The sequence below is a fragment of the Phacochoerus africanus genome, chromosome 5 (genome assembly GCF_016906955.1).
Source record: "Phacochoerus africanus isolate WHEZ1 chromosome 5, ROS_Pafr_v1, whole genome shotgun sequence".
NCBI lineage: Eukaryota > Metazoa > Chordata > Mammalia > Artiodactyla > Suidae > Phacochoerus > Phacochoerus africanus.
The window spans coordinates 8,467,450-8,526,516 of record NC_062548.1 but is presented as its reverse complement, the minus strand read 5'-3'; the positions used below and the strand labels follow the sequence as shown (position 1 = coordinate 8,526,516).

At 42.3% G+C, this 59,067-nt stretch overlaps 1 protein-coding gene across 2 annotated transcripts; it reads right to left on the bottom strand.

Annotated features, from left to right (window-relative positions):
- Positions 1 to 26,427: 26,427 nt before the first annotated feature.
- Positions 26,428 to 56,917, bottom strand: LOC125127082 (cytochrome P450 3A29-like). 2 transcript variants are annotated; one of them, XM_047779621.1, is made up of 14 exons: positions 56,847 to 56,917; positions 55,977 to 56,070; positions 54,396 to 54,448; positions 51,558 to 51,657; positions 44,736 to 44,849; positions 44,399 to 44,487; positions 43,016 to 43,164; positions 38,856 to 38,983; positions 37,701 to 37,767; positions 35,782 to 35,942; positions 33,198 to 33,424; positions 32,586 to 32,588; positions 30,997 to 31,159; positions 26,428 to 26,875 (listed from the first exon to the last, which is right to left on the bottom strand). In XM_047779621.1, exons 1-14 carry the CDS (start codon positions 56,915 to 56,917, stop codon positions 26,780 to 26,782), a joined length of 1,515 nt encoding a protein of 504 aa, XP_047635577.1. In that variant the 3' UTR covers positions 26,428 to 26,779. The 2 variants fall into 2 exon arrangements, with proteins under 2 accessions (XP_047635577.1, XP_047635576.1); XM_047779620.1 differs by lacking the exon at positions 32,586 to 32,588.
- Between the last annotated feature and the right edge of the window lie 2,150 nt (positions 56,918 to 59,067).

Here is a 59,067-nt window from a genome sequence, read left to right as displayed (position 1 = left end):
TAGAAATAATCAGCTTTTGGACAAAATTCCTTTCTTTTTCCATAACAAATGTATTTCTATTCCTCTTACTCTCTTTTACTGAAAACACACATTCCACTTTCCTTGCATAAATAATTACACAAATTATGATTTTTTTACCCTTAAAACCTTAATCTGGGAGTCCCCATTGTGGCTCAGTGGTTAATGCCTCTGACTAGTATCCATGAGGATGCGGGTTCAATCCCTGGACTTGCTCAGTGGTTAAGGATCCAGTGTTGCTGTGAGCTGTGGTGCAGGTCGAAGATGTGGCTCGGATCCTGGGTTGCCGTGGCTGTGGTGTAGGCCAGCAGCTGCAGCTCTGATTTGTCCCCTAGCTTGGGAACCTCCATATGCCCCAAGTGAGGCCCTGAAAAAAAGCAACCAAACCAAACCAAACCATTTGGGTTCTGGCTGGGTTCAAGTCATAAGTGTTGTCAGTTTTAGCGTGGCTGCAGTGGCTGATGGCTGGATGACGGCAACGGTCTTTGTTTACTGAAATGGCAGGGGACATTCTTGGTCCTCAAATGAATTCCCATCATTTGACTTGAGTCAGCAGAACTGTGAAGATCCAAGGTACCAAAAATCTAGTCAAACTTTTTTAGATAGACAGTCCTAAACAATGATTCCTTAAGTGTTTCCCCAAACACTCTTATCTCATGCATACTGAATTTCCTTGAAAGTTTCACTATGTCAAGTTCTTTTTCTTGCTGAGGAAGTTTCTAACAGGGATAATTATTTAAACTCTGGTAAACCAGGTTTTAGTAAAAATATTGTATTTAACATCGACGACTCTAGAGACATGTCTTTATTAATTAAACCAACAAAACTTTAACTGAGCAGGGCCCCATGGGGCTCCCGGGCACAAAAGCCTTTCTGTGTCCCCGATTTCTTATTTTTAGGAAATGAGCCTCTTTCAGCCTCCATGGCCTTCCACGGAGTTCCAAGGGGGCAGGTTCAGACAATTACTGATCAGGGATGAGCCTGATGCAAAAACAAAAGTACAGGGAATTCCCTTCAGGGCTCAGAGGTTAGTGAACCCGACTAGGATCCATGAGGTTGCAGTTTCAATCCCTGGCCTCGCTCAGTGTGTTAAGGATCCGGTGTTGCCATGAGCTGTGGTGTAGGTCGCAGACAAGGCTTGGATCCTGAGTTGCTGTGGCGTAGGTCAGCGACGATAGCCTGAGAACTTCCATTTGCTGTAAGTGCTGCCATAAAAAGCTAAAAGGAAAAAAAAAAAAAAGAAAGAAACAGTACAGCCTGTGGCAGTGAGGCAGAATATTCACTCAGGTCCTCAGTGCAGGAGCATTGGCTTTGATGCATTCTTTGATATGGCCACTGATGAAAGGCTTTTGGCTTAAGGGCTCCAGGGAGTAACATCCCTGCAGGCCATGTTTACTGAGCAAGTGTACCTCGGCTCAGATGGACAGGAATCCCTAATCCCCTGTGAGGTTTTTTGGTTTTTTTTTTTTTGTCTTTTTGCTATTTCTTGGGCCATTCCCACACATGTGGAGGTTCCCAGGCTAGGGGTCCAATCGGAGCTGTAGCCACCGGCCTACACCAGAGCCACAGCAACGCAGGATCTGACCTCATCTGCAACCTACACCACAGCTCATGGCAACACCGGATCACTAACCCACTGAGCAAGGACAGGGACCAAACCCGCAACTTCATGGTTCCTGGTCGGATTCGTTAACCACTGTGCCACAGCAGGAACTCCCCCTGTGAGTTCTGTTTGTGAGAAGAAAAGGACAAAGAAACTATGAGACTTATGGGACATTTTCATCCCTAAGACCCTATTGGACAAGGATGGATACAGGTCATTGAACAAGGCCAATGGGAGAAAACCACATCTTTCTGGACCCCACCCCCATCATTAAGGAAGAAAAGCTCCTATAGGACAATACAGAAAGGGGGCACTTCTCCCCCCTCCCAGGAACCCTGGGAGCTATTTGCTTTTCTTTAATAAAGACTTTGCTTGCTTGCTGCCTGTGTGTTCGCAGGGTTCATTCCTCTGACTTCGTGAACAAGAACCCAGATTCTGGTATGATCTTTCCAATCTCATCAGCAGAATCCTGGTTCCCTCTCAAGGGACACACATAATAATAAAGACATTTTACACCCCTAAGAGAAAACTTATACGCCTGATGCTTCTTTTAGAAATGAATGCTTTAAAATGTCATGGTTTGGAGCCCTTCCTGGTGCTTCTCCCTCGTTGGATTGCACCCTACACAATCATCTGTAAACTAAAGTTTAGGCACCCTGAGCACAATTGCCCATGGGTTAAAGATTATTGGTACATGAAGTTTTTCAGGCGTGTTCCTAGTTTTGCTGCCAAAACTCAGCCTTTGTTCACCATTGCCGAACAGAAATGCAGAGGCAATTTTGGGTGAAGGAGAAAAGGGTAGCTTTATTACTTTCCAGGCAAAGGGGGCCACAGCAGGCTAATGCCTTAAAGACTGCCCACCTTGGGAGAGATTAGGAGGTAGAGATTAGTTTGGGGAGTGGAAAAATAGAGCCACAGATAAGGATCAGGGTAGAGGCAAGCTTGCATTGTCTTTCAAAGCTGATGTTTAGGGACCTCAGGATGGATTCTGGCGCTGATTCCAGAAATTCCTTCATCAAGTCGTTCTGCAGAAAGGCTCAAAGATATTGTGTATATTCCCTGAAGAGGAACCAGGACCCCTTGTCGGTTACAGTTTGTTCTGTTCTCTGATCCACAGGACCTATTTGCAAGGATGGTTATTCTGGGCAATAACCCGGAAGGCCACCACAAGCATCACACCGAGATCATGATCAAAGGAGCTTCCAGGAGGAAGATTCTCCCGAAGAAAGAAGAATTTTTTCCCAATGCTGATTCTTATCAGAAACCCAGTTTTTCTCCTTGTAGACTATAAAACTCCAGACAATTCTACTCCAGGGCACGTTCTTCAAGACATTAGCCTGCTGGGGCCTCCTTTCCCTGGCAAAGCAATAAAAAGTGTCTTTTTCTCCTTCACCCAAAACTCTTCTTTCTGCGTTTCTGAAACTGACATCATTTAATGACTTCAATCGAGCCTGAACCCCGGTTGGGACTTTTTAAAATTTAAATTAATGATTTTATTTCTCAAAAAAACCCACAAGAGAACTATAATGCACACAGAGTGGAGGAGGTTATTTGTAATCATATATCTAACAAAGAAATTATATCCAGAATATACAAAGAAGGGTTATAAACGAATGAAACAAAGGCAAGCGTGAAATATAAACGTGAGTCAAAGGATTTAAATAGGCATTCACAAATAAAGTTATCTAAGTGGTAGCAAAGCATATCTTATTATTTATCATCAGGGAAATGCACATTAAAATATACTAAGCTACTCCTACAAACCCACGTAAATTTCTAAAATTTAAAAAATCTGACAGTTACCTGTTAATGAAGAAATAATGCAACAGGATCTTTCAACAGCATTGATGGTAGTTCAGACTGGTAAAATCACTTTGGAAACTGTAAAGTAATACCAATAAAGCTGAGTATATGCATACACAATGGCTTGGTAAGTTTAGTCCTTGCTAAATATATAAGAGAATGCACACATATTGTACCAAAGGACATGCGCACAAAGCAATGACTTCAATCTAGCCAGAACCCAGGTTGGGACTTGAACCCATGTGCTGGGACTGAACCCAGCCTAAACCCAGATTAGGACTTGAACCCATGGTTTTTTCTTCTTTCATTTTTATAAAATAATATTTTTAAAATTATTTTATTTTTATAAAATAAAATTTTAAAAATTATTTTATTTCTATAAAATAAAATTTATTTTTGCCTTTTTTATTTTTAGGGCCATACCCACGGCATATGGAGGTTCCCAGGCTAGGGGTCAAATCAGAGCTACAGCTGCCAGGCTATGCCACAGCCACAGCAATGTGGGATCTGAGCTGTGTCTGCAGCTTACACCACAGCTCAGAGCAACCCCAGATCTTTAACCCACTGAGCAAGGCTAGGGATCAAACCCACATCCTCACGGATGCTAGTCAGGTTCGTTAACCACTGAGCCATGATGAGAACTCCTTATCCCCTTTTCTTCTTTTTCTTTCTTTCTTTCTTTTTTTTTTTTGTCTTTTTGCCTTTTCTAGGGCCAGTCCCGCGGCATATGGAGGCTCCCAGGCCAGGGGTTGAATCAGAGCTGTAGCCACCATCCTACACCAGAGCCACAATAATGCAGGATCTGAGCTGCATCTGTGAGTTACACCAAAGCTCACGGCAATGCCGGATCCTTAACCCACTGAGCGAGGCCAGGGATCGAACCCGCAACTTCACGGTTCCTAGTCGGATTCGTTAACCACTGCGCCACGACGGGAACGCCACATCCCCTTTTTTTCTGATAAGCGTTCCCTTCCTGAAATTTGCATGTGGGAAAGAGGGCCTAGGTAAGAGTTCCCAGAGAGGATCAGGTAGAACATTTATTTACACCTCATAAAAGGGCATAGAAGGAGAAGGGCAAGTTCCTCCTAGGAGGAGACTTGTGACATTAAGGAAAGATTTTTTTCCCCCCACAGAAGCCTCTTAAGATGAAGAGGGGAGATTAGGGAGTGCTCAGCAAGAACTGGTGTGCTTTGAAGGTTTGTAGAGCCACAACTCTGGTCCTATAAAGACCTCGAGTTGCAAAGGAAGGATGGGTGTGTTTAATTCCTGAAAGACTTGAGTTGCCACCTAAAAGTCATCAAATACCCAGCCACCCACAGGGGAAGGTTGCTCGTTCCCTCTGGGTACCTTTGCCGTAAGGGAGAAGGCCAAAAAAAAAAAAAAATGCTATTCGGCTCTGAATATCAGCTCTGATCAGGAGTTTAGTCGGGCAGGCGACCTTGCATCTTGATAATCCATTGACAGCAACTTCTGAGGAGCTTCCCCGGGTTGAGGAAATTCACGATGATCCTCCCTTCAGCCTTGACCTCAAGAGGACCCCCTACAACCTAGGTGGTGGTCCCATTTCTAAGGGTAACCTTGTCCTCCTCTCTCGACAGTGGATTACTTGAATGAGTCCTCAAATAAAGGAGGAAGCGGGGAGCAATAATTATGTCAGCCTCAAGAGCTTTTTGTTTTGGCCACCCGTTCTATCCCCAACTTTTCATTAGCCTGCTACAACAAGTCTTCCAAGGAGGCTATTTTGGAATCTTTAAATCTTTGGGGCTTTTGCATACCAATTAAAATAGGCACAACAGGTGAAGCTCAGAGAGCTCCAAAATGTTAACCATCTAGAGGTAATTTCAATTCAACGGACCCAAGGAGCTAGCCCTCCCCATATTTTCTAATTTTAGAAAAAAGAACCTCTCTTACCACTGCTATTGGCAGTAGACCTTGCAGACAGGGATGCAGGAGACGGACGGAGAGGGTGACAATCCTTGCCTTCCGCCAGCTTTCTCTAACTGCGCATGCGTAGGGACGCCAGGCACGCTCTACCTGGACCATTTCCACGTGGGATGCCCTCGACTTCCCAATTAAGTACGTGGAAGCATCAGTCCCACAGGTGTGCTGCATAAACCCAGCTGGGATTCCCGCAGGTGGATGACCTTCAGGGAGCTGTTTGGCCCCTGAGGCACAATTCCCATTATGAATTTGGCATCCGACTTCAGATCTGACATATGACCTTTTTTTTTTTTTTTTTCTTTTAAGTTTTTCGAGGGCCGCTCCTGCAGCATATGGAGTTCCCAGGCTAGGGGTCAAATCGGAGCTGTAGCCACCGGCCTACACCAGAGCCACAGCAACGCGGGATCCAAGCTGCGTCTGCAACCTACACCACAGCTCAGGGCAATGCCGGATCGTTAACCCACTGAGCAAGGGCAGGGCTTGAACCCGCAGCCTCATGGTTCCCAGTCGGGTTCATTAACCCCTGCACCTCAACGGGAACTCCTGAGATATGATCTTAACCACTCCCTGAGGACAGTGTGGTGGGTCAGATGTGTTGCCAAAACTCAGATTCTGTCCACGTGGAGACCGAGTTTGAGGCAAAGGAGAAAAAAAAAATAGATTTATTGCCTTGTCAGGCAAAGGAGGCCAAGCCAGCTAACACCCTCAAAAACGGGCCCCCTTTGGGAGAGACTAGGAAGTGGTTTTATAGTTGGGGAGTGGAAAATAGGGCTACAGGTAAGGATCAGGGTAGAGGCAAGCTTGTGTTTTTCTTCAGAGTGCTTGCTTAGTGGCCCAGGACTGGTTCTGGTGGGCCAGGAATGAAGGATGTTTCATAAGGTCTTCCATTTGTTGGGGGCTTTAGTTCTGCAGAAGAACTCAAGCACCTTGTGGAGGTCCCGTTTGCCAGTGAAATGAGAGACTGAATTACTCAACTCCAAAGAATAAGGGAAATTTGCTTCTTCTGCCGCAAGATGTGCCTGGGTGACAGAGAACCGAGTGTCTGAGGCTCCATCCTGGGGAAGAGCAGCAACCCTACAGGAATCCTGCCACAAAGAGGAAGTTCGCTCTGGGAGTTCCTGTCGTGGAGGTTAATGAGGCCCATTTCCTAAAACCTAAGAAATGGGGGGAGAAAGGCTTGTGCCAAGGAGGCCACAGGACCCTGCTAGATTTCACTTCTGAGTCTAGGTCCCCAACGAGCTAGAGATCTATTCAACTCTTTTTTTTTTTTCTGAGCAGATAACGATTTTTGTCCCCTAATTTAACCCAAATTTAACAAAAAGCTGCTACCTATATTTCCCAGACCTCCTGCCAGAACCCTCTAAGTCCCTGCCTAGGAAATTCATTATTGTCCCTTCAGACTCCCTTTTTTTGGGGGGGGGGGGAATGGTGGGCTGCACCCAAGGCAAGCACAAGTTCCCAACCAGGGATAGAAACTGCGACACAGCTATAACTACAGCCACAGCACTGACAAAGCTGGATCCTTAACTCTTTGAGCCATGAGGGAATCTCCCAGACTCCAAGCATTAGAGCAAAATAGCTCAAATAAAATGTTTAGGATCTATACAGTAGATTTGCACAGGACACATCTACTCAATAGTTTGTAATAACTTATATGGGAAAAAAAAAAGAATGGCTATATTTATATATATGATCAATCTTTGCTGTATGCCTGAAGCTAACACAACTTTGGAAATCAATTATACTTCAGTAAAATTAAATTTAAAAATATTAAACTCTTTAGGATCAACATATGAAAACAGCGAGACTCCGAGAGCAGATATGAGAAGAACTCACTGGAAAACCTCAGCAGCCTGAGATGTACCAAAGGGCCTGTGCTGGTACCAAAAACCCACTTGAGAAAGACCCCGGGGGGGGGGGGTCTGATATCCTGCTGACTCTGCCATGCAAATATGGATGAAAACTTCATTGATGGTCCATCTGAAAAAGGAAATTCTATTTGAGCCAATCTGAGGATCATAACCTGGAGGAGAGCCCTTCAGGAAGCTCTGAGAACTGTTCTGCCCACTTTCAGGTCAAAGCACAGTTATACCTGCTTTTGAGACAAAGGGTTACACATCAGATGAGGTGTTGATGGTTGACACAATGCAGAGCCGCGCAAAGTGAGCAGCAATTGTCACGACCCCTTGCAATATGTAGCGGGAATGTTTTCTCCTAAGAAAGGTATCTTGCTGAAGCTAAGAGGAATCGTTCTTGACGCCTGATCGGTATTCTCGTGTCTTCTAAGCAGGTCTGGTTAATACAGATGCACAATGCATACTAAAGGGGGGCGGTGGGGTGGAACTTTTTTTGGTCCTGCTTTAAAGATCGGTTGGTTTCATTGTATGTTATGGACATGCCATGACACGTTTATCCATCGTCCATTGATCTGCCCTGTTTGCCCCCTTTGGCTACTGTGAATAGTGCTGCTTCAAAGATGTGCATTCTTGTATTTATTTTGGAAAGCAGTTTTCAAGTCTCTTAGTTTTTGTTCCACCTGGAAGTGAAACTATTGGGTCATGTGGTAATTCCTGGCTAACCTTTCTAAGGAGCTCTTACCTTCACATGGCACACCAGATTCCAACCTCATCAGCAATGAATGAGGCTTCTAATTTCCCCACATTCTCAGCAACACATGCTCATATATATATATAAAATCATCAAAGTGATTGCAAAGTAGTAAAATTCCCGGAATTTTGACGCTGCGCTACCCCAGAGACACAATGTTTAAAAATTTGTGACAATATGCCTGAGCTAGAGGGTGACAAGCAAACAGTGCGGTTGGGAACCTGGCCCAGGAGGCCCCTGAGCTCGCTATGGTCTCCAGGCACCCCTGTGCTCTTTGCTGTGTAGACAGCTGGTGAGTAGGGAACCACAGGATGTGACTCATGTGTGGGCCCTGTGTGAGTTACACAACCCCCCTCAGCCTCAGGCGCCTCATCTAGTGAAGTCGTGTTAGATGTTATGTCTTTCCCTCCTCAAGGAGCCCAGACTCGACCAGACTCTGGTCCAGGACCTGAGGGGCTTGAGGCCTGGATCTGCAAGTCGCCCCCTGGTGGCTTCGAGTGAAGGGAACCTGTGACCTTGCCCAGTCAGCTGCCTGACCCTCCGCGGGCCCTCTAGTAGTGTTCCCTTCATAGGAGCTCCTAAACGCTTCAACCAGCAACTAAAACAGTCAATCATAAATGACAAGTTATGGAATAGATTTTTTGTTAGCAAGAGGAGGAAGTGTCAGTTCCATTGTAGCTGAAAAATAATTAAAATGCGGAAGTCTGCTGACACAGAGCTTTTTTCTCCCCTTCTTTTTACATATTTAAATGGCTTTTTTTCAACTCCATTCCCCTCCTGGATGCCCTCCTCTTTCTACATGGGTTCTCCACATCCTCTTTTCCTCTGGCTGCCCTCCCCAGGCCACCCCCTTCTAAGCGGACAGCCTTCTCACCTTCTCTGGGTCCCCACACCCGTGCCAGGCTGCCGTCCATCCATGTAGACACCCTCCCCTCCCCCCTTGGTCTCTGACTTGGCGCCACTCTGATCCCTTTTCTGCCCTGCCCTGCAGTGTGTGCCTTCACATCTCCTGTGCCTTCTGGATTAGGACTGGATTATCCTGGAAGGGAAGGTGAGGCAGGGAAAGAGAAGGGGAGGGAAGGAGCATAATAGGAAAAGGAAGAGCCCCGTGAAACTGATGCATGCTGGTAGCCACTTTACCCAATGGTTGATCAGGTAACTATCTTTTAAAAAAATTTTTTTTTAATTTTATTGGAATGCAGTTGACTTACCACGTTGGATTAATTTCAGGCACGTAGCAAAGTACATCAGTTATATACATGTATATAATTTCCATTCTTTTTCAGATTCTTTTCTTGCATAGATTATTACACAATACTGAGTAGAGTTCCCTGTGCTATACCCATCTATTCTATAAATAGCAGGGTATATATATCAATCCCAACCCATTAGTTTACATTTCCCCTTTGGTAAACATAAGTTTGGTTTCGAAATCTTGGAGTCTGTTTCTGTTTTGTAAATTCTATTGTATCATTTTTATTAGAGTCCACATATTAGTGATTTCATATCATATTTGTCTTTGCCTGAATTACTTCACCACTCAACCGTCTTTAATCCTTGTTCCTTGTGTGGTGAAGATGGAATGCAAAGAGGCCAAAGAAAACCTTTATTCTGGCTTCCAGAAACATGAGGCGAGATGAAATGAAAATATGAAATCGAAACTAATCCTGTAATAATGTCTCTGTTGAATGCTACCAAAAATATATTCTCCCAAAAAGGTAGACCCAAACTATGGACTTACACCCTAATGCATAAGCAGTGGGCAAAGTCAGAGGGGATTCACTCTTATTATTGAATATATCAAATAGGGATTTTGAAAAAGGCCCCACCTACCAGTGATTGTGATGGTCAGAAGCCTTAGGTACTGGCTCTCCCTGATTCAGTGTATCCATTTCCCCTAAGGTATAGGAATGTATCAGATAATACCTTGTAAAAGATTTATAAGGTGTATCAATGTTTATACATACTTTATAAAAGATAACACTGTATAAAAGAGGTGTTCCTTGTCTTGTTCAATAACATGCTTCAGGGTGTTCACAACGAAATCTGTAATATTAACAGCATTACTGCATAGAAATTCTTGTTCTCATTAAAGCTTGTTGATAAAATCGTTGAGGAATTTTCCATCTTGGTCAGAGCTCAGGAAAAGTAGATGATGCTGATGGGGGTGGGTGGCTAAGGTCCTAGGGGAAGCACATCAGCTGAGTCTACACATCCAGTACTTATCAGTAACCTTCTTATATGGCACAGTGTATGACACACTGAGAAAGCCAAGGAATGTATAGAATCCTTAGTCATCCCTCAAGGGCAGTAGGTGAAGCCCATCTTTATTTCTGGGCTTTTTTCACAAAGTCAATCAAAGTTCTCTGAACGGCTAAGAGATACAGCTGCTTGAACAAAGATCAAATCCTTTGGGAAATTCAGGCACCGCTTAAGGTCCCATCGCTGGGCACAACCATTAGAACAATGGGTTCTTTCTGTGGCGCAAATCCGTGAAGGCTTAATTTCAAGGGCATCTGAAGCTGTTGAACGAGCACCACCAATAAGAAAATCAAAGTGGACAAGCTGCATAATTGATAACCATGCCTTACTATAAAAAGCTACTTTTAGTATTATGTATCTTTTTTTTAAACTATCAATTCAGTGTGTTTAATAGATATAGGGATCATCAAATGATATTGAATTGAAATGTTTCGTGTCTTTTGGGGAATTGGTTTATGTAACTTATGTTACAAAAATATATGTTGTTTGCAGTGTGTGCTTATCCCCATCGAAAACTAAACAAGGTGTCCTCTTTCATTGAGATATAACTGACTTAACAACAGTACCTAAGTATCATGTGCACAGCATAGTGATTCGACGTACATATATTGTGAAACGACTCATGCGACAAGTTAACATTCATCATCTCGTGCAGATAGAAAGATAAAATAATAACAACAAAAATTTTTTTTTCTTTGAGTGAGAACTCTTAGGATCTACACTCCTATACCATACAGAAAGGCTGACTCTGGTCATCACATTTTACCTTATATCCCTACTTATGAACCTTATAACTGGAAGTATCTTTTGATGAGCGTCCCTCAATTTCCCCTTCTTATCTTTGATACTCTGTACTTATTCTATAAACTGTGTAAGTGGGATCCTTCACATCTGCAGCAATGCTTTCAATCAGGGCTTCTCGCTTTAGCTGCACATGAGACCCAATGGGGCTGTTTTGAATGCCACACTCTGGGAGAGGCATTTTAGACTGTCTGACATGACCAGGCATCAGGATTTTTTAAAGCACCACAGTCATTTCTTCATACAAACAGTGCCTGAAAATGACTGTATGGAGTTTCCATAAGTTCTGGTGGAGAAGAGCCTCCCTGAACCACCATGACCCAGGAATAACTGTATTGCTGACTGTGCACACCCTTCCCTTCCTTCCAGTGGACTTGAAACTGAATTTAAAATGTTGCTCACCTTCAGCAGACTGAGTATAATGCTGTCAATCTAACTGTGTTTACTTTAGATGACCTTTAGAATTGGGTTTTTATACAGGTACAGACTTAACCTTCCAGAGCTGAAGGACAAAGGTCACAGATAAGTATGTTCTCTGCGGAAGAGAACAAATTGTTTCTTTAATGGAACATACCTATCTGTCTGTCTGTCAATCAAACTATTATCTTCTACCTATTGAAGGAGAAAGAGAGAAAGAGAACTTGCCCTCAGTTTAAAACTCCCAATAAAACAGTATTTATGCAGAATATTCACTCTCTGACCTGTGTTTCTCTACAAGGTTTGAAGGAGAGGTTCTGCAGGACTCTGACGAGAGCGAGTTTCATGTTCATGAGGGCAAACCTCATGCCAATGCAGTTGCGGGGTCCAGTCCCAAAGGGCAGGTAAGTGTAAGGATTAATGGTGTCCTTGTGCTTCTTACTGAACCTGGTTGCGTAACCATACATGAAAACTAATTAATGAAACACAGAAACCTCAAGAGCTCCGAGTGTGAGGTGTTCACTCTTCAACCAGGTGCATGAGGGGTACGTCTGGGGGCTGGTCATTCATCCTGCGGTGGGTACGTTGCTGTGAGGAAGGGACGCTCCAGATCCTGCCCACCCCCCTCCCCCCGTGGGCGCTTTCAGCCGCACTGAGGGGATGTGATGCCTGCTGTTTAAAAGAAACGTTATCCTTAAACACTAAACTTACCTTGAAGGTGGTAACATGCTCTGAAAGGCAGGGAGAAAATGAGGTTGGTGGAAGGACATGTGGTTTCCTGTCTCCATGGTCACTTATCTTGGTCATGTGTGCATGGAGGAAAGAAGCAGGAAGGTTGCCTCCCAGTACTAAAAGATTATTTTCTCTTATCTTCCCCATCCTTCCTGTCCTCTTGGGTCTCTGTCTTTCCTTCTGTTTGTCTTTCTCAATCTCCCACATATGATTGCTTAGGTCAGAAGATTTACACAAGCATACAATTCTTCTCTAATATAATCAGTGATTTCCTTGTCTCTCTGTTCCACAAGGCTATAAATTTCTTGATGATTATACCCATGTTTCATTCCAATGTGACTCCTTAATACTTAAATATTTTAAGGAATAAAAGCGGATTTGAGGAAAATGATAATGGCACTGAGGGTATGTATAATTTAAAGAGTCCTTAGTTTGCAGGACATTCTGGAATATTTACCAACGATATTGACTTAAGATAATGTGAGAATTAGGAGAAGGGTAGAAACACACTCAGCAATCTGGGGATAACAGCCTGTTCTCACCAAAGAAAGAGACAGCAAATATCCAAACTCCCACACCAAAATAAATAGTAACCCTCCACAAAATACAAAGTATTCTTGCATATAAATAGCCCTCCAAGACTACAGTTTGGTTTCCCTAAACTCACAGAAAAAGAAAAATATGAGCAAGATGAAGAAGCTCAGGAACCATTCCCAGGTAAAAGAATAGGAGAATTCACCTGAAGCAGTAAACAATGAAACAGACCACTGCAGTCTAATCGACACTGAGTTCAAAAGGGAGAGAGTGAAAATATTGAATGAATTAAGGGTGAATATGAAAGAATTAAGAGCAGATATAGACAGTAATGCAGGTTACTTTAGAAAGGAACTAGAAAATACAAGCAGGCACCAAGAAAAATTGGAAAATTCATTTGCAGAGATGCAAACTGAGCTAAAGGCACTAAAGAGCAGAATGAATAATGTAGGGGAATAAATTAGTGACTTGGAAGATAGAATAATGGAAATCATGCAATCAGGACAGCAGACAGAAAACCAAATGAAAAAAAAAAAAAAACATGAGAGCAGTATAAGAGATCTATGGGATAATATAAAATGGGAAAATCTATGCATAATAGGAATTCCAGGAGGAGAAGAAAAAGAAAAGGGGGTTGAAATATATTTGAAGAAATTGTGCCTAAAAACTTCCTAAATCTAAAGAAAACAGATACCAAGATACAGGAAGCACAGAGGGCCCCAAACAAAGTTGAACGCAAACAGGCCCACACCAAGACATAATTAAAATGGCAAAAGTTAAGGATAAAGAGAGGATTCTAAAGGCAGCAAGAGAAACACAAAGTGTTAATTATAAGGGAACCCCCATCAGGCTATCAGCTGATTTCTCTACAGAAACACTACGGGTCAGAAGAGAGTGGTAAGATATATTCAAAGTTCCAAAAGGGAAAAAAAATTGCAGCCTAGAATGCTCTATCCAGCAAGAATATCATTTAAAATAGAAGGAGAGGAGTTCCCGTCGTGGCGCAGTGGTTAACGAATCCGACTGGGAACCATGAGGTTGCGGGTTCGGTCCCTGCCCTTGCTCAGTGGGTTAAGGATCCGGCGTTGCCGTGAGCTGTGGTGTAGGTTGCAGACACGGCTCGGATCCCGCGTTGCTGTGGCTCTGGCCTAGGCCGGTGGCTACGATTCAACCCCTAGCCTGGGAACCTCCATATGCCATGGGAGCGGCCCAAGAAATAGCAACAACAACAACAACAACAACAACAACAAAAAGACAAAAAAATAAAAATAAAAATAAATAAAATAAAATAGAAGGAGAAATAAAGAATTTCTCCAACCAACAAAAGCTAAAAGAGTACAGCAATACTAAACCCATTCTAAAAGAAATACTGAAAGAGCATCTCTAAATAAAAAAGAAGAAGAAATAGGAGGGAGGAAATCACAATTGGAAGGCATTCGCTCAAATAAGCCAGTATACAGATCTAAGAGGAAAAAAAACCTACTGTAAAAGTGACAGTAAACACAAGAAACAGCAAAAGGACAAACATGAAGATGTTAAAAAATGACTTCAAAATCATAGAATGTGGGGAAGGAAAGTAAGAAAATCTGGATTCTTTTATTTAATAATGTTTTTGAGCCTATATGACTATCAGGCTAAAGCAAGCAAATATAGGAAGGAGTTACATACTTGAAAAAAAAGGGCAACAACAAATCAAAACCAAACATTACATTCACAAGAACAAAAAATAAAAGGACACAAACATAAAATAAATGCAACCAAAAAAAAAAAGGAACAAAGGAGAAAAATAGAATCAATTGGAAAACAAGGTTTAAAATGGCAACAAATAAGTATTTATCAATAATTACCTAAAATGTCAATGGACTAAATGCTCCAATTAAAAGAGTGGGAGATTGGATTAAAAAAAAAAAACAAGAGCCTACAATACACTGTCTACAAGAGATTCACCTTAGGGCAAAGGACACATATAGACTGAAAGTGAGGGGATGGGAAAAGATATTTCACACCAATGGAAAAGACAGGAAAGCAGGAGTTGCATTACTTGTATCAGACAAAATAGACTTTAAAATGAAGGCCATAAAGAAAGACAAAAAAGGACATTATTTAATGATAAAGGATCCATTCAAGAAGATGACATTACAATCCTCAATATATATGCCTCTAATAGAGGAGCACTCAGAAACATACAACAAATACTAACAGATATAAAAGGAGAAACTGATGGAAATACAATAATAGTAGGAGACTTTAACACCCCACTCACATCAATGAACAGATCCTCTAGACAGAAAATCAATAAGGCAACAGAGATCCTAAATGACACAATATAAAACTTGGACTTAGTTGACAATTTCAGGACATTACAACCAAAAAAAAAAAAAATCAGAATATACATTTTTTTCAAATGGATCTGGAACATTCTCAAGGATTGATAACATACTGGGGCCCAAAACTAAACTCAACAAATATAAGAGTATAGAAATTGGAGTTCCTGTCGTGGCGCAGTGGTTAACGAATCCGACTAGGAACCATGATGTTGCAGGTTTGATCCCTGGCCTTGCTCAGTGGGTCAAGGATCCAGCGTTGCCGTGAGCTGTGGTGTAGGTTGCAGATGCGGTTCAGATCCTGCATTGCTGTGGCTGTGGTGTAGGCCTGTAGCAACAGTTCCAATTAGACCCCTAGCCTGGGAACCTCCATATGCCGCGGGAGCCGCCCAAGAAATGGCAAAAAGACAAAAAAAAATTATTTCAAGTATCTTCTATGACCACAATGGCATGAAACTAGAAATCAACCATAGCCCATAGCCAAAAAAGAGGAGAAAAACGTGACTACATGGAGACTAAACAACATACTAAAAAAGCAATGGGTCAATGAGGAAATAAAAAAGGAAATTAAAAATACCTCAAGACAAATGATAATGAAGACAAAACTATTCAAAATCTATGGGATGCCACAAAAGCAGTGCTTAGAGGGAAGTTCTTAGCAATACAGGCTTTTCTCAAAAAAGAAAAATCTCGAATTGACAACTTAACCTACCACCTAAATGAATTAGAAAGAGAAGAACAAAAAAACCTAAAGTCAGCAGAAGGAAGGAAATCATAAAGCTCAGAGAGGAAATCGACAAATAGAGATTCAAAAAAATTTTGAAAAAAAATCCATAAAACCAAAAGATGGTTCTTTGAAAAGGTAAACAAAACTGACATCCCTCTGGCCAGACTCACCAAGAAGAGGAGAGAAAAAAACCAAATATTAAAATAAGAAATGAAAATCAACAGATTACCACAGAAATACAAAAAAAACCCACAAGAGACTACTATGAACAATTATATGCCAAAAAATTTGACAACCTAGAAGAAACAGACAACTTTCTAGAGACTTACAGTCTGCCAAGCTAAATAGATCAATTGAACAGACCACTCAGTAGAAATGAAAATGAATATGTAATAAAAACACTCCCTACATGAAGTTCCTGTTGTGGCTCAGTGGTTAACAAATCTGACTAGGAACCATGAGGTTGTGGATTCGGTCCCTGGCCTCGCTCAGTGGGTTAAAGACCCAGTGTTGCCATGATTGTGGTGCAGGCTGGTAGCTACAGCTCCAATTCAACCCCTAGCCTGGGAACCTCCGTTATGCTGTGGGTGCAGCCCTCAAAAGACCAAATAATAAGTAAAAAACAAAACAAAACACTCCCTACAAACAAAAGTCCAGGACCAGATGGCTTCACAGGAGAATTCTACCAAACATACAAAGAGGAATTTATGCCCATCGTTCTTGAACTTTTCCAAAATGTTGAGGAAGAGGGAACACTCCCAAAGACATTCTACGACACCACCATCACCCTAATACCAACACCAGACAAAGATATTACCAAAAAAGAAAATTATTGCAGAAAAAGCCTTTGACAAAATCCAACACCCATTTCTGATAAAAACCCTTCAGAAAGTGGGCACAGAGGGAACCTACCTCAACATAATAAAGGCCACATATGACAAACTCACAGCTAACATCATTCTCATGGTGAAAAGCTGAAAGAATTCCAACTGAGTTCAGGAACAAGGATGTCTGCTCTCACCACTACTCTTCAATATAGTTTTGGAAGTCCTAGCCATGGTAATAAGACATGTAAAGGAAATAAAAGGAGTCCAAATTGGAAAGGAAGAAGTAAAACTATCACTATTTGCAGATGACATGATACTATACCTAGAGAATCCTATAGACTACCAGGAAACTGTTAGAGCTCATCAATGAATTTGGCAAAGTTGCAGGATACAAAATTAATACATAGAAATTGACGGCATTTCTATACACCAACAACAAAAGATCAGAAAGAGAAATTAGGGAAGCAATCCAATTTACCATCACATCAGAAAGAATAAAATATATAGGAATAAACCAACTAAAGAGACAAAAGACCTGTACTCTGCAAACTATAAGACATTGATGAAAGAAATCAAAGACAACACAAACAGATGGAAAGACATACCATGCTCTTGAACTGGAATAGTCAAAATTATCAAAATGACTATACTACCCCAGGCAATCTACAGATTCAATGCAATCCCTATCACAGTACCAGGGACATTTTTCACAGGACTAGAACAAAATATTTTAAAGTTTGTTTGGAGGCCCAAAAGACCCAGAATAGCCAAAGACATCCTGAAAAAGAAAAATGGAGCCAGAGGAATCAGGCTCCCTGACTTCAGACTATACTACAAAGCAATAATCATCAAAACCATATGGTACTGGCACAAAGACAGAAATATAGATCAGTGGAATAGGAGAGAAAGCCCAGAATTAAACCCACACACCTACAGTCAACTAATCTATGACAAAGGAGGCAAGAATATACAATGGAGAAAGGACAGCTTGTTCAATAAGTGGTGCTGGGAAAACTGGACAGCCACAGGTAAAAGAGTGAAATCAGAACACTTCCTAACACCATACACAAAAATCAACTCAAAATGGATTAAAGACCTAGATATAAGACCAGACACTATAAAACTCATAGAGGAAAACATAGGCCAAACACTCTCGGACATAAACGACAGCAACATCTTCTCAGATCTGCCTCTTGGAATAATGACAATAAAAACAAAAATAAACAAATGGGACTTAATTGAATTAAAAGTTTCTACACAGCAAAGAAAATCTTAAACAAAAACGAAAGGACAACCCACAGAATGGGAGAAAATATTTGCAAATGAATTGACAAAGGATTAATCTCCAAAATTTATAAATACCTTCTGTAGCTCAATACCAAAAAAAAGAACAACCCCATTACAAAATGGGTAGAAGATCTAAACAGACAATTCTCCAAAGAAGACATACAAATGGCTACAAAACACATGAAAAGATGTTCAACATCACTCATTATTAGAGAAATGCAAATCAAAACCACTCTGAGGTACCACCTTACACTGGCCAGAATGGCCGTCATCAAAAAGTCTACAAACAGTAAGTGCTGGAGAGGGTGTGGAGAGAAAGGAACCCTATTACACTGTTGGTGGGATTGTAAATTGGTGCAACCCCACTGTGGAAAATAGTATGGTGATTCCTCAGAAAACTAAAAATAGAACTACCATTTGATTCTGCAATCCCACTCCTAGGCATCTACCCAGAGAAAGCCATGACTTGAAAAGATACATGTACTCCAATGTTCATTGCAGCACTCTTTTCAATAGCCAAGACATGGAAACAATCTAAATGTCCCTCGACAGAGGAGTGGATCAAGAGGATGTGGTACATATACACAATGGAATATTACTCAGCCATTAAAAGGAAAGAAATAACAGCAATTGTAGCAACATGGATGGACCTAGAAATTATCATGCTGGAGTTCCCATCGTGGCGCAGTGGTTAATGAATCTGACTAGGAACCATGAGGTTGTGGGTTCGATCCCTGCCCTTGCTCAGTGGGTTAAAGGATCCTGCGTTGCCATGAGCTGTGGTGTAGGTTGTAGATGCAGCTCGGATCTCACATTGCTGTTGCTCTGGTGTGTAGGCTGGTGGCTACAGCTCCGATTCGACCCCTAGCCTGGGAACCTCCATATGCTGAGGGAGCGGCTCAAGAAAAACACAAAAAGGCCAAAAAATAAATAAATAAATAAATAAAATAAGAAATTATCATGCTAAGTGAAGTCAGTCAGACAATGAGAAACCAACATCAAACGCTATCACTGACATGTGGAATCTAAAAAAAGGACAGAATGAACTTTTTTGCAGAGCAGATACTGACTCATAGACTTTGCAAAACTTATGGTCTCCAAATGAGACAGGTTGGGGGGTGGGGGGATACACTGAGGTTTTGGGATGGAAATGCCTTAAAATTTTTTTGTGATGATTTTTGTACAGCTATAAATGTAATAAAATTCATTAAGTAGTAAAATATCAATAAAGGGGAGTATTAGTCAAGATTGATTGAGATTAAATGTAATTAAATAAATGAACTTTATTAATAATGGTAAGCTGATACAAGTTTGGTTTTCCCTTTCTGTAAAGACAAAGAAAACTTTCTTGAAATTCTGCTTTTGATAAGAGATAGGTGAATTTCTTTGCCTTTAAGTGATTTATATATTTTTGAAAGCCTTTGTTACTTCAGTTGAGTAAATAAGTATTGTTCCACAATAACCAATGATTCTATTTGACCAGATGTTTTTAAGTTTTATATTTTTGAAACTTCCTGACTATCAAAGAACCTTTATAATTAAGGTTCTTCTGACCTCCAGCTAACTTTGGGATGCTTCACAGGACCGCTGAAGCATCTCAGAAAAAAGGTCTTAAACTAACAAGGATTATTTGGCAAATTAAATTGCAAAAAAATAGTTAAATAAAACGGCAAAAACAAAATTTATAAATATTATGGTACATATGGATAAAGATAACTATATATTAAATAGTCAGGACTATAAGAATCCAAGATGGCTGCTTGGTTCTTTCCAACTCCCTGGCAAATCTCATTTTTATTTGGTGGGTTAAAGCCTTTCCTTGTTACAAGACTGATGTCCCAACAATTAAAAAAAAAAGTAATAAATAAATAAAGGTTAAAAATTGTGTTTTATACTTGGGGTATATATACTTCATGCTTGGGGTATACTTCCTACAACCTTAATTTGTCTATATTTGGTAAAATAAGTGTAATTTTAGAGAGAAAAAGACTATATCTCAATAGATAATCAATTCTGCTTTTCTTTCTTTTTTTTTTCAATTCCGGTTTTTCTTTGTAGATGTCAATATTTACTACCTCAAACTCATGGAGTTCCCGCTGTGGCGCAGTGGTTAATGAATCCGACTAAGAACCATGAGGTTATGGGTTCAATCCCTGCCCTCACTCCGTGGGTTAAGGATCCAGCGTTGCCATGAGCTGTGGTGTAGGTCGAAGACCCGGCTCAGATCTGGTGTTGCTGTGGCTCTGGTGTAGGCTGGCAGCTACAGCTCTGATTAGACCCCTAGCCTGGGAACCTCCACAGGCTGCAGGTGCAGCCCTAAAAAGACAAAAATAAAAATAAAAAAATAAAACTCACTTCCCCAAAAGCTCTTTGTTGCTATGTTACATTACTATAAAGTTTAAATTATTAAGAAGATACTCAAAGACTGTTTCTGAAGCTGATCACTATAATCTATCTTTGGATAAAGATTAGATGCCCCATGATAACCAGAGGATTATACATACTTTAAAAAAATCATTTAGAGCACCGTCTCCAACCTAGCTAAAAGATTTCCTATCAGGTATTCTTAAGTACCTGAAAGAAACTGAAGGGCGTTAACAGTTGAATGTTTATATCTCACTTAAGCCATGCCTCTACATTGGACAGGTCTATATAAAGGACTGCTGACCCCAAACAACATCTATGCCCAGATTTTTTTTTTAATTTTATTTATTTATTTATTTTTTGTCTTTTTGCCTTTTCTAAGGCCGCTCCTGTGGCATGTGGAGGTTCCCAGGCTAGGGGTCTAATCAGAGCCTATGCCAGAGCCACACAGCAATGAGGGATCCGAGCCGCATCTGCAACCTACACCACAGCTCACAGCAACGCTGGATCATTAACCCACTGAGCGAGGTCAGGGATCGAACCCGCAACTTCATGGTTCCTAGTCAGATTTGTTAACCACTGAGCCACAACGGGAACTCTTATGCCCAGATTTTAAAAAGACAGTAATGGTAGACAATTGACCCAGGAATCTGGACCTCTAAGACTTATCATAATAATCTAATGAAACGGTTTATCGAATGTTTGTCTCCCTATCAACAGTGAAAATGGTTGTACTTTTAACCATGCTGTTGCCCTCAGTTTCAGAAAAAAAGAAATTATCTGATGGAGTTTTCACAGAGTATAACTAACTCATGAAATGTAACACCGCTTCAAGCACATGTGCATTGGTTGTATGACAACTGGGTATAATTAATAAAATGTATAGCTATAAAGTGCTTCCCTATCAACTCATCTGTCTGCACTGTCCTGTCACATCTGATCAGTTTTCCCCCAACCTGGAGAATTAGGCAAATATAAAGAAAGCCGAGCACAAAGGGACATGAATGGAAGTGGAACAAGCAGCTAAACCCCTCCGGCAACGATGGAAAATAAGTTGATTACCAGTGCTTTCTATAGAAAGATGTACAATCAAAAGGGGAAAACGATAGAAGAAAATGTCACATGATGAAAATATAGGAAATTGCCTTGGCTTATACTTACTTAATTTGAACTTTTGGTTAACCAAAACAGCCTGTTTGTGGCCTATTAAACATACATTGTACATCTGTTTTAGCCATTAAAAATAAAATAAAACACATACTGCAAAAAAAAATCAGAACTGTGGTTCATACATCCAAAAATGGAATTAGGTGGCCATTACAGCCGTGAGTTCAGATACATCCCTATATCATGAAAAACTTGTTTTTTAAACTTTAACAGGCTTAAAGACACCATCGGCCATTTTCAAAACAATATCTGCTAGTAGCTGCCAACTGCAACCTCATGATCTCAAGGCCTTCTTGTAAGTACGAAAAAAAAAAACACTTTAAAAATATTTTAAAAATAGTAGTAACAAATGAGACAGCTCAAGCTATAACCTCCCTACTACTTGGTTACTGATATATTCATAATTTAAAAAGGAAAAAAAAAAAAAGAAAACACTCCTAAACTTATTTTCCTGCTTGCCATCTAAAATAGGAGGGCTCTCTTGAAAAATACTACGAGTATATTTTGATCATTATCCTCATCGTCATATGGCTAATAATTTTCAAATGCTTTTCCAGGTGGTATGACAAAACAGTCAAAGAGAAAGGGGATATTTTCCAAATACAAAACATTGATGCTAAGCTTGGAACTCAAAATGATTTCCAACTCTGTATCCATTCCCCAGAGTAGGCAGGACGATGCTCCTGTTTCAGCAGGAAGTAGCCAGAGCAGTCGTCACCCCATTCCCTCAACAGGTTGGGGAAAATTGAAACAGAAATGGAACTAAAACGGAGTTCCCTTGCCGAGGCTGTGATTAACCATTCAACCTAAAAACTTTATTCCCTTTCTTTTCCCACAGCTATTCCTCCTCAAGATTGAGGAGTATCACAGAAAAGGGCGGGGGGGGGGGAGTGTAACCAAGCAGGACCCTGGGAGGCCTTCCCAGAGTGGATCCCCCCCCCCCGCAACTTATGTCCTCTACCTGCCTTTTTATCAATAGAAAAACTTTACTCAACGAGCAAATTTAATCAGAGAAATGGGAAAAAAAGACAAAGAAAAAAGAAAGCAACAATAATGTAGCCATTCGACAAAGTCAAGGACCTTCAGTTCTTCAAAGATAATATTCTGAGCCATGTCCTTGAAGCTGTTTTGCAGGTGCCGAAGCCCCCACCAGGTGGAAGAGGTCAACTGGGTGCTGCCCACAAGCAGGTAGACCCCAGACCGGTTGGACCCAGAAGGTTGAGGATGCTGACTGCCAGTTACCTCACCACCCACCAGTCAGGAAAGTGTCCATGAGCTGATCACATCCTGCTCCTCAAACAGTGTAAGGCTCCTCACTACCCCCTCCAAGGGGAGGGCACGTTCCTTGATCTAGTCGGCTGTATTCCCCTCTTGCCTGGCAATGAAAGCGACTTTTTCTGTTTCATCCAACTCTGGCTCCCTGTTTCTGTTTGGCATCTGTGTTCAGAGACAGCCGAGATTTCCGCAACAGTGGATGCCTTAATAAATCTCTCCTGCTTTACTGACTTGGCCTCGGGCATTCCTCCTTCATCAAACCTAACAGCACCCTGAGTTCAAGTTGTGGTCGACAAAGATGAAAAGCCTGGGAGGCTTGTGACTGTGAACTCTATTTTTCTTTCCTCCTTAATGATTGTGCTTAAATGGCTCTTTTTACCACCTGCTGTGTGTGGCACCACTGAGTCACTGCTTAGGACCTAATATCTGGATTCTAATTGAGGCAGGTGGTGTCTGTCCAGGGCCCTGAGCAGGACATCCAGCCACCGCCCCTTTCACCCCTGTAGGACCTCAAAGCACCCCCCTGGTTGAAATCCCTCCCACACCCCTCCTCCTGCCCTGGGGCAGAAATTGTATCTTAAAAGTTTCCTAACTTGAATCCATTGTATGCAGAGAAAAGACAAACCCCAAGGAACTACAAACAGGCCTTAGGAGAGCTCACTCCCTCCCGCAGCAGACTCGGGGGATTTATAAACTGCAGCCAGGGTGTCCAGGCAGGTTCCAGATCCCCCTCCCTGGGCTGCGTGTTCCTGCCCCAGTCGCGGGGGTGTTAGCCGCTAATGATGGATGGTGCCTCCTTGCTCTGGAGAATCTCCTGAACCCGAAGAAAGCTACTTCCCCTGGGAGTTTGTGCCTCCTCCCGAGGGATGGGAGGACTTGTCTATGACGCATGGATGGGGGTCCAGAAGGCTGGTCCCCTGCCTCAAATTGGCATCCACTCTGTGTTACGAATCTCAGATCTCCCTGTGGGATCAGGCTCCGCAGAGCCCACCTCTTCACCCAGGTTTTCCTCCGGCCGCAACCAGTTCCCCGCCTTCCCTTCCCCTGCAAGCCCTCGCTCAGTAAAGAATTTGTAAAGAACCCCCGCCTTGGGCTCGGTTTTTGGAGACCCTGACCTTAGACAGGGGCTGAGCCCCAGCTAATGTGTGCACAGTGGCGTTCAGATGAGAGAATACAGGTGCTGACATTCAGTTCAAACTCTGTGGGCCCAGATATGAAATGTTCGGGGGAGGAGACCGGGGGGGGGGGGTAGGAACTTGCCCTCTTTGCCCAAAGTCACCGATGGTGCTGGGAATTAAAACCCAGGACCTCTGGCTTCAGATCCCTCCATCTCTCAGTCCAGCGTGGTGCTGCCTCCTCATATTAAAATAGTACAAAGGAAGCCTGGGGAGGGGGTGCTGTGTCAGCCAAGAGGTACCCTCTGACCACCACCCTCAACAAAACCATCACAGACTTACTGATGATTCTGTTCAAAAGAACCGTGTTCCTGACCCTCTCCGAGTCAACTGCCAACCTGATACTTCACACTCCCTGTAGCCCCCCCCACCCCCAACACACACAACGATGTGCCTTCCATGACCTCAACACGACCTCCAAGTCAGGGCGTTAATGTGGACACATCACTGCCCTCCAACCTCAGGGCCCTGAGCCCCCACCTGTTCCCCCTATGTCCTTATAGAGAAGGACCCAGCCCATGAGTTACATGTTTAGACATCACCTCCTTGTCGTCTCCTTGGGTCTGGAACAATTTGAGTCCCTCTTTGGTCTTCATGACGCTGTCTCTTTCCAAGATTACAAGCCAGGTACAGACCAGGAGTAGAACGTTCTTCAGGGTGGGTTTGTCGGAGTCTTTTCACGACTGCCCTCAGGTTTGCCTCCTTGGCAGGAATAGCAACCAGGTGAAGTGACTTCTTCCCATCACATCCTATCAGGTGAAGGGTGATTTTTTCTTGAATGGCTTATAATCTCTTACTACTCTTATTTATTATGATACTCAAATGGTCCCTGATTTCAGCAAAGCCCCTCAGGCTGGCTTTTCTGTTCATTTGACGTGTCCCCCTCACTGTTCACATTTCCTTGCTTTCTAGCCCAAGACGTCCCATCATGTACTTTCCCAACCCTGGAATCAGCCATTGTTTCTGAAATGACCTGGTTCCTTTAAGAGGAAAATGATATTTATAAGCCAAGATCTGAGCAAGAAGTGTACATACTGCTATTTTGGTATTTTGTTTCTAAATCACATTAGTGGCAAGAAGTCGGGATTTTTTTTTTGTACACATACACACACACATATTTTAGTTTTGTACAAATACACACACAATTATCTATCCATCCATCTATCCAACCATCATCCATCTACAATATCTGCTTTGCTCTCTTCTGTATATGCAGAAAAGCATGGATTTACACTATACATTGTTTCTTTTTCTTTTTCTTTCTTTTTTTTCTTTTTTTTTTTTTTTGCCTTTTCTAGGACCACACCCGTGGCATATGGAGGTTCCCAGGCTAAGGATCTAATTGGAGCTGTAGCCGCTGGCCTACACCAGAGCCACAGCAGCGCGGGATTCCAAGCCGCATCTGCCGCCTACACCAGAGCTCAAAGCAACGCCAGATCCTTAACCCACTGAGTGAGGCCAGGGATCAAACCTGCAATTTCATGGTTCCTAGTCAGATTCGTTAACCACTGAGCCAGGTCAGGAACTCCCTACATTGAGTTTCAATTGCTGCCTCCACGGGGTTTCTTCTGATTTCTCCCTTTTTGAATCACTGACTCTCTTCTCCAACAGAGAAGAACTGGGTTTCCACCATCTTAATATATTTACTTACTTGATCAATCTCCCTTTATGGAGCCAGTCCCAACTTTACTCCTTTACACTCATGGATGCCCCCCTCACCCTACTTCTCCACACCCTATTTAGGCTCTGGTTGCTCTCCCCAGGTCACCCTTATGAGTGGACACCCTTCCCACTTTGCCTGGGTCCCCACACTCATGCCAGGCTGTTGTCCGTGTGGACAACCTCTCCTCCCTACTGGTCTCGGTTGGAGCCACTGTTCTCCCTTCTCTGCCCTGCCCTGCAGTGTTAGATGTTCACCTTCTGGCTTTAGGACTGGATTACCCAGAAAGGGAAGGCGAGGCAGGGAAAGGAAAGGCAGAGAAGGGACAGAATAGGAAACGGAAGAGCCCTGCATAGCTTCTGATACCAAGTGAAGCTGGTTAGTGCTGGTATCCTCTTTGCCCAAACTGTTGACCCGTTAACTATCTTTTATTCTGCATCCATTGGGTTATGGCAGTTGGGAGGTGAGGATGGAACACAAAGAGGGGTATGAAAAAACATCTTTCCTGCCTCCTAGAAAAATCCAAGCAGATGAGATGAAAACATTCAATCAAAGCTAGGAAACTAATAAGTGTCTCCGTTGAGTGTTGCAAAAAATATGTGCTCCAAAAAAGGTAGATTTAAACTATGAATATACTTTCTAAGCAATAGTCAAAGTCACAGTGGATTCACTCTTACTTATTGATACATCAAATCGGAGTTTAGAAAAAACTCCACCCACCAGTAACTGTGAGGGTCAAAAGCATTTCCTGATTCCATGGTATACATTCCCCCTAATACGTGTGAAAATATCAGGGAATACTTTTGTGAAGAGATGTTTATTGACTTGATCAATATGATACTAATTTAGAATATTTGAAATAAGATCCATGATACGTCATCATATCTGTCACACAATCACCCTTATTTTCATTAAAGTTTGTTGATAAAAGTTGTTGAGAATATTTTCGTTTCAATCAGTGCTCAGAAGAAGAAGGTGGTACTAACTGGGGGTGGATGGAGATGGTCTCATGAGAACCCAAGAAGCTGAGCCTACATATCTGGCCCTTATTAATCACCTCTTTCAAATGACACAGGATATAACACTCCACATAGACAGTGAGAAGCTAAGCAATGTGCAGAATCTCTAATCATCCACCAAGGGCAGTAGGTGAAGCCCATCTTCATTTCTGGGCTTCATCACAAAGGAAATCAAGGTCTCTGATGCTTTGGGATGCAGCTTCCTTGAGGAACCAAGCCCGAGTCCTTAGGGAGAGTCACGCTCCACTTAATGTCCCATCTCGTGGCTCAATCATTAGAACAATGGGTTTCTCTGGTTGCATAAGTACTTGAGGACTTAATTTCAGGGGAATCTGCAAAAATTAAACAAGCACATGAGACTAATAAAGCAGGGCCCACAAAGAAGCAAAGTATATAAGAGACCTTGTAGACAATCATGCTATACAAACCTGTAACAGCTGGTTTTAGCATCATAAACCATAAACCTTGCTTCTTTTTATAAAAACTACAAATTCAATGTATTTAATAGATATAAGAAGAGTAAAGTTATCTATTTTTCCTAGATTGAATTTTAATAGTTGTGTCTTTCAAGGAACTGGGCTAATTTACGCATAAACTATACGGAGTAAAGTTGTTTACAGATTTCTCTTATTATCTTTTTTTTCTTTGTCTTTTGTCTCTTTATGGCCATACCTGAGGCATATGGAAGTTCCTGGACTAGGGGTTGAATCTGAGCTGCAGCTGAAAGCTATACCACAGCCACAGCCACACCAGATCCAAGCAGCATGTGTGACCTACACCACAGCTTGCAGCAATGCCTGCTCCTTAACCCTTGGAGTGAGGGAAGGGATTGAACCTGCATCCTCACAGAGACTTTGTTGAGTCCTTAACCCACTGAGCCATAATGGGAACTCCTTGGCTTTTTTTTAATGAAAATAAATTCCTACCAATTGAGACACAATAGTCTTACCAGAGTACATAAGCCTAAGGTGTACAGCATAAGGATTTGACTTACATCTATCATGAAATTATTACAAGTAGTTTCATTAGTATCCATCAGCTCATATAGATACAAAAAAAAACAAAAACCCACCATTGTTTCCTTGAGATGATAACTCCCAGGATTCATTCTCTTAACAACTTTTCTATACAGAAATGTTACCTCTAGTCATCATATAGAATATGGTCCACCTAGTGCTTATTTATCTTATAACCGGAAGTTTGTAACTTCATCCAATCTCCCTTCCTTATCTTTGATTCTTTATGCTTATTCTATAAGCTGTACCAAGAAAGACACTGAAGACTTCATCCATTATTCTTTCTACAACATAGCTATTGAGCACCTATTCTGTACCAGGCTGGAGACAAAATCAGGTTGGCTTGTGTTCTTTTATGTAATGTAAATTTTAAGTACAAAGGATGAGGTTGGGTTTTTTTTTTTTTTTTTGGTTTGTGTTTTGTCTTTTTCGGGCCACACCCACTGCATATGGAGGTTCCCAGGCTAGGGGTCGAATCGGAGCTGCAGCTGCTGGCTTACACCACAGCCACAGCAACACAATATCCAAACCGAGTCTGCAACCTACACCACAGCTCATGGCAATGCCAGATCCTTAACCCACTATGTGAGGCCAGGGATCAAACCCACATGCTCATGGATACTAGTCGGATTTGTTTCTGCTGAGCCATGACAGGAACTCCATTGAGGTTTTTAAATTTAGCAGATTGAGGCGTTACGCAAACTCTCTTGAGCTACGTAAAGATAATTTCGTGTCCATTGAAACTTGTAAGGTAATCCTAGTGGGAATTACCCACATTTCTGGTTTGGACCATTCTCAACTTCCATAGAGTCCAATCTCCTCTCCCAGTAGAATCCATGCAGTTTCATGATGGAGAGAGGTCATTGTGAAGAGGTCATTTCTAACCTCTGGCTCCCAAGTATCGTGCAAATGCTGAACCTCTGAAGACCTGCAGTGTTTTGTCTGACACTTTTAGCCCCATTCTCACCCTGTCACTCCTTCAGTGTAGGGGGAGCCCACAGAGTGACCTTCTAACTCAGTTCACTGAAGGGCACGCAAATTGTCACAGAGGAGAGAAGCCCCAGCCTGGGGCTGATTGGGTGGAGCTTGCAGGGGGCATCTGCCCTTTCCAGGTGTGCCAGAGGCTCCCTTTTTCTCAGGGCTGAGCCCTCCGTCTGTGCACACATACAGGATGCCACACAGACGCCCACAAATATCATGGGGACCATCTGTGTCCTCCTCTTCCCTGAGAACCTACTCAAGGGAGCAGCTGCTTCTAAAGAGCCCGAGTCCTAGAAATAAGCCTTATTATAGGGCCGTGCTTGCTATGAATCAATGATTACTATTTCTTTCTTTCTTTCTTTCTTTCTTTCTTTCTTTCTTTCTTTCTTTCTTTCTTTCTTTCTTTCTTTCTTTCTTTCTTTTTTGTCTTTTTGCCTTTTCTAGGGCTGCTTCCTGCAGCATATGGAGGTTCCCAGGCTAAGGGTCTAATCGGAGCTGTTGCCACAGGCCTACACCACAGCCACAGCAATGCGGGATCCTAGCCGCATCTGTGACCTACCCCACAGTTCACAGCAACACCAGATCCTTAACCCACTGAGCAAGGCCAGGGATTGAACCCGCAACCTCATGGTTCCTCATCAGATTCGTTAACCACTGCGCCACGACGGGAACTCCAATGATTACTGTTCTTTGTGTTCTATAAGAGAGTTTCCACAACCTTCTATAAATTTAATACCCACCTTGTCATTTTAAAATTTCAAGTGACATGCACATATTTCCCCTGCAGACAGACAGACACACACAAGAGGCATGTACACAAATTTCATTTGTTAAATTTCAAAAGTTCAAATTTCAAGATTTGTATCCCAGAACTATAATCAACTGCACATCTAACTACTTGAGCATTTGCCAGATGACTGCCAGGTGTCATTGGGAGTTTATAACATGAGGGACTAGAGTTAGAAACACTCTTTGGTATGAAGAAAACATAGGAACCAGACTGGATGGTTCAATGACAGCATTAAGTTAGCTGACAGGACCCGTGATGCCAGCCTGTAGTAGCTGATGACACAGCAGAGGGGAGAACGGGCTCTGGACTGGATGGAGACAGCTCCCTGGAGGGGCTCGGTGATGGAACTAGAACATGAAGGGTGAAAACACAATGGGGAGAGAGAGGGAAAAACACACATAGAGTTATTACTGGAACATAAAGGGAGCCCATTGTGAAGGCAACAGAACCCTGGAAGGTGAAGGGACTGTGGGATCCTTCACATATGGCAGAAATGCTTTCAAGCATGGATTCTCACCTTGGCTGCATGTGAGAATCAATGGGGGTAGTTGAATGCAACATTCTGGGTAAATTATTTTAGAATATCTGACATGATCTAGGCATCAATATTTTTTAAAGCACTGCAATAATTTCATTATATAGGAATTCCCGTCATGGCTCACACTCCCGAACCCAACTAGTGTCCATGAGAGTGAGGGTTTGATCCCAGGCCTTGCTCAGTAGGTTAAGGATCCAGCGTTGCCATGAGCTGTGCTGTGGGTCGCAGATGCAGCTTGGATCCCACATAGCTGTGGCTGTGGTGTAGGCTGGCGACTGCGGTTCCAATTCAACCCCTAGCCTGGGAACCTCCATATGCCATGGATGCGGCCCTAAAGAGACCCCCCAAAAAATACATTATACAAGCAGTGACTGACAATAGATGAGTTCTGTGAGTTCTGATGGAGAAGAACACCATTTAAAAGTCTAAGGCACAAATGAACCTTTCCACAGAAAAGAAAATCATGGACTTGCAGAATAGACTTGTGGTTGCCAAGGGGGAGAGGGAGGGATTTGGGTGGCTGGGGAGCTTTGGGTTAATAGATACAAACTATTGCCTTTGGAATGGATTAGCAATGAGAGCCTGCTGTGTAGCACTGGGAACTATGTCTAGTCACTTATGCTGGAGCATGATAATGTGTGAAAATAGTATGGGTACATGTATGTGTAACTGGGTCACCATGCTGTACAGTAGAAAAAAAAATTGTATTGGGGAAATAACTATTAAAAAAAAAGTCATGATGCAATCGCTATACTCATGACTGCACACACTTCTTCCTTCCTGTGGACTTGACACTAATTTAAAACATTGTTGAGGTTCAAAAGACTGTGAATAATCACGTCATGTTAACTCCATTGACTCTAGAGGGCCTTTTTAATCGGGTCTTTACAAAACCACACACTTAGCCCTCCATTGTTGAAGGACCCTGAAAGGTCACAGATGGCTCCAAATACATTCAAGTCTAATATGACAAATTCTCCTTGGAAGAGAACACACACACACACACACACACACACGCACACGCACACGCACACGCACATGCACACGCACACGATGTCTATCTCTCTCTAATATCCGTTAAGAAAAAAGACTTACAATAAACACAACCAATGAAGATTGGTAACCAACCTGTGTTTCTTTGCAAGGTTTGAAGGAGAAGTTCTGTAAGACTTTGACAGCAGCAAGTTTCATGATCATGAGGGCAAACCTCATGCCAATGCAGTTGCGGGGTCCAGTGCCAAAGGGCATGTGTGTGTAAGGATTTATGCTGTCCCTGTTCTTCTTACTGAACCTGGTTACATAACAGTGGATAAACCACATTATTAATGAAACACAAAAACTGCAAGAGCTTCCAGCGAGGTTTTAACTTAACTCTTCAACCAGCAGCATAGGGGGTACTTCTGTGGGCTGGGCATTGAATCCCGCTGTGAGTCTCTTGCTCTGAGAATGGAGAGCTCCAGACTCTTCCCTCTCCCTTACCCTATAGAAGCTTTTAGTCCTGTGGAGGAGATGAAATGAATGCTTTTTTGGAAAAAAAAGAAAATCTTTCAATGTTAAAAATTACAGTCAGGGTGGTGAGATGTTCAAGCTCTGAAAGGCACATGTGACATGAGATTGAAAAGAATGGGGTTCCTGCCTCCGTGAGCACGTATGTTGGTCGTGTGCTCATGGAGGAAGGAAACAGGAGAATCTCCTCCCAGTATTTACATGGTCATGTTCCCCCTGTATTCCCTTCCTTCTCGCCCCCTGTGCAGCAAACACAACAAAGTCCCTGCCATCAGGGAGCAAAGAGTCAGGGGCTATAAAAGACTAGATCCCAGCGAGGGCTCTAAAAAGTTCCCTCCAAATTTTGCTCATGGCACACAAATGGGAAGAAGCATCAGCTCCTTCCAGTGTCCAAGCTGTGTCCAGGCCAGACCTTGGCTCTGAATTCTCACAAGCAGATGCTCAGTCCCTCCAAGGAGGACATCTCAGACGTCTGAGGGCAGAGGACATCTCCACAGAAGGTCAGCAAATATTGAGAAGAAGGAGCTGGCCCAGGACTGCAGCCACAGACAGCACCGGAGCCTGGGTGCACCTCTGCCCTCAGTGAGACTCCTTGAACCACAGGGATGAGGCCTCTCGGTCCCCAGCCTGCATCTCACAACAATGCTGGAGGAAACAGTAGATGATGTTTAAAGAAATGAAATGTGAGAATGTTGGTGATGAATTCAGCGTTAACAAGACAGAAAAATGTGAAGGAAATAAAAACATATACACCTAAAATAATATAGTCATATAATCAGGCATATGTATACAGGCATTCATTCATATATATATATAGATCATATATCTCATATATTTAGATAGATATACACACATAGAATTTTGTTAAATTGAAACCATGTACCAGCCCCTAAGTCCTTGTGTTTCGAAGTAAAAGCCTTTTCCTTTAGCCTCCCAGGCCTCCCCTCAGTCTCAAAAGGCTGACTGGAGAGCCAATGATTAGGAAATATTATAGCTAAAGACCAGTTAAAATAGTCTCCATGATGTTTCACCCTGCCTTGGCCCAGTAACTTATTATTAATATTTACTTTCTAGTTAGAGTTATATTGTACCTAGTGTTTTATTTTGTAATGGAAACACTCCCTTTCACCCCTTCTGAGTAAGCAATCTTCTTTCCAGAGAAAGAGTTAAGGAATAATAACACCGAAGACAACCAGAAACCATCACTGGACCGACTGATGCCAGACTGGACCACTCTGAAATGGCCTATGGAGGGAGGATAATACAGACACCTTCATCAATAACTCTGTCTTCCGAGCTAAACCCGTCAAACCCCTTGTTATCCCCTCTCAAGGCAGGTACACGGTTTTCAGGCATTAGCCTGCCACGGCCTCCTTTGCCTGGCAAAGCAATGAAGCTGTTCTTTCTGCTTCACCCAAAACTCTGTCTCTAAGACTTCATCGGTTCTGGTGCACCGAGGTCGCATGTGGGCTACAAAACCAAGCAAGCAATTCAAAACCCAAATTAACTATCATGCCATTCTAAGTTTACAAGAATCCATCTACACACAGAAAAACGTCCAAAAGCACATAATCGCATTATTTGTAAGGCCTCTCTTAAGGCATTAGAAAATGTAGAGGGCTATGCTTTTCTTCTTTCTGGCCCACAGTGTGTAAAATTTGACACAAAAAAAATGATGACTCTTAAGAAAAATGTCAACCAGTAAAAAGATGGGAAGATAAATGCTTTACAATCACCTATTTGGTCCCCTACAATAAGAGGCATCTAATATGCTGAAACCACTCTGGTTCGGGGGGGGGGTCCCCTTGCTCTGGTTCTCCTACCTTTCAGGATGGAACTCCTCAGGCTCTGGCCAGTGCCCTGGGTCTTGATGAATCGTGTAGATCGGCACCATCACCACGGTCCCTTGGGGAATGAACACGCCATGGATTTCCACATCCTTCTTGCAGACCCTCTCCAGTCTAGCCGTAAGTGGGAACAATCTGAGAGATTCATTCAGCACCATGTCAAGATACTCCATCTGTTCCAGGGACTCATACGTGGGAGGTGCCTGGAAGAAGGAAAGAGAGTCTGATAAGCTGAGATTTCGGATCAACCTTCAACTCGGTCTCCATAGCCCTACTAGAATGTTGGGCACTCCAGAATCGAATTTAAGTGGGTAAAGGACAAAGCATGTACAGACATTTAAGATCCATAATGTCCTTTGACCTGCTCTGTGGCCCACTGAAATGTCAACGGGAGAACATGGGGATCATCTCCTAAAAAGAACCTGAAATCCCTCAAGTTACCACAGAACGTGTTTTCTGTCTTATGTAAACACATGTGACTAATACACCATGATCCCTTCTCCTACATGAAATAGGTCAAATTCACCGTTTCCTTTCAAAAGGGAGGCCACGCGTCTGTACGAAGGAAAGAGAACGTGCAAAAGAGCAAACCCACTATTCAACATAACATTTTTTTCTTGAGAAATCTCGTTGGCTAATTCTTTGTTCCCCACATCTAACATCTGAAGATAATGTATGATATTAAAAAGTCTTTAAACAATTTGGAGAGAAATGAGTTCCTTACTAAACCAAATTTGCAAAATGGGGTAAGATGGGTGCTACCAGGAACAGAATTTCGGTGCCAGGGAAAGTTACAAGAGGATCAGAGCCCCCTCCCCCCACCTCAGCCGCACCCTCTGTGTCTGGAACAGACCCCTGTTGCCCCTTCAGGTTTGACTGTAAGGTCTGAAGGTCTAAACAGGCCACTCCAGGCCCAGAGGCCAGGTCTTCTCACCCCACCAAGAATTCCAGTTTGGGCAGAGATCTGGGGACAGCAAGGGTGACACGTGGCTGTCACATAGTATTACAGTTAAGGGGCAATGCTGTAGAGGGTGACAAGGCCCAGGAGCCAATACTCTGTCTCCCAGCTTGGCCTCTTCACCACTAGGCACACCGCAGGTGCATGGAAGTGCTTCATCTCTCTGTAGCTCAGCTTTCTGAAATGCTACATGAACGTAATCAGAGGTGACACTTCCTAGGGTTGAGTGGCAGAGATATTCTCTGCTCCCCAGTATCCATGTGGTCCCCCTATTTCCCAGCCCATGTGAAATTGTGGGAAACCAGCTTTGCCACTGGGTTGTGAACCGAGGCAGTTATGTCAGTTCAGGGAACAAACACTTGAAAAGCCAGTGCTCAAGTTCCCTATTCCCCAGACAATAGGAAGACCTCATGTCCAGATAATGCAGCTCCAGGATGCTGGGCCCTCCTAGTCCATTTCCCTGAGTAACTGTGTGGGGCAGAGTTCCCACTCCCACCCTCCACTGACCATCTGTGCTGCACTTGGAGATGGGGTTAGAAGTAAACCTTTGCTATGAGAGCTCTGAGATTTGGGGGCTCATCTGTTGCTGAGGCATAACCTAGCCTCTCCTGACTAATGCAGAATTTTATGAATGTTAAATTCATTTATAAATAGAAAACATTTAGAACAGACATACACAGCAAAATGCAAATGTTGGCCAATAGTGTTGTTGTCACTGTAAGTATCACTATAAAAAGGGGAGAACACAGTGCTTTAGCGATTGTCTATTGCTTGGTGACCACCTTATTGCAATGGAAAGAATTCCAACGTGGGGTTTACAAGAGAAGACAGATCATCTCTAATTAGGTTGGTGTCACAATGTGTACTTTGTAATTCAAAGACCCAGGCCTCAGAAAGCTCATGAGACTTGTCAAAACCACAGTCAGGTCTCATATTCTATGAGTATGTGCTACCCTATGCCCTTTCCTTTACCAGGCTCCTCCTAGTTAGCAGTTTGCCCAGGGTGGTAGATTAACTTAGCGGTCCCAGTTCTCCACCCCTCCCTGTGTCCATACGCTTCACCCTCTCATGTTGTGGCGCCTTCTCTTTTTGACGCTGGCGTCAACCAGATGGCTTGCTTTGAATCAATGGAAAGTTGGCTCACTGTGATTCAAGCAGAGTTTTGAAGGCACCAATTGGGCTTTTGCTTGTGCCATCTCCCATGGCCTTGAAAAGCAGATATGTGGAAATTGAAAGGCAGGAGAAGCAAACGTGGCATAGAGTCAACCTAGCCAGCTTAGATCAGCTAACAGCTAGGCCAACGCAAGTCCAGCCAATATCAATGGATTACCAAGCAGGCTAGAGCATCAGATGCTAACAGTTAGATGCCACTGAGGTTTTGTGATTTTTTTTTTTACTTGACGTTATAGTGATAACTGATAGGCCAGGACTCACACTTTTTGCAAAGAACTTATATTGCTGTGAGTAGCATGCATTACTCATGCTTTTCCCACTTTGTTTTTGATTCTTTAGATTCCTCCTAAATGGCACAGCTGAAAATTTTGATGCTTATGCTTTTTGCAAAACTCTCTCCCTCCCTCCCCCAAGGTATCTTCTACTCACCTTATTGGGAAAAGTCGCATCAATCTCCTCCTGCAGCTTCCGCTGGACATCAGGGTGAGTGGCCAGTTTATAGAAAAGGAAGGAAAGAGAATCGGTAGTGGGCTCGAAGCCAGCAAAAATAAAGATAATACTTTGGGCCACCATTTCTGGGTCAGACAGAGCTAAAAGAAGAGGAAAGACGTTTCAGGCAAAGCATGTCAACACAAAACATCACAGTTTTAGGTGATAAGAAATTCAGACAAACTCCCAGATCCCTAGGGGGGAAATGTAAAAGCAATTCAGAGTCAAAATGGGAGGGGTTTTCACTCCCCTGTCTGCCTTACAGAGCCAGAAAAAGACAAAAATTGCCTTAATCCAGTTTTTCTCAAGGTCTAGGGCATTCCTGGTCCTCTCTTTCTAGTTATGCCACCTCCCACCCACACAAATGGGTAATTTCAAGAGACAGCATTTCTGTCCAACATACACAGTATTATCAGTCTGTCCCTTAGAGAATCCTAAATGCACTTTAACTTAACAGTATGGGGTAGTGTGGTTTTTTTTTCCAAAAAATTACATTCTTCTAGCAAGTACAGCATGAATATTTTTTGAGATTTTTGCAATATTAAGGCTATATTGCAGGGAAAATATTGGAAGAAATTTTAAGAGGAAAAAAAATAAAAGATAAAAGAAAGGATACAGGAGCCTACTTAAAAGGCATCCAGTGGATAAACCTGAGAGAATTTGAGAATCAAAATTTTAAATGATATAAGGATAAATTACATCTGAGAATGTACCTATAGAGATAAATAAATCGATGATGGGGGAGAATGGAAAGCTCTCCCTGACAATGGAAAATCAACTCACAGGAGTTCCCATTGTGGCACAGTGGAAACAAATCTGACAAGCATCCATGAGGATGCAGGTTCAATCCCTGGCCTCGCTCAGTGGGTTAAGGATCTAGAGATTTGACCCCCTAGCCTGGTAACTTCCACATGACATGGGTGCAGCCCTAAAAAGACAAAAAAAAAAAAAGAAAAAAGAAAGAAAGAAAGGAAGAAAATCAACTCATAAACGTAGAATGATGGAATTACAAAGCCAGCATTTGGCAAACATCACATTAATGAAGTTTTCAGTTAAAAACCATCCATGGATGATAAAAACCAGTACGTGACAATGTGAAGAAGAACAGAATATTTACAATTTCAAAGGCTTTTCTCACAAGCTACTTATTAAGTACGAAGGAAAAAAATCTTTTTGTCTTTTTTTTAGGGCCGCACCCATGCACATGGAAGTTCCCAGGGTAGGGGTCAAATCGGAGCTATAGCTGCCAGGCTACACCACAGCCACAGCAATGCCAGATCCAAGCCACGTCTGTGACCTACATCACAGCTCACAGCAACACAGGATCCTTAACTCACTGAGCAAGGCCAGGGATCGAACCTGCATCTTCATGGATACTAGTCAGGTAGTTAACCAATGAGCCATGATGGGAACTCCAAAAAGTAAATTTTAGCATAGAGTGAGCTCATGAACACATCTTTAACCTTGTGTTCCAAGTTAAGGTCACCAACCCTGGGGCTCGTGCCTCCTGATGTGATGAAGCCTTGATGCAAATTTCCAGGCAGAGGCTCTGACTCAGTGGGTCTGGAGGAGCCTGAGCGTCCACACTGGAAACAAGAGGCTCTGCTGTAGGGGATGCACAGACCAGGACTGGCTCCTGGGCCTGATCTCCTTGCTGCACTTGCCCTTCAAACTCTGAACAAAGTTGCACCTGCCCACTTATAGAAAGTACCTCAGGCTACTGTTTCTCTCTGAACGTGTGACCTTCTTCAATGGGGCAGAAATGCTCATCTGCCTGGTAAAACTTCCTGCACATTTTCAAAACCATCCCCCTTTCCTGGGCCTCCTCACAGGGGCCCCTCTGACACCTCCATGCTTACCTTTATGGGCGCCCGTTTCTTTGGAATTCTGGGAGTTAATCATCAGCTGAAGAAGGTCCAGTCGATGCTGGAATCAGAAAGAGAAATTTCAGTGACTCAAAGTCACCTGTGAAGTCAGAAACAAATCAAGAGTGCAGTATTTCACCTCTTTCCTGAGAGTATGTTCCCTCAAAGAGCAGAAGCCTAACTAGCATTTTCTGAGTCCTCAGTGAATAAAACATGTCCATTCAAATCCTGGAGACCATGCATGTTGCCTTCCTGAGAGAAATCCAGCCATCACCTCCAATCTCACTTTTGGTCCTTACTCTCTGATCCCTGGCTTCTCTGACTTTTAAGAAAGCTTCTTAACCAGAGAGTTGCTTGCTCTCTCTCCTGTTAGAGCCATTTGCTCAGGAGAAAGTCCATGACTTCAATTGTTTTTTTCCCCTCCAACTTTAATTCTTAATGAAGGGCCACATAAACTGACCCCCTGACATTTCATCTGCAGCTCTTATAGCAGCATCTTCAAGCTCCTGATCCTTCCAGATCTCTGCACAACCTCCAGGACCATCCTGGGTACCCAGCCCTGTACCCCCTGACCTGCACACATCCCTGTGCTGGTCTCCGGACCTTGCAAAGGCAAAGCTGATTAACCAGGTTGCAGCCTCATCACCCAGAGAAGAGCCCTGCCCACCCAGACTATGAGAGGCTCAAATTTAACTTGGACGAAATTCTACCAGGTTCCTGATGGGGCCTCCATTGGACAATCCATGAAATAGAAGTCTTGGATTTGAATGATTTTTTTTTGCCAATCTAATATTTGGTGAAACATGAGTAAACTCATTTTTAAGCAATAACTCTTATACTTTGACTTATTGAAGGCAAGTGGCAAAATCTTAACAATATTTATGTAGTGACATACTAATTGGCATGCCTCTTATTAATTTAAACAATTGCTCTCCGACTCACTATCTTATCTTCTTCCCCCAAAGAGTTCAGCCCAAAAGGTTAATTATATAGTCATTCACCCCAAAAGATTAAAACTCTCCTGCTCTTAAATCTATGATTCTCCACCCACCTTTTAAAAAAATGCAGAGAAGTACATAAATCATATGCATTCAGCTCAATAAATTAACCAAAAGTGAACACCCTCATGGCAGCACTACCAGGTCTTACCACATCTTCATCTTTGAGACGACTTTCTTTCATCTTTTTCACAGATTTTGTGAAAAAATTTACAGCACTTTTTGGAAACACAGAGAAACTTAACAATTCAAAGATTGGACGAAGGAATGGAAAGAGTGCTGTAGGGAAAAGATAAAATGAAATCAGAGTGAAAATGCAAAATTTACCTGAAGCAACTGTACTTTGCTCTGCCAATCAGAGAGTAAAAGACACCCAGGTTCTCAACCTAGGAGTCACTCCCTTTTGACTTTTGTTCAGATGTCCAAGCCAAGGCAGAGCGAGGCCAAGTCCACATATAGGGGCTATCACCATAGGAGGGAGTCAGTGACCCTGTCTCCATCTTTGCAGTGACCAGAGTAATAGGATTCTATCTTGGACTTCATTGCCTTCTAGCTATTGAGCTACCATTTTTTCAGATAAAACAGACCATGGTCTGCTACTTCACTTTATCATGCTGTTCCAAAAATAATAGGATAGATTTAATACATTGTATGTCTCTCAACCGCCGTGTAATGGAGTTAGAAAAAAAATTTGGAAACTCACAAATATGTGGAAATTCAACAACACACCCCTAAATAACCAATAGGTGATAGAAGAAATCAAAAGAGCAATCTGGAATTACTTTGAAGAGGAAAAAAATGAAGTCATGACATCCCAGAACTGATGGACTGTAGCGAGAGTAGTACTCAGAGAGAAATTTATGGCTTTATCTGTCTCTGCTTTGGAAGAACGAAAATTTCATATGAATAACCTTACTTTCCAAGTGAACATACTCAAAAAAGAGGAGCAAATAAAAACTGAACCAAGCATTAGGAAGAAAATAATAAAGATAAGAGCAGAAACTGAGGAATAGGAGGATAAAAAGCAATAAAGAAAAATCAATGAAACAAAAAAATTAATTCTTTTAAAAGGCCTTTTCAGATGGACCAAGAGAAAAACACAAAAGACTCAATTTGCTAGGGTTGAAATTAAAGAAAGGAGATTACTACTTACATTAAACCAATAATAAGGAATATAAAGGAATACCAAAGACAGCCATAGGCCAGGAAATTAGATAACTTAGATGAAACAGACAGATTCCTGGAACGACATAAACTACAGAAATAGATGAAAAAAGAGATAGACAATCTGATAGACCTATAAGAAGTACAAGGTTTGAGTTAGTCATCAAAAAATTTCCCACAATTTGACCAAGAAAAGCTCAGACCAAAAATGTATGTCTTTGAGTTCTCTTGAAGTGCAGCAGCTTAAGGATCTGGCATTGTCACTGCAGCAGCTTGGGCTGCTTCTGTGCGTGGGTTTGATCCCTGGCCTAGGGACTTCTCCATGCTGCCAGTGCAGCCAAAAAAAAAAAAAAAAAAAAGAATATATGTCCTTACATAAATTTTATGGCATTCCCTGGTGGCCTAGTAGTTAAGGACTTGGTCTTATCACTGTTGTGGCACAGGTTAAATCCCTGGTCCAGGAACTTCCAAAAGCCATGGGCATGGACAAAAAAAACACCTTTGAACTTCAAAGCATATAGTGAAGAACATACAGAAGGGGAAAAACATTTTCAAGTCACATATCTGATAAGAGACTTTATCTAGAACACATAAAGAACTCTTAAAACTCAACGACAAGAAGACAAACAATCCAACTATAGATGGGCAAAGGATTTGATTAGATACTTATCTAAAAATATATTAAAATGGCCCAAAACATAAACAGTTACTCAACATCACTAGTCATTGGAAATAGAAACCAAAACCACAATGAAATAAACAAACAAAACCACAGTGAAATTCCATTTCACACTCAGTGGAATGGTCACAATCAAAAAGCGTTGATCAAGTGTTTGCACGAATGTTGAGAAGTTAGAACGTTCATACGTGATTGATGCAAACGTAAAACAGTGTAGCTATTGTGGGAAATGTTTAGCAGTTCCTTATAAATTAAACAAAGAAATTGCTGACTATGTAACTCAGCAATTTCACTTCTAAGTACTTAACCAAATAATCAAAAACACGTAATTCAGGACTTCCCGTCTTGGCTCAGTGGTTAATGAACCCAACTAGTATCCACGAGGATGTGGGTTCGATTCCTGCCCTTGCTCAGTGGGTTAAGGATCTGGCATTGCCATGAGCTGTGATGTAGGTTGCGGACACAGCTGGGATCCCGTGTTGCTGTGGCTGTGGTGTAGGCTGGTGGCTACAGCTCCAATTGGACCCCTAGCCTGAGAACCTCCACATGCCATGGATGAGGCCTCAAAAAGACAAAAAGGGAGTTCCTGTCGTGGCGCAGTGGTTAACGAATCCGACTAGGAACCACGAGGTTGCGGGTTCGGTCCCTGCCCTTGCTCAGTGGGTTAACGATCCGGCGTTGCCGTGAGCTGTGGTGTAGGTTGCAGACGCGGCTCAGATCCTGCGTTGCTGTGGCTCTGGTGTAGGCCGGTGGCTACAGCTCTGATTGGACCCCTAGCCTGGGAACCTCGATATGCCGCGGGAGCAGCCCAAGAAATAGCAAAAAGACAAAAAAAAAAAAAAGACAAAAAGACAAGACAAAACCAAAAAAAAAACTGGTATTCAAACAAAAACTTGTACATAAATGTGCATGAAACACTATTTACAATAGTCAAGAGGAAGACTCAAACCAAATGTCTGTAAATTGATGGATGGAAAAACAAAATGCATAATGTCCATATACTGGAACATTACTTGACCATACAAAGAAATAAAGTACTGATATATGCTACAATACGTATGAACTTTGGAGTTCCCGTCATGGCTCAGTGGTTAATGAATCCAACTAGGAGCCATGAGGTTGCAGGTTCGATCCCTGGCCTTGCTCAGCGGGTTAAGGATCTGGCATTGCTGTGAGCTGTGGTGTAGGTCACAGATGTGGCTCAGATCCTGTGTTGCCATGGCTCTGGTGTAGGCCGTTGGCTAAGCTCCGATTAGACCCCTAGCCTGGGAACCTCCATATGCCATGGGAGCAGCCCTAGGAAAGGCAAAAAAGACCAAAAAAAAAAAAAAAGTATGAACTTTGAAAACATCATGCTCAATGAAAGAAGCCAGCCACAAAAGACAACATATTATAAAATTCCATCTATATGAAGTTTCCAGAATAGGCAAGTCTACAGAGATAATAGTAGATTTGTGGTTGCTAGGGCTAAGGGGAATGATGGTTAGAAAGTACAGGGTTTCTCAGTTGACAAAAATGTCCTACCATTAATGACTGTGGTGGTCACACACATCTCTGAATACACTAAAAACATTTTTCAGTTTTATTGAGTTATTAGTGACACCCAGTACTGTATTGGTCAACTGTGGACAGCATAACGACTTGACACACAAATATTGTGAAGTGATTAAGACATAAGTTTACTTAACATCCATTACCTCATACAGTTATAGAAATGTTTTCTCCCTTGCGATGAAAACTTTTCGGCTCTACCCTCTTAGCAACACACATCAGTGTTACTTAGAGTCACATCGCACAATACACCACCCGTACTCATTAACGTTATAACTGAAATTTTATACCTTTGGACCACCTTCATCAAATTCCACCACTCAACCCCTACGTCTGATAGCCAAAAATCTGAAATAGCTTTTCTATGTGTTTGATTTTCTTTTTGATTCAGCATTTAAGCATTTATTTTTTCCATTCTATTTCACTTATCACAACACCTTCAAAGTATATCCACATTGTGCAAATGGAAGGATTTCCCGCTTTTGGGTGGCTGAATAGAATTCCATTGCATATGTGTGTGTGTCTGAGTATATATATACACACATAGGTACATAATACACATACCTACTGCATTTTCTTCATCCATTCATATGTTGACAGACATTTAGGTTGTACCTATTATTGAATTATACATTTTATTTATTTATTTATTTAGCTATACCCATGTCTTGAAGAAGTTCCCAGACCAGGGATTGAACCCAGGTCACAGCAGTGAACATGCTGAATCCTAACCATTAGACCACCAGGGAACTCCTTGAATTGCATATTTTAAATGGGTAAATTACATGAGATGTGAATTATATCTCAATATAGATATTTAGAAAAGCAAGAAAGAGATAAAAGATGGAAGGACAAGAGGAGGGAGGGATGGAGGTGGGGAGGAAGGAAGAGAAAAAGAAATATACTAGTCTACATACCGGAAATGACAAGGAGTGGGTCGAGGAAATCAAATCTTAAGAGCCTCTTGGTATAATACACAAAGGGGTCTTGTGGGTTGTTGAGGGAATCAATCTTCACTCCAAAAGCTGTGCTAGTGATCACGTCCATGCTGAAGCCCCCAACAATGCTGAGGAGACAGAGAGAAAGACATGGACAGTTAAAATCATCACCTCTTTACCGTCCATGTCCAACACACACAAGACGAAATGCAAGTAAAATTAGATGCCCAGGCAAGCCAGGTAAAGAGCCACATACTTTCAGAACCAACTGCTGGATCATTGGAGGAGTCTACGTTACTATCACGAAGTGTATATGAGATGCCAGTGATATAGCTGGCCCTGTGCTTAGCATAGGGGGGTCACTAAGGCAAGCTAGACACCCCCCACCATGAGCTCAAGGAATAGGGGATAGACACTCATAATCAGAGAGAGCACAGTAGTGTGCTTTGACTGTGGACACTAGTAGGGGTATAAGCACTGGGTCTGAGTGGGACAAAGGATAGAATAATGAACTTCCTCCAGGAGCCAAGAAAGGGGGCATTGATCTGGGTCTTGCCTCACCACAGTCCCTGTGCTCAGAGCTGATCCCTCTTTAGCACATTCCAGAACAGCAACACCCTGTTCTGAGTTTCCAGAAACATCCTCCCACCTTGCCGTACACCTCTGCTAAGCATCCTGAAAGACCCATTCTTCCCCAACTCCAGTGATCTGTGGTAGCCCTGAGGGCAGTCATTTCTGCAAAATGTAAGGAGTAAAAATTTTCTAGTTAAAAATAAATCAATCCATCTAAAAATTGACTTAGGGGATTTAACAGGTTAGTGATCACATGTCCACAGGTTTTCCAGGGCCCTCCCAGCTGACTTATTGTCCCCGCTCCATGAAAAGAATCACGGCTTAGACAATCAATTCTGTGGTCACCCTGCCCATAGCTTGTACATGGTCTTCTCTCTCTCTCTTTTTTTTTTGACTGCAGGATAGAAAAGTGCTGGCCAAGTTGAATATTTAGTATTTTCAGGTACCCTCAGCAAACGTGCGAAGAGGTTTAATTGTTCCAAGTTCCATTCTGTGATGATCATACCCCACTCACTGCCCAGCAGTAGGTACCAAGTCCCTTCCCTGGTATCCATTCCATACCATCTACAGTCCACATTGGTCCCATCATGCTTCTTCTTTCTCTCCAGGCTGCCCTCCTTGTGTGGGTGAGCCACCCTCTTTCTAGGCTGGCCTTTTGGAGTTGTATCATTACACACCTACCTCTGTCTGGTCACTGGAATAACTCAGTACTGGGAATTTGGGCTCCATGGCAGGCAGCTGGAGCATCTTCAAAGAGCTCAGAATCCCAGCAACTTAACCCCTACTTACTCTTTCATGGTGACAGGCTTGCCTTTCTCTGCTTCCCTCCTCATGTTCTTCACCAACACATCTCCAAATTGGTCAATGATGGGGAATATCTAAACAAAAAACACACCACCCAAAATTAAATACAAACATTCAAGTCCTATAAGGACCTGGCTTTTCCATGAATGGAGTAGGAAGTGACATTTTATAATGAATCTTACACTGTCTCTTCTAGGAGGGGAAGATAAAAGACTATTTTAGAAAGCTCAAATTCAGCAGACTCTTCCTTGGAAAGCAACTACAATCTTATTTTCTGCCTTATTCTTTACATTTCTAATCCAAAGTCTTCTGCTTTGCTTACTTCCTTGAGCTTTCCGCCGGTGAAGGCTGGACACAGCAGTGTTCGTATCTTCTTCCATTGCACATCCTCAGCCAGAGAAATGGCATTTTTCATGACTCCCACTGGCCCAAAAGTCTAGAGTTGGCAAAAAAAATGAAACATTTTACCTTACTTAAGTTTTGGAGGTCTCAATATTTTTGGAAATTGTGTTAAATGTGCACCGAGTATTCAACAAATATTTAGTGACTGAGTATTTAGAAGCAGGCCCTCTGCTAGATTCTCAATAAATATTTATCCCTAATGCACAGATTCCTACGAGGGTCAAGGAGACATCCAGCCACCTAATGTTGTTTCCAGACTTTATATTCCACTCTCCTTTTAAATGCAAATGGAACATGTGATAGGAAAACTATTCTTCCAGGGGAATAGACAGGTAAAAGGCATAATAAATTCTCCTGCACTGTGCCAAGTACAAGTGGTGACAGAGAGCCAGATGGCCTTGGCAAAGTATGTGTCTTTATATATACCCAAAGCCTGAGCAACTGGAAAAGAGGATATCTTGATATGATGATTATTTTTAAGAAATAGTGCCTAGCACTTGAAAGATTAGGAATCTATTTGCTATTCTGAAGAAATAATGCAATTATATGAAAAACACTTTTCCCTTGTATTTTTTGCCTAGAGTAGGTAAGAAGGGGGGAAAAAAAGATGCTTCTATTTTTCAGCATGGGATTAGCCTGTGAAACAAATCTACTTGAAAATTTCCACATTCTTTCAAAATTATGTTTTGTTTTGTCTTTTTGCCTTTTCTAGGTCTGCACCTGTGGCATATGGAGGTTCCCAGGCTAGGGGTCTAATCAGAGCTGTAGCAGCCAGCCTATGCCAGAGCTATAGCAATGTGGGATCTGAGCTGCGTCTGCAACCTACACCACAGCTCACGGCAATGCCGGATCCTTAACCCATGAGCAAGGCCAGGGATCAAACCTGCAACCTCATGGGTCCTAGTCAGATTCGTTAACCACTGTGCCATGAAGGGAACTCCCCAAATTATGTTTTGTTTTAAAATGGATATCTCCAACACCTATTTATGATTAAAAAAAAAAAACCCTCCAACTAGAAGAGAGGGAAATCCCCTCAAGATGATAAAGGGCATAAACAAACACGCAAATAAAAACCACAACATCATATTTAATGGTGAAATACTGGGTTATGTCATTAAGATGGTGGAATAGGAGATACTAGCCTCCATTCCCCCACAAAGGAAAACAATCAGACAGCCAGCAATCTACAAAAATAGGCTAGGGAACTGACAAAACCTACAAAAATAGGCTCAGGATTCCATTTAAGAAGCTTCAGCAATTCAGCAGAGAAAAAAAAACAACCTCAATAATAACCCAGAAAAGGGGTAAGGAGAATAGTTTCATTTTGCTTGTACCATCCCACACCCCAGGCCATTCCTGCTCAGTGCCAAGAGGCAACTCCCCAGCTTGAGACAGTTACCCCTGCTGGAATGAGGACAGCAGGCGAGTGACTTCATCCCCCAGCCTTTCATAACATTGTGCGAAGGACATGCTTTGGCTTCACCTTATTAAGTTAGAGGAGAAAATCAAAAAGCAAATGAACAGGAATAAAGAAAGCCTATGGGACTTATGGGATACCATCAAACGAAACAATATTCACATTATGGGAATCCCAGAAGGAGAAGAGAGAAAGGAGCAGAAAGCTTATTTAATGAAATAATATCCAAAAACATCCCAAACTTGAGAAAATAGAGGGAAATCCTGGAACATGATGTCAAAGGTCTTCAATCAGGCTGAATTGAAAGACGTCGTAAAACATGTTACGTTAAATCTGCCAGCAAGCGAAGACAAAGAGACAATCTTGAAAGCATTAAGAGAAATGGAGTTTGTTACATACAAGGGAACCCCACAATGCTGTTAGAGTATTTCTCAGCAGAAACTCTGAAAGTCAGGAGAGAATGAGATGATATATTCAACATACTTAAAGTGAAAAAAAAAAAAACACTACCAACCAAGAATACTTAAAAAAAAATCCTTCAGAAATGAGGAAGAGATAGACATTTTCAGAAAAACAAAAGCAGAAAGAATTCATCCTTCCTAAAATGGTCTTACAAGAAATGCTAAGGAAGGTTTTCAAGCTGAAGAGAAAGAACACTAAGTAGCAGCATGAAATCCTATGAAAGAATAAAACTCACTGGGAAATGTAAATATGCAGTCAAATTCAGAATACAGTTATACTACGATGATGGTATAAAAATCACTTACGTCCTTAGGGTAAATGTTAAAAGACAAAAGAGTTTTGGAAGTTCCCACTGTGGCTCAGTGGGTTACGAACCCAACTAGTGTCCATGACGATGAGTGTTCAATCTCTGGCCTCGTTCAGTGGATTAAGGATGTGGTGTTGCTATGAGCTGTGGTGTAGGGAGCAGACAGCTCAGATCCCACGTTGTTGTGGCTGTGGTATAGGCCATCAGCTATGACTCCAACTTGCCAACCTTCCATATGCCACAGGTGTGGCCCTAAAAAACAAAACAAAAGGACAAAAGAGTTTTTTAAAACTACAGCTTAAATAATTCTTTATGAGCACACCCATAGCATATGGGAAATCCTGGGCCAGGGACTGAATCCAAGCCACAGCTGTGATCTATGCCACAGTTGCCACAACACCTGACTCTTCAACCCACTGTGCCAGCCGGGGAAATGACCTATGCCTCCATAGCGACCTGAGCTGTTGCAGTTGGATTCTTAATCCACCTACTGCACCACCTGGGAACTCCCTAAATAATTTGTTAATGGATACATAATATAAAAGGATGTACAATTCACCCTTAAACAATTCAGGCTTGAACTGGTAGGTCCACTTACACAGGTGCAATTTTTTTCAATAGTAAATACTACAGGACTACATGATCCATGATTGGTCGAATCTGTGAATAAGAAACTCAGATATAGAGAAATCTCAGAAACAGAGGAACCACATAACAGAGGCCCTTATATAACTATATAACTATAAGTTATATGCAAAATTTTGACTACATGCAAGGTTGGCACTCCTGATCCCAGCACTGTTCAAAGGTCAACTGTAAACCGTGACATCAGAAACATACAACAGGGAGTTCCCATCGTGGCTCAGCGGAAGTGAACCTGACTAGCATCCATGAAGACGCAGGTTCAGTCCCCGGCCTTGCTCAGTGGGTTAAGGATCTGGCATTGCCGTGAGCTGTGGTGTAGGTTGCAGATGTGGCTTGGATCTGGCATTGCTGTGGCTGTGGTGTAGGCTGGCGGCCACAGCTCCAATTTGACCCCTAGCCTAGGAACCTCCATATGCTGTGGGTGCAGCCCTAAAAAGCCAAAAAATAAAAAATAAAATAAAATAAGTTGTGGAGGGAGATTCAAAGCATCCGGCTTTTGAATGAGAATAAACTGAAGTCGTTATAAGCTTCAAATAGCCTTTTTAAAATTATAGTTGATTTATAATGTTCTATTCATTTCTGCTGTACAGCAAAGTGACCCAGTTATACATACACACATCCTTTTTCTCACATTATCCTCCATCATGTTCCATCACAAGTGATTAAATAGAGTTCCCTGTGCTATGCAGCAGGATCCCATTACTTATCCACTCCAAATGCTATAGTTTGCATCTATACCAACCCCACACTTCAAATAGACTTTTATATGTATAAGATGTTTTCTATAAGCTTCATGGTAACCACTAAGCCAAAACTATAGTTGATAAAGAAAAGAGAAAGAGAACGGAATCAAAGATACCCTTATTAAAAAAATCATGAGGAGTTCCCGTTGTGGCGCAGTGGTTAACGAATCCGACTGGGAACCATGAGGTTGGGGGTTCGGTCCCTGCCCTTGCTCAGTGGGTTAAGGATCCGGCGTTGCCGTGAGCTGTGGTGTAGGTTGCAGATGTGGCTCGGATCCTGCGTTGCTGTGGCTCTGGCGTAGGCCGGTGGCTACAGCTCCGATTCGACCCCTGGCCTGGGAACCTCCATATGCTGCGGGAGCGGCCCAAGAAATAGCAACAACAACAACAACAACAACAACAAAAGACAAAAAAAAATCATGAAATCACAAAGGAAAAAAGAAGAGAAGAAACAAAGGATCTAGGAAACATCTGGATTAAACAACAGGAAGTCCAACCTATTAGCAATCACTTTAGATGTACATGAGCAGATGAAAGGATACAGAAATGTGTGTGCTTGTGTGCAAATAATTATATATATATAATGGCTATTATTCAGCCTTAAAAGAGAAAATCCTGCCATTTAGGACAATTTGGAGGAAACTTAAGGACAATACACTAAGTGAATTAAGCCTGACACAGAAGTACAAATATTGCATGATCCCCTTATGTGTGGAATCTAACAGAAAAAAATCAAACTGACGGTGACATAGAGAGGAATAGTGGTTTTCAGAAACTAGGTGGAGTCTGGGGAGGGAGAGAAGATATTGACCAAAGGCTGCAAATTTTTGGTTATAAGGTGAATAAATGGAGACCTAATTGAGGTATCGTGATTATAGTTGATGATATTATCTTGGACACTTGAAATTTACTAAAAGAGTAGATAAGGTTTTTTTTGTTTTGTTTTGTTTTTTTACTGCCACCCCTGAGGCACATGGATGTTCCTGGGCCAGGGATCAAATCAGAGCTGCAGTTGCTAGCCTACACCACAGCCACGGCAACACCAGATCTGAGCCCCATCTGTAGCCTACACTGCCACTTGAGGCAACGCTGGATCCTCAGCCCACTGAGGAGGCCAGGGATTGAATCCACATCCTCACAGCGACAAGTCAAGTCCTTAACACGCTGAGCCACAACAGGAACTTCATGATAGATTTTAAATGCTCATTCCACACACACACAAAGGGGGAGGGGATGGATATATTAATTAGCTTGTGGAAATCATTTCACAACATAGACATATATCGGAATATCATGTTGCACCTTAAGTGCACATAATTCTTTTGTCCAAAATAAATAAGTAAATAATATTAGGTGGTGAAACACTGAATGCTTCCCCTTAAGATCAGGAACAATACAAAGATGTCCACTGTCACCATTTTTTTTGGCCACACGCACAGCATGTGGAAGTTCCCAGGTCAAGGATCAAACCCATGCCATAGCTGCTGCAGTGACAATGCCAGATCCTTAACCCACTGCACTACAAGGGAACTCCACTCTCACCATTCTTTTCCAACATTATAAGAAGTTTGAACTAGTACAGCAAGTCTTAGTCAGTTTGGTGAGACAAGAAAAAGAAATGAGGAGTTCCCTTGTGGCCCAGTGGGTTAAGGTTCCAGTACAGTCACTGCAGTGGCTTAGGTCTCTGCTGTGGCACAGATTTGACCCCTGGCCTGGGAATTTCCATGTGCTGTGGGTGTGGCAAAAAAAAAAAAAAAGAGAGAGAGAAAGACATGAAAGGCATACAGATTAGAAAAAAAAAGTAAAAACACATCTATTTTCAGTTGACAGAAGTGTCAATAGAGAAATTCTCAAGGAAATAATAAGGAAACCTCTAGAACTAATAAGTGATCCAGCAAGTTTGTAAGATATGAGTTCAACATAAAACCACATTTCTATGTAATAACAATGAATATGTAACAACACATTAAAAACACAATGCCATTTACAATCACTCCAAAGAAAATGAAATAATTTAGGTGTAAATAACAGAAAAAAACATGTATGGAACCTCTATGTGGAAAACTATAGAATACTGTAGAAGGATCAAAGAAAATCTAAATAAATGGAGAAACACACTGCATTCATGGATTCAAAGATGTGAGCCAGTAAAAATAGTTTTCCCCCAAGTTATTCTTAGGGATAATTCAATTCTTATCAAACACCTCAGCAATTATTTTATACATGTAGATCAGCTTACCCTAAATTTGTAAGGAAAGGCAAAGGACCTAAAAAAGCTAAAATAATCCTGAAAAAAATAAAGTGGGAAGAACAATCTACCTGCTAAGATTTACTAGGCAGTTACAGTAATCAAGACTCTGTGGTTCTCTGTATCTGCAATCAACAAGATGAACAGAGTAAGAAATAACCCACAGAAATAGCTGCAAGTGATTTTTGACAGTGGTGCAAAAAAGGACGTGTGTTTGTCTTTCCACAAATGATGGAGGAACAACTTAGACATTTACCGGAAAACAAACAAACAAACAAAAGCCAGAAGAACCATGACCTAAACGTCACCGGTTATACAAAAATTAGCACAAAGTGGATCACAGACGTACAAGTAAAATATAAAACTATATAATAGTCAGGGGAATCAAAAAGAAAAACTTTGAGACCTAGAGCTAAGCGAAGAGGTTTCAGACTTGACACCAGAAGCCTAATCCATAAAAGAAAGAATTAATAAATTTGCCTCATCAGAGTTTTTTTTTAATGTTTGCTCTGCTAAAGACCCTGGTAAGAGGAAGAGACAAACTACACACTGTGACTACTAAAAAAAAATAGCAAGAGGGAGCCTTATGCAGGATGGAACAGTTCTGTGTATTAAGTGGGGTGGTCATTACACAAATCTAAATACACGGTAAATTTTCAGAGAGCATCACACACCCAAACACACACGGATGAGTGCACATAAAACTGAATAAACTCTGTGGATAGCATCGATGTCCATTTCCTGCTTTGATATTGTACCATATTTATTTAAGATATTACCACTGGGGTAAACGATGAGGGTACATAACGGGGGACCTCTCTGTGCTTTTTTTTTCTTTTGAAAACAGCTGTGCACTTATACTTATTTCAAAAGGAAAACGTAGTAATCAAATATTTCAAAATGGAAACATGACTCCCTACCCGCCGGTTTGTGAAGACAGAATAACATTCTTTCACGAGGACTGTTTTGATCATGTCTGGATCGGTGATAGCCAACACGGGCTGCCGACCATCAAAAAACCTGTGGAGGGAAAACAGAGCGGATGAGGTTTAATGATGCGGTGTCTGCAGCTGGAGCCACGCCTGGACGTCCCGGTGTTCATCTCGAGGCTACATACCCCTTAGTAGCTTGGTAAACAATTGAAGGCAAGTTAATGAACTTGAAACAAAAATAAATAAATAATTAAGGAGAGTCCACCTACTCAGCCTTTCCTAAATATAATCTCAAAGACAGCAAAAAATGCATATGACATAGGGTCAGATGAAAAGCCGAAACATATGGAGCATAGACAGGCCTCAATGTGTCTGCAAATGGAAGAAGGGTTGGCATGCTCTACCGGTGAGAGTGGGATTATAAAAGATTTCTTGGCCCTGTTTTTCTAAAATTTGCTCACTAGTTTACAATTTTTCAAAGGACACATTTTTAAATAAGGAGATAGACTTGGTGGCATCAAATTTAGAATAATTTGGAACAAAAGGACAAAAGGAATAAAGAAATTTAGAGAAGCATGTATATTTCATTTAAAAAAATATTTCCTTTTCATTACTTGTGTGTATTCTTCTGCATGGGTCCCAAGAGGGCTTCAGGCTCCATGCAGCAGCAGGGCAGACCCACGTCTGACAGGCATACCAGCCAAAGCTGACCCTTCATATGTGCTATGTCCCAACTGGCCTGATCTCCTGACTGTCAGGATGCCTGTTGATGGGAATGGGCCATGGGCATGAGGTTGACTCTAAGTTAATTACACTGTCTGCTGCCGGGAAGCTTTCCTACAAGTCAACTATTCCTCCTTTGACTTCGCAGAGGAATTCCCAATGGTTTTGTTGGTGACAATGGATGAGACTCATTGCACTTACTGCTGCCTGTTTCCAAAAACTGCTCTAAACCTCAGAGCGTGTAAGTGGGTGTGAAGTGTATTTAGTGCTCAAGCAGGGACAGACGTGAGTGAGGAGGCACTGACTTAATCTGTTCACCATCTGATTGACCATATTTCTTGAATGATTCCCTTCTTTCCACCGCATTTTTTTTTTAAAAAAAAACACATGAGTGGTGAAGGAGTAGTGGTTTGGGGTGACCCTTTATATTTGGGTCGTCATTCCAGCCTCAACTAAATTTCAGATTCTTGGGCCCCACCCTAGATCCTCTAGATTCAGGGTCCTTGGTGGAGGGGGCAAGTCTTAATTTTTAACAAGCTCTCCCAGGTGGTTCTTATTTATGCCCAAGCACGAGAAATATCCTAAAAGGAGAACTGAGATCCACCGTGAGTCCATTCAGGACTCACATGGACTAAACATTGAAGGGGCATTTGGAGCTGGGACAGTGAGGATCCAGGGCTGGGTTCTTTTCACCTGACGATGTTGTCTTTTGGGCTCACGGCAACTCAGCAAAGCCCCGTGGTTTCTGAGGACTTGATGAGAGACGATGGAGAGGTAGGGAGAGGTGGAGCCTTCTGCCTCTTGCCTTAAGTAAAGAAGCACCATGTTACACCTTCCCTGTTACTCCCACCAAACCTCCAACAGCTGTGAAAGGGAAGGGCCACTGCCATCAGCCGAGGCCACTCTGCAGAATAAAGTCTGTGCGGCCCATTGGAAACACTCTGGGTTAGACAGCTCACATTTCTTCAAAGTCAGAGGAATTCAGTGGTTAAAGTAACACTTCTACACACTTCTGTTGAAAACGCTTGGTTTAAAATTTAAAGAGAAAAGGAATTCCCATCGTGGCACAGCAGAAATGAATCCTACTAGGAAACATGAGGTTGCAGGTTCCATCCTTGGCCTCGCTCACGAGGCTAACGGTCTGGCGTTGCCATGGGCTGTGGTGTAGGTCACAGATGCAGCTCGGATCCTGTGTTGCTATGGCTGTGGCACAGGATAGCAGCTGTAGCTATGATTCAGCCCCTAGCCTGGGAACCTCCATATGCCATGGGTGCAGCCCTAAAAACAGCAAAAATTTTTAAAAAGAAAATACGACTACCGAAGTGCAGAGAAGTTTCTTAAAGCTGAGCAGAAATGGGTTCCTTTTCTTATTCCCTTACCCACTTGTCCTTCTTTGAAAAGCACACATTAAATCCAAAATTTAAAAGAATATTGACTTTTCATTAAAAGTTAATCATGTGGGGAGTTTCCATGGTGGCCCAGCAGTAACAAATCCAACTAGTATCCATGTGGATGAGGGTTCGAGCCCAGGCCTTGCTCAGTGGGTTAAGGATCCAGTGTTGCCATGAGCTGCGGTGTAGACCGCAGATGCAGCTGGGATCTGGTGTTGCTGTGGTTGCTGTAGCTGTGGCATAGGCTGGCAGCTGCAGCTCTGATTCAACCCCCAACATGGGAACTTCCATATGCCATGGGTGCGGCCCTAAAAAAAAAAAAAAAAAAGTTAAAAAATGTAAATCATATGGGAAAGGATAAAAAATATGCATTTATGAGCACATGTTACAATGTTCTGGAATAATGCATTTTTATGCAATTAAAGGCACCTCAAGGAAGGAAAAATGGACAAAAGAGGAGGAACAAAATACTGGGCATAAAGTGATGCAAGTCTGCAGCAAAGTACTGACCTGCCCCTCGGCAGGCCTGATTCAGACTGTGGACCTGGGCACCTGGTGACATCTAGGGTCCCTGGTGGAACAAGCCTCCAAAGCTTTACAGTAGATGGTTTCCTCCCCAGGAGCTCTGGGCTAAGATTGTCCTCCACACCACAAGGGGGCAACTCACCACAGCAAATCTATGCAATGGAAAGTTCCAGAATACAATACTTACCCCCATATTTTTCCATACTTTTGGAAACATTTATTGTCAAAATCCCAAATCCCCTGCAAGAAAAAAATTGGACTGTTAGTTGAAATGTACTGATCCTTACATACATCTAATTGGGACAAAAATGATTTGAATCACATCAAATCAGGCTTACTATTTTTCACTGGCAAGGGGAAAGAAGATAAAAGAGGCAAGATTTTTTAAACAGAATATAAAGTCATTCTTACCCTTGTCTGTGAATACTGAGTAAATCCTTATTTTTCTGAAGTGTTTTTGCTTGTGTTAAGTGTTGTCTCTCAAATCTCGTAACTCTGAGTTAATTTTCCACGGACACATGAAAAAACTGAAGCTGAGAAAAAGTAAAACTTTTCCTGCACACACCTTCATTTCCTAGTTAAACATCCTTTTCACATACCTCATGAGCCCTCTCTAGAATTCTAGAAGTATTAGAAAGTTAAACCATCAGTGACCAGCGACATCTTAGTCTAGTAGATTTAAGTAAGGCTAAGCCATGTGTGCTGAGTGAGAAAGTGAGCGAGTGAATAAGCGGCAAAGTGGACTTGATTTCGAGTTTTCCAGCTCAACACGGAAAAGATGGGGAGATGCCACAGCTCCACAAAGGATAGCAAGGATTAAAGCACTTGCTCTGAGTTTTCACTCCTGAAACTTAAGAAGAATTTTCTTGTTACTAGGTTTCTGCTGTGATTTTTTTTTCTTTTTCCTTTTTACAGTTGCACTTGCAGCATATGGAAGTTCCTGGGCTAGGGGTCAAAATCTGAGCTGCAGCCGCAGCTTACATCATAGCCATGGCAACTCAGGTACCAAGCGGCATCTGTGACCTATGTTGCAGCTTGTAGTAATGCCAGATGCTTAACCCACTAAACGAGGCCAGGGATCGAACCCCCATCCTCACAGAGACAACAATGTCAGCTCTTTCACCTGCTTAGCCACATGGGAACTCCTCTGCTGTGATATTCGATGGTTTAACTATGAAAATGAAGATCCCAGAACTGCAGGTCTTGGGGTGCATCTACTAAGGAGTTCATTTGGAAAGTGGGGGTGGCAAGGAAAATATTGCTTCTGAGGGAAAGAAGTTCAGGAAGTTCTCCGGCAGTAATGAGACAAGGAGGGCCTCGGTTGGGAGAATCAGGATATGAGGTATGAACTCTTATGCTTATGGCTGTAGTTTATGCTACCAACAGGAACATTTGACTCTAGTGCACACAACTTAATGAAACCAGGCACCCACGTAATGCTCTTCTCCTAAAGGGGATTGTCCCTGCCTGGGAACCTGCATCTGGGAGAAAGAAAATCCTGTTCACAAAAATCACAAGTTGGAACTTCAAGTCCTGTGCTGAATCAGCCAGAGAGCTGGGTTGTCTGAGGGAAAAGCTGAGGTTCCTAACGGCTGACAATGCATCTGTGGGGTAAATGTGGCCATGTGCTGCGCAAGGGCCATGGTGCCCTTTCTGGAAAGTGTGAAACCTCAGAACTTCCTCCTCCTGAGGAGGGGAACTTTTACTGAGGAACTTGGCTGGAATTGGCAACTGTAAGAAGCAAAGAGGGAGCTCAAATAACACATACCTTACGGTAGGCCAGAATATTTCCAAAATAAGGCACAGGTGTCGGCCCAGGAATCCCCAGCTTCTTAAAAAATCCATGTGAATAAGTCCCATATCTACAAAATCAAAGAGAAAACCAGGTCACAGGGACTGAGGAACAGGTGCTGGGGCTAGCTGGTCAGTGACTCAGACCTGCAATCATCAACCTCAGAGGTAACATGTAGGCAATAAGCAATATTAGCAACTCAAAAAGCAATAATTACATTCACTCTTCATCTCCTTTCCCACCACTATGAGATCCATCGGAGGTAATAATGATTAGCTAAAAGCAGCTGAAGTCTACAAGGTCCAAATCCTAGAACAAATATTTCATATATGTTTCCAGTTTGAGTGCTCCTGAGTTCAGGCTGGTGTTCTTCCAGAAAACTAATGTTAACAGTTACTTGATTCTGCCATAATTTGGAGATTCTCATTCTAGGTAGAAATGAGAAAAAAACTTTTGTAGCACTGAAAGCTCTAGCAACTTTTTCTCAGTTAACTTTGATCTTCAAAGCAGACAGAGACAGTCAGACAGTGAGACACCAATATCACTTGCTATCACTCATATGTGGAATCTAAAAAAAAAAAAGGATGCAAGAACTTCTTTGCAGAACAGATACTGACTCACAGACTTTGAAAAACTTATGGTTTCCAAAGGAGACAGGTTGGGGGTGGGGGGATGGGCTGGGGGTTTGGGATGGATATCCTATAAAATTGGGCGGTGATGCTCATTGTACAACTATAAATGTAATAAAATCCATTGAGTAATTTAAAAAAAAAACAGGGAAAGGAGGATATATTTAGCACCCCAAGCCCAAGGCTATGGAGGAGACAGGTCTGGACAGTTACTCACAGATAGAGGAGCACCAGGCTGGTAACCAGGAGAAGCCAAGTTTCCACAGAAAAACTTGGAATCAGGTCCATGGCCACCGTCCTCTGGGGTTCCCTCCTCTGAGCTTCCCTTCAGCCGTGTGTGTTGCTCTTTGCCTCTGAGAGTGCGGAGGTCCCCTTGCTGCCCACTGGAGAGTCACTGGGGCTGGAGGTTTAAGTGCTGGGAAAGGAGGTGGGGCTGGAGCTGCAGCCAATGGAAGAGCCCCCTGTGCTCCACCTGCCAGAGGCCTCTCTGCCTCAAGAGTTGGCAAAACATCATGGACACGCCAGTTAGTCCTCCCTTGAGTTTGTATTCTATGGGAATTCAATAACAACTCAGTCAGGGTTATCAGTAATCCTAAGCATTACAGAAACTCACATAAAAACACAGGCTATTAATCTCCTCTAAAATGTACTTGTCTCCATACCTGCCCACATGTTAAAATACTTGAAATTCTTTTGACAATCTAGGTCGACAGATCTTTACCCATGCAGTTTCCTCTGCCTAGAAATTCCCTTGTTTTCTCTCTAAGTCCACTGTTCATCGTTTAAATCCCAGCTCAGACATAACCCCCTGTCTTAGAAATTTCCTAACCAACCTCCTCAACCAGATAGAAGCATTTCCTTTGCTGGGGTCTTCTGTCCCCTGCACACAAGTCTATTGCCTCCAGCACCATTGCTGGTTTCCTCACCACTCTGTCCCCTCACCAGATGGAGAGTTTGGGCACAGTCTGGGTATCAGTTGCAGTTATAGCCCTGGTACCCAGCACGGTGCTTTCTACAGAGAGGGAATCAGAAAGGTTGGTGGAATTGTGTTGCTGGAGTCACTGCATGACTTTTTCAAGTGACTCGTTGGTGACCACACCATCTTCCTGGATTGTTAGTACACCAGAAGTCCCGGCTGGGCCTCGGCCATCATCACTGCACATCCATGAGGATACATCAGGATTCTGTTGACAAGAGGGCTCCAGAAGGAGAGGCAGAACATGGAGGAGATGGTGATGGTTGCATCAAGGGGTATCAATTCAGGACAATTGCTGTCCTGCCCTCAGAGTGTCCTGCCATAGACAGCAAGTTAGAAAGATTCTAGAGCAAAGAATGGCCCCCTCTCTCTGGAAAGGCTGCAAGTCCAAGATCAATGGGTGTAAATAGAGTGAAGAAAGGAAAGCAGCCTGGTGGCCAAGTGGACCCCAAACTCCTTATCTACCAGTGATGTGGTACTTACCAAAAAGATGGTGGGGGGGGTTCTTTGGGGCAAAATCAAGTCAGAGTAGATGGCTCCCTGCTTTTTTGACAAGTAGAGGATTTTTTAATGGGTTTGAGAACTGGTAAGGAGAAGGCCTATAGCAGAAGTTGGTATCATCTGCGAGTCCCACCCCATTCCTGAAGAAACCCGAAGATGGAGGCTCTGGAAATTACATGACCTCATTGTCATGACTCTGATCCATGTCCTGTGTCTCCTTGGCCTGAGAAACCATGAATTATGTGAAAAAAATCACAAAGATTCTTAAACTCAATGGAAACACATGACATTTAAGCTGTGTGTGTATGCTTCCTTCTTGCTTCATCCTTTCTAACTTTCAGTCCTTCTGCAGAAAGAGAGACCTCCATCCCTCTGGTTTGTTAGTCCCTTGGACTTCTGAACAATAGCCTGAATGAGTGGGTGTCTCATTGATAAATTGCAGTGAGTCCCAGCTATGTCATCTGCTTTCTTTATTTCCTTGGGAGCTTGTCTCACAGCATGAAATTTCTACCATCATAGTTAGTCATCTTTGGGTTCAGACTTTCTCCAGGAAGCACCTGCTAAGTGAAATGCATGAACACATCTATTCATCCGTTCATTGACTCAAGGCCAATGGGTGAATGTCAGGTTGTCTAAAAGTCCATGTTTTCACATACGGGCTTGTCACATGCTTTCAAAGCTCTAGATGCTTAGGACACAAAAATGACCAAGATTTAGACATTATTCAGGTTGAAGTTAGAGACACAAACAGGTAGTTTTAGAACAGCAAATGTGAAGTAGTGACGCAGGTATGAGAACACAGTGTCTCATCAACGTAAATGGCCTATCTTCTTTCTTAGTTCTTGGCAATCAGTCAAAGCTGAAAATCAAATAACACTCAGGGAAGCATTAGGCTCAGACATCAGTACAGGTAAAAAGGTTGTCAGAGACTCAATGATGCAAGAAGCACAATCAGCCTGCT

What these genes read in the sequence shown, in the direction of transcription:
- LOC125127082 (XM_047779621.1), bottom strand. Translation starts at nt 56,917, where the DNA reads ATGGACCTGATTCCAAGTTTTTCTGTGGAAACTTGGCTTCTCCTGGTT. An exon ending in AAGTATGGAAAAATATGGGG is followed by an intron (nt 51,658 to 54,395) that starts GTAAGTATTGTA and finishes TTCCCTCCACAG; the next exon opens with GTTTTTTGATGGTCGGCAGC. An exon ending in ATGCGACTTTTCCCAATAAG is followed by an intron (nt 33,425 to 35,781) that starts GTGAGTAGAAGA and finishes TCCTTCTTCCAG; the next exon opens with GCACCTCCCACGTATGAGTC.